The sequence below is a fragment of the Oncorhynchus clarkii genome, chromosome 2 (assembly GCF_045791955.1).
Source record: "Oncorhynchus clarkii lewisi isolate Uvic-CL-2024 chromosome 2, UVic_Ocla_1.0, whole genome shotgun sequence".
Taxonomy (NCBI): Eukaryota; Metazoa; Chordata; class Actinopteri; order Salmoniformes; family Salmonidae; genus Oncorhynchus; species Oncorhynchus clarkii.
In genome coordinates this window covers 75,949,500-76,008,591 of record NC_092148.1, presented here as the reverse complement: position 1 = coordinate 76,008,591, position 59,092 = coordinate 75,949,500, and the positions used below count along the sequence as shown (strand labels likewise).

Sequence of the window (59,092 nt, the reverse complement as noted above, 5' to 3'; positions counted from 1 at the left end):
ACGGGGACGGGGGGGGGGGTATAAAAACGTATTAAATGCTATAATGGAAGACGGGGAGGCCACAGTGCTAGGATTGCGTAGATCTAAGCCTCTTTTTTTCTTGGGGAGGGAGCCTTTCTTATTCAAAACAGCCCCACAAAAGGCTTCCAGTGAGCCTTGCCACATCCCCATCTGACTCGAGGCCATTCATCAGCCTTCCGAGCCTATCAATGACATGTCCCCATCAGGGCTGCTATAAAATCAGACCCTTTCCCATGAAACATCAGCAAACATTTTGACGGGTCTGGCTTTCCCCCCCGCTGGATTTCTGGAGTCTCTACCCTCCTCTCCCCTCACCACCTCCCCTCACCATCACCACCGACACCCACCCCTCTTTTGGCGGAGCCCAGAGCCTCACCATCTCCTGCCACGGATAGGCAGTGGTCACGGGGAAGCGAAGCCAGACAAGGGAAGACCTACTGAGGAGGGGGAGCCGTACACAGAGCCAGTTTCTTGGAGGAGCCAGTTTGCCATTGATGGGAAGAGGATGCATTGTGGGCTGCTGGAGGAGCCTGATATGGATTCCACAGGTTGGTCCTGCTGTCCTGCAACCCTGCAGCTTTGCCTTGACTTATCGGGATGCATGGGGAACCACTCTATGTTGTGGATCACTATAACTGGGCCCCTGGGAATTTGTGACATTCTCTACGACCATTTTAGAGAATTTTTTTGAGTGAATTGTTGATGAATGCATTTGTTGTTAATGTGAGGGATTACTCACCATGGCATTGCATTTGTTTGATTTTGGTTTCTTCAGATGTCAACAAAAGTGGCCTTGTGGATTTGTGCCATTAATTCATGATACATCTATACCAACAATAATACGGTTTTGAGGGATGGTTTGATTATGGAAGGACGTTAGGGCCTTTCATTTGTGCCACAACCTTGATTAAGGAGCAGTAATTTCAACTCTTAGACAGCCCTACATTCAGCAATGTAATGCAGTCTCTTTGGGGGGGAAAAAATCTTCCAAGCCTTCGAGGCACATGTAGCCTGTGATGCACCTGCTTCTTGTAAACATCTTCTTGGGGGAAATAAGCTGCCAGTCCACTGAGGTATGGTGCCCGGAGCAGGATAATGTCGCATGGCATGACGCAAGAATTAGCCTAAAGTCAATTTAATGTAATATTAAAAACAAACAAACAAACATGTTTACGGTAAATGTTTACGGTAAATGTTGCTGCTTTAGCTAAGAGTTTTTCTACTTGGGCTCTCAATCTAATTTCCTACCCGAATAACTTTATTATAGGCTCATTTATTTTACTTTATTGAATATTCATCAATGGAGTGTTTTCCCCTGATGTTTATATGAATTCACTGTCTGGTGTTGAGTTGGCTAACATGAAAGAGTGTATTCCTTAAATACATTATCAGAGATCCGTTTCGTCCATTGATTGAATTTAATCCAGTTATTTAGAGCTCTATTTTATCTGTGCTCATGGAAAATGATTCAATTACAGCCTAAGGATAAGTGCTACAATAGAGAATTATTGTCATCTCAGTGGACTAACTTCATCAATTACTGGGGAAACCTATTTGAAGTATCAGCTAGGCTAATGCACAAGACATTGAAATAAGTTAAGTCTTCCTAATAATGTATTTCAATTACTTGTAATAATTGGTCTAATAATAATAATTAGTTAGGTTGATTACAAATAGCCCAATGATGATGATGATGATAATAATTATAATTTTAGTTTGTTAATTTGATAATACTGTTAAACTTATGCCTATATGGAACTGATGACAGCGTGTTCTTTGGTCAACGATGTTAGGAAGCCTTACCATCTTTTTCTGTTCTTACAATTAAAACCTAATGCCTGGCCTTAGGCTATTGAATATAAGAGCATTGCAAAGATCAAAGCTGATAAATTAGGCATAGGCTACACGTTTTATTTTATTCATGAGATAAAGCATTCTAGCCTACGTTTAGGCAATTTATTCTAACTGAAAGGTGTCTGATATTAATTTATCCTAAAAGTTCGCAGTCTCTAAACTTTTCTATTTCCATGACCTATTCTCTATCCCCTTCTGATGGGATGGAACCTGTTTATCTTTAGATGGAACAGGTTGCCTTGCCAACAGTCCATCCTGGCAACTGCTACTATGGTGATTGTAGTCATGGCGGGAAACAGGATCTACAGGACTACGATAAATATAAGTTTTTCTGTCCCAAGAAAGGACACCAGTTGAGCTATTTCTAAGTAGAAATTAGAATGGGACAAAGGCTTCTGTGTCGCTCGCGAGGCTGCTCTAGCAATGAGCGCGGGCTCAATTGGGGCAAGTGTGCGTGCTTGAAGTCTCCCCAAGAACAATGAAGGATTCCTGCCGTTTTGGTGAAAACATTTCAAATAGAAACACAGCTGCGCTAACACCCCCAAAATCGATTATAGTCGAATTGCCCTGTCATATTTTTTTTTGCATTTGGCAACATTTGTCTCAAAATGTATTTATAAAAAAGCCACCTGTTGCAGATGCAGCTTGAGTAAAGTACACTTTTGATAAACCTATCCGAATATGATTGTTAGATATTGATTTATTTAGTCAACTTTTGTATAATATAGGGCCCTATATTGTTTAGGGCCAATAGAGTAACCAATATTGGACAAATCATACCACCACCCAATAGTCGCCATATAGACCTTTAGCCAAATGAAAAAATAGGCTATGCGAATTAACCTTTATGTGGGCCATAGAAATGAAACCTACAATTGTAAATTCCTGTAGGCTTTTCTCTGACGTGTGGGCCATCTTGCCTTTTTCTAGAGAGCTGGATTGAAAGATGCCTCAACGAGAGCGAGAGCAAGCGGTATTCCAGCCACACATCCCTGGGGAATACGTCCAATGACGAAAGTAAGCAGTGACGGTGTAACGCTTTAATGTTGTATTACTGCAAGTCATAAAGTAATGGATAAATATATGTTGAAATAATCTATTGTCTATTGTCATGGGTCTAAAATAAATTGATATTTGCTATAATAAGGTGCGCTATAATAGGCTTGGTGCGCAAATTATAGCAAAGGTTAGTGTTTTTCTCTTGTAGACTATGTTTGGAATTTGATCAAATAGAGCACACCTTTATTTACAAAACATTACAAAACATGTGTCAATAAGATGTCCCTGATAATCCACTGATTTATATTAATCATAATATTGTGGCAATAGAATTGCTGGATAAAGAGAGAAATTATAATTGTTTTTGTGTGCTGCATGAAACTTCAACCTTTTCGAACCCTACTCAGTTTTGATCAAAGATATCTGTTTTTTGATATTCACAGCAATTTTTTTTTTTTTTTTACATTTTATTGCCCATTACTTAATTGAAAATATTCATTTGAAATACATTGACACGTTTCTTTTTTTGTCTATAAAAGATGAGGAGAAAGAAAACAACAGGGCTTCTAAACCCCATTCAACACCAGCTACCCTACAATGGTAAGTGCTGGAGTTAATTCACCTCTTTCCTAACCTGTTTATATAATGTTGCATAATCCTAAAGCTCTTATTCTAGAGCTGTAATGCTGTAATTTAATGTTCTCAATGCATAAACTATACAACACATTTATTTTCTATTATTTGGGGCATTTACAATTTAGCTTTTTGTTTGTTGATAAAGTTTACAAGTGCATTTCCCTATTTTGGTCTTATATTGTTTGCTGCTTAAGGATTGTATGCAGTCTTCTCATGTAGTGTCACATAATTTGATCATGTAAAGATGAAGGACAGAATTGTACCTTTGAGCAGCACCTTTTGAGAAGAGAACTGTCAACTTTAGCGAGCATCGTGAGGGTGCTTACAGTTTACATTTACAATATGACATGGCAGGCCGCTGTTGGGCTGGAAGGATGGTTTAGTGTAAAGGCTTTTTCACCAAAATAGCAGTATCTGTTTACCTTCATAGAACCAGAGACCTGTGCATTTGCACCTGTTATGTTCAGAAGATAATATGTATGAGACTCAGTTTAAACAGGAAGCTGGCTATATCAATACAGTTTTCTTCTTTTAATCATTTGTTGTCTATATTTGATATTGCATTCCCTCTGGTGGAAATTCCACACTGGTGAAATACTTGATCAGTCTCTTCCTTGGAGACTTCATTTTTTGAAGGGTGAGGATTGAATTAGTGTTCATGTGACTTTCGTGGAGGCACGTTGTTTTGTGTAATGTTGTTGTCAGACACATATATTTCTATTTAAATACACATACCTGGTCTACATAGACAGTCTGAGTCCATGGGAATATTATGTAGAGGAGCGTTGTAGGTCTCCAGGGATTACAGTCCTTCACACTTCAACAGCAGTAATGGAACTTCCCATTTTCAACTCACTTCTGAAATGGCCTGCTTTATTTTGGTGTATTGCTTGAGACAGGTGTTCATGAGAAATAATGTTGAGGATCCTTGTAACATATTCATATTTTACGTTGCTCTGAAATTTGACAGATGAACAAACAGTCTTTGCTTTATTTTGCAGTAATACAGACATCACGTTTCTTTTTATGTTCACGAGATGTTAGAAATAGCTTTTCTTATCATACTACATCTGATAACATACTGTATGTATACTATTAAGGGTGCTTGATCACAGCTTTATATTCCCAAATGAGACATATTCACTGAATTGATGGTTGTAGTTCCACCTTTCCCAGATGGTTTAAAATAAATCCACATATGTACTTCCACATAGTAGCTCCTAATTCAGGTTAGATTATTTCTCTAATCTCGTCCACTAGTAAATAACCTGCCTTTGACTGAATAAGAACACGAGTAGGCTGGGTAATAGTTTATTTTGTTACCGGTAGATACTGTAGATGCCAGTCTAGAGATGTCTTTGTGGTCTGTAAAGAGTCCATGTTATTCTATGGGTATTCATTGACAGGTCTGCTTTTCACCTACAGGCTGGAGGAGAACTATGAGATTGCAGAAGGGGTTTGTATCCCCCGCAGTGCTCTCTATATGCACTACCTGGACTTTTGTGAGAAGCACGACACACAGCCTGTCAACGCCGCCAGCTTTGGGAAGGTAGGACACAGTTACTGACCACTTTAACAGGAAATTTAGGAGGGACTGTTTGATTGAGCCCAAACTAATTTTGTGAACATAATACTTCACAGAAAGAGTACATGAAATGGTCCCTTTGGTGAAGTAGGTTATACCTGCGTAGGAAGGTTACCATCTATCAGTATAGTAAAACATGAAAGGGAGAAATAAGTATACCATTGAAAAGGTATGCCTACTGATGCATGTAGATCAGTCTCGTGGCTTGTTACGGTGTGTTTGAAAAGTAAAATCCACATGTAGTTGTTGGGAAGCAATGGAACGGCCCACTGATGGTTCCCCTGAAAACCGCTAGACGGGTTACGCAGCTAAAAGAAACATGCTTGTCTCTGTTCCCACAACCCAGAAAAGCCCCTACCCACATACTCCCAGCCACCCCCCAACACCCGGACCTAGCCCCCCCCCCCCCCCCCCCCCCCCCCCCCCCATCCGTCCTCCACACCACCCCTCCCAAGCTCCTGTCGGAGGATATTGAAAAAGAGAAGGGGCCTGGATTAATGTGTAATTAAAGAAAATTTGGAAGGGTGAGATGTTGCGGAATGTTAGATCAGTGGCTAGAGCAGTGTGGGGTGTCCTTTAGGAAGGCTTCATTGATTCGGGACAAAAAAACGAGTGAGGGCCCCGCCTGCCTCCCTGTCTGCTCATTTATCAAGCGGGGCCTGACAGAAACTTCACAGCTTGGCCTCTTTTTTCATCCCGCACAATGGAAAGCTCCACTGTTTGCTAAAGTTTCTGCACCAGGAGCTGAACCAAGGAGCCAATCTCATGGACAAAAAGAAAGAGAGAGAGAGACAGAGGGGAGGAAGGGGGAGAGGGAAGAAGGGGGAGAGGGAGAGATTTTGGAGAGGTTTTTAATGTAAAAAAATTATATCCCTGAGCATGTCAAAAATGGATGGCTCCCAAAGCCTTTTTCTCCCACAGCCAGTGGAGACCTCCCTGTGGTTAAGGCTCTGGGAACATCACATCTCTTCACATCTAGAATAGACCATACTTTCACTTGATTCATTGATATGTTCAATGTGGACTTTCATGTCATTCTGTATGAGCTGTACATGGTTAGAAATCATTCTGGATAGGGCAGTTACTTCAGCCGCTAGCTGAGATAATTGTGGACTTTTAAGTGTAGAGTATCTCTTCCCTTATACAGTGCATTGCGAAAGTATTCGGCCCCTTTGAACTTTGCGACCTTTTGCCACATTTCAGGCTTCAATCATAAAGATATAAAACTGTATTTTTTGTGAAGAATCAACAACAAGTGGGACACAATCATGAAGTGGAACGACATTTATTGGATATTTCAAACTTTTTTAACAAATCAAAAACTGAAAAATTGGGCGTGCAAAATTATTCAGCCCCCTTAAGTTAATACTTTGTTGCGCCACCTTTTGCTGCGATTACAGCTGTAAGTCACTTGGGGTATGTCTCTATCAGTTTTGCACATCGAGAGACTGACATTTTTTCCCATTCCTCCTTGCAAAACAGCTCGAGCTCAGTGAGGTTGGATGGAGAGCATTTGTGAACAGCAGTTTTCAGTTCTTTCCACAGATTCTCGATTGGATTCAGGTCTGGACTTTGACTTGGCCATTCTAACACCTGGATATGTTTATTTTTGAACCATTCCATTGTAGATTTTACTTTATGTTTTGGATCATTGTCTTGTTGGAAGACAAATCTCCGTCCCAGTCTCAGGTCTTTTGCAGACTCCATCAGGTTTTCTTCCAGAATGGTCCTGTATTTGGCTCCATCCATCTTCCCATCAATTTTAACCATCTTCCCTGTCCCTGCTGAAGAAAAGCAGGCCCAAACCATGATGCTGCCACCACCATGTTTGACAGTGGGGATGGTGTGTTCAGGGTGATGAGCTGTGTTGCTTTTACACCAAACATAAGGTCTTGCATTGTTGCCAAAAAGTTCAATTTTGGTTTCATCTGACCAAAGCACCTTCTTCCACATGTTTGGTGTGTCTCCTAGGTGGCTTGTGGCAAACTTTAAACAACACTTTTTATGGATATCTTTAAGAAATGGCTTTCTTCTTGCCACTCTTCCATAAAGGCCAGATTTGTGCAATATACGACTGATTGTTGTCCTATGGACAGAGTCTCCCACCTCAGCTGTAGATCTCTGCAGTTCATCCAGAGTGATCATGGGCCTCTTGGCTGCATCTCGGATCAGTCTTCTCCTTGTATGAGCTGAAAGTTTAGAGGGACGGCCAGGTCTTGGTAGATTTGCAGTGGTCTGATACTCCTTCCATTTCAATATTATCGCTTGCACAGTGCTCCTTGGGGTGTTTAAAGCTTGGAAATCTTTTGTATCCAAATCCGGCTTTAAACTTCTTCACAACAGTATCTCGGACCTGCCTGGTGTGTTCCTTGTTCTTCATGATGCTCTCTGCGCTTTTAACGGACCTCTGAGACTATCACAGTGCAGGTGCATTTATACGGAGACTTGATTACACACAGGTGGATTGTATTTATCATCATTAGTCATTTAGGTCAACATTGGATCATTCAGAGATCCTCACTGAACTTCTGGAGAGAGTTTGCTGCACTGAAAGTAAAGGGGCTGAATAATTTTGCACGCCCAATTTTTCAGTTTCTGATTTGTTAAAAAAGTTTGAAATATCCAATAAATGTCGTTCCACTTCATGATTGTGTCCCACTTGTTGTTGATTCTTCACAAAAAAATACAGTTTTATATCTTTATGTTTGAAGCCTGAAATGTGGCAAAAGGTCGCAAAGTTCAAGGGGGCCGAATACTTTCGCAATGCACTGTATCTACAGTATGATAGCACTGTCAAGAGTGAAAACACATTTTCATCCGGTGCTTTACATAGGGGATATACACATACAAATGCATGAAGAATCTCACAGAGAAAAAAATCACTGATAGACTTATTCTAATTCTCTGATTCTAACAGATTATTAGACAACAGTTTCCACAACTGACCACAAGAAGACTGGGCACCAGGGGCCAGTCAAAGTAAGTCAATGTTGTCTCCTACTTTTCTTTCTTTCTACACACTGGTTTTGATTTTTGTGTTTTGCTATTGAAAGAGGAGTATCATTGTGTTAGTGGAGGGCCTGTTTTGAATGATTCTTCAAGCCGGTAATCTTCACCATGTCTATGATTTGAGGATGTTACATCTCAAAATCACATGATGACAAGCCACTGTCTCACACCCTGATGAAGAGTCCTTAGCTGAAATGTTGGTTATGTAAATCCACAGCAAGGAGAGATGAGTGTGCAACCTTCTTTTCCATTTCTACACCTCTCTAACTGTCAACTATCCCCTATAGGTACCACTACTATGGCATCGCTGTGAAGGAGAGCTCCCAGTACTACGATGTGATGTACTCCAAGAAGGGTGCGGCTTGGGTGAACGAGACAGGCAAGAAGGAGGTCATCAAGCAGACAGTGGCGTATTCACCACGCTCCAAACTGGGGACGCTCCTGCCAGAGTTTCCAAATGTCAAAGACTTAAATCTGCCCGCCAGTCTGCCAGAGGAGAAGGTAAACAGGACTCTAAAACATCCCAGACCCACAACCCCCTCCTCCCTTATCCATCCAACCCCTCGCCTCTCTCGCCCCCTCTGACTATCCCCTTTTATCTGCCCCGGACCTCTCGCTCCCTCTGGCTATCCTCTTTTATCTGCCCTGGACCTCTCACCCCCTCTGGCTATCTCCTTTTATCTGCCCTGGACCTCTCACCCCCTCTGGCTATCCTCTTTTATCTGCCCTGGACCTCTCACCCCCTCTGGCTATCCCCTTTTATCTGCCCTGGACCTCTCACCCCCTCTGGCTATCCCCTTTTATCTGCCCTGGACCTCTCACCCCCTCTGGCTATCCCCTTTTATCTGCCCTGGACCTCTCACCCCCTCTGGCTATCCTCTTTTATCTGCCCTGGACCTCTCACCCCCTCTGGCTATCCCCTTTTATCTGCCCTGGACCTCTCACCCCCTCTGGCTATCCTCTTTTATCTGCCCTGGACCTCTCACCCCCTCTGGCTATCCCCTTTTATCTGCCCTGGACCTCTTGCCCCCTCTGGCTATCCTCTTTTATCTGCCCTGGACCTCTCACCCCCTCTGGCTATCCTATTTTATTTGCCCTGGACCTCTCACCCCCTCTGGCTATCCCCTTTTATCTGCCCTGGACCTCTCACCCCCTCTGGCTATCCCCTTTTATCTGCCCTGGACCTCTCACCCCCTCTGGCTATCCCCTTTTATCTGCCCTGGACCTCTCGCCCCCTCTGGCTATCCCCTTTTATCTGCCCTGGACCTCTCGCCCCCTCTGGCTATCCCCTTTTATCTGCCCTGGACCTCTCACCCCCTCTGGTTATCCTCTTTTATCTGCCCCGGACCTTCACTGACTCTGAGTTTAGAGAAGAAGGACCTTGAGGATTTATATGCTGCTGGCTCCTCACTAACTCTTAATCTTGTGGGGAGATAATAAGATCCAGCGCCAGACAAAAGACAGCCACTAACTGTCTAGCTTTGAATGAGGGGGCCATGATTTTCAATGGTTTGTCAGTTGCTGAACTCTAAAGACGGTTTTATGTAGTTTTGGTGTGTGACCTGTTGCAGGTATTTATTGGTGCTGATGTTTTTGGATAGGATTTATTGTCTTGTTTTTCATATCAATCCATAGATGTATGATATCACTTGAAAACACTAGCTATACTGTGCGGTAGATAGTAGAACCCCGTTCTCAGATTAGAATGTATCCTAACTGAGGTAGCATCCTGGTCATTCACTAAGAATATCACTAGGAAACAGTATGTGCCTTTGATCGAGAGCTTGGTACTATGGGTTCTATCTGCAGGAATATGATTCTGAGATAATTGGCTTTAACATTCGGAACACTCCTTGGTTTGAATGGTGGCAGTGATTTTTTAATCTTGTATTCTTTTGAACTTCACAACATGAATTGGGATATTTAGAGTACTATATAGGTAGAGAACATTGAACAGAACAAGGCTATGTCAATAGCTCAATTTGGACTAAAATGCAGATAGAACCTTCTAGTCCCAAGCTCTCGAAGTAGCAGTGTGATACAGACTTGGACTACGTTACTGCCATTCATTTATACTCAGTCTTCTTTATGTTTTCCCACAGGTGTCAACGTTCATCATGATGTACAGAACTCACTGCCAGAGGATACTGGACACAGTAATACGCGCCAACTTTGACGAGGCAAGACACTTTTCATATATGTCCATCTTTTGCACCCTTATTTACCAGTCCCATTAAATGTGACAGGACTTTGTTTTATTATTTTTTTTAGACTGTAAAACTTAACTCTCTTGTTGAATGTGGTCACAAAAATGAGTACGAGCTAAATGTTCTTGGACTTCTAAATGAAGATACAGTGTATCCCATTTTCATGAGAATCGGTTTAGTTCTTACCTAATCTCGGAACACTGAACCAAGTGTGTTGTGCTACCAGTCTGTCACAATAAACTACTTCTAACCTAAATGTATCTCATTAGAAAAGTTGGGTTAGTGTCTTTAGTCTCTTAAGTTGTATTGTACGTGACGTTGAGAGAATGACCCTCCTCTCTTGGGTGTCTCCAGGTCCAGAGCTTCCTGCTGCACTTTTGGCAGGGCATGCCCCCCCACATGCTCCCTGTCCTGGGCTCCTCCACTGTGGTCAACATCGTGGGCGTCTGTGACTCCATTCTTTACAAGGCAATCTCTGGGGTTCTTATGCCCACCGTCCTGCAAGCACTGCCTGATAGGTGAGTGTTTGTTTAGTGTAGTGTAGCTCTTCTCCCTTCCCCAGCAATCACTGAAGCCACAATCCTGAGTTTTTGTTTCATTCCATTTCAAATTCATAGACATAGATATAAATGCAAAGACTGACAGTCCATGAGATCCACATAATTGTTCTAAACATATTTGACATGCATATTGTTTGTTTAAAAAGACTGAAACGACATGCACTGAGTTACAGCCGCTATAGAGAAAAAGAGCTATGAGGAAAACTTGACATTTACCTTTGTGTTATACAACCTTGGTTATTTGTAATGTAGATTTGTTCCAGTTTGACCCAGGTGATCCGGAAGTTTGCCAAACAGCTGGATGAGTGGCTTAAAGTAGCACTTCACGACCTGCCTGAAAACCTGAGGAATATCAAATTTGAATGTAGGAGTCTGCATTGAAAAATACAGTCGTTACTCTCCTGGTTTTATGACAACGATGATATACTGAGTCTTGGAAAAAGGAGAATGCACAAATTTTAGAATCAGCTTTTAATCAGAAAATGTTATACTGTAGAAAACATAACAGTTAATATTTCCTCTCCCTTTTATCCACAGTGTCTAGAAGATTTTCTCAAGTTCTCAAGAGGCAGACATCTTTGAACCATCTATGTCAGGTAGCTATTTCACTGTATAAATGTAATGAAATCCATGTGAAAATAAGACTGATAAAGGTATATGCAGTGTGTATCACTATCTAATAATGTGTGTGTTTGTTGATCTGTCTCTGGGCAGGCATCACGGACGGTGATCCACAGTGCAGACATCACCTTTCAGATGATGGAGGACTGGCGGAACGTGGACCTGAACAGCATCACCAAGCAGACACTTTACACCATGGAGGACACATGGGAGGAGCACCGGCGGCTCATCATCGACTGTAAGGCCACAGACACGCACACACGTACAGATGCAGACACACAAATGTACACACACAAACACACACACAATCCCTGTAGTAGCATTCACAATAAGTTACGTTTAGTCCAAAAGCCTAGAATCCACATTCCAAAAACCCCTATTGTGCTTTTAACTTAAATTGCTTGCTCTCCCTCATAGCATTGTAGGAGAGAAATGCACTTCACTCCCACACACCCACACACACAGCTGTCAATAACACACAGTAGATGTCAGCCATTGGACAATCATTCCCACGGCCAGGAAAGTCAAGCCTTAATGATGAAGGCTAAAAGGTTAAACAAGTTGACTCTACTCTGAAACACCCCGTGGACCATTTCAAATTCGTTTCACCGTTAGCCCCCTCAAATGGCCATGCTAGGGTCACAGTTCACAGATTGGCATAAAGAGGCCATTTCCCCGTCACACTCTCATTCTGTTCTATTAGACAGAGAGAAATTATGCACAATTTTTTCCCAATTTTATTTCTCCTTTATTTAACCAGGTAGACCAGTTGAGAACAAGTTCTCATTTACAACTGCGCCCTGGCCAAGATAAAGCAAAGCAGTGCGACAAAAACAGCAACATAGAGTTACACATGGGATAAACAAACGTACAGTCAATAACACAATAGAAAAATCTGTATACAATGTGTGCAAATGAAGTAAGGAGGTAAGGCAATAAATAGGCCATAGTGGGGAAGTAATTACAATTTAGCAATTAACACGGGAGTGATAGATGTAGAGATGAGGATGTGAAAGTAGAAATACTGGTGTGCAAAATAGCAGAAAAACAAAAAACAAATATGGGGATGAGGTAGTTAGATGGGCTATTTACAGAGGGGCTATGTACAGCTGCTGCGATCGGTGACTATAACAACAAATAAGACACAGCCTCATATACAAGACATACTGTATATGCTGCTGGTTTTGGTAGTTTGATGGATTTAAGTAAGGGTAGTTTAGGTCCATAGTCACACACGGCAATTATTCAAACTCTTTATTTGATCCAAATTGTTATCTGCCAAGACTCCGATCTGTGTAGACAAGTATGGAGCTTTCTCCACCAGTTACAAATATATGTCCCCTGAAGGATGACATAGGCTATGTGTTGACAAACTGTGGCTAGATGCAGTTCTCGTCTCCTTCCTCTCTCAGTGTACCAGGAGTTTGACCGTCTGCTGGAGGAGCAGTCTTCTATAGAGGCCTACATCGAGTGGCTGGACTCCATGGTGGACCGCTGTGTTGTCAAGGTCAGTTGAGGATGTAAATACTTCATAGAACTCAGCAAAAAAAGAAAAGTCCCTTTTTCAGGACCCTGTCTTTCAAAGATAATTCGTAAAAATCCAAATAACTTCACAGATCTTCATTGTAAAGTGTTTAAACACTATTTCCCATGCTTGTTCAATGAACCATAAACAATTAATGAACATGCACCTGTGGAACAGTCGTTAAGACACTAACAGCTTACAGATGGTAGGCAATTAAGGTCACAGTTATGAAAACTTGGGACACTAAAGAGGCTTTTCTACTGACTCTGAAAAACACCAAAGGAAAGATGCCCAGGGTCCCTGCTCATCTGCGAGAACATGCCTTAGACATGCTGCAAGGAGGCATGAGGACTGCAGATGTGGCCAGGGCAATAAATTGCAATGTCCGTACTGTGAGACGCCTAAGACAGCGCTGCAGGAAGACAGGACGGACAGCTGATCATCCTCGCAGTGGCAGACCACGTGTAACAACACCTGCACAGGATCGGTACATCCGAACATCTCACCAGCGGGACAGGTACAGGATGGCAACAACAACTGCCCGAGTTACACCAAGAATGCACAATCCCTCCATCAGTGCTCAGACTGTCCACAATAGGTTGAGAGAGCCTGGACTGAGGGCCTGTAGGTCTGTTGTAAGGCAGGTCCTCACCAGACATCATCGGCAACAATGTCACCTATGGGCACAAACCCACCATCACTGGACCAGACAGGACTGGCAAAAAGTGCTCTTCACTGACGATTCATGGTTTTGTCTCACCAGGGGTGATGGTCGGATTCGCATTTATCGTCGAAAGAGTAAGCGTTACTCTCTTTCCGCTCTGGAGCGGGATCGATTTGGAAGTGGAGGGTCCGTCATGGGGCGTTGTGTCACAGCATCATCGGACTGAGCTTGTTGCCATTGCAGGCAATCTCAATGCTGTGCGTTACAGGGAAGACATCCTCCTCCCTTATGTGGTACCCTTCCTGCAGGCTCATTCTGACATGACCCTCCAGCATGACAATGCCACCAGCCATACTGCTCATTCTATGTGTGATTTCCTGCAAGACAGGAATGTCAGTGTTCTGCAATGGCCAGCGACGAGCCCGGATCTCAATCCCATTGAGCACGTCTGGGACCTATTGGATCAGAGGGTGAGGGCTAGGGCCATTCCCCCCAGAAATGTCCGGGAACTTGAAGGTGCCTTGGTGGAAGAGTGGGGTAACATCTCACAGCAAGAACTGGCAAATCTGGTGCAGTCCATGGGAGGAGATGCACTGCAGTACTTAATGCAGCTGGTGGCCACACCATATACTGACTGTTACTTTTAGTTTTGATCTCACCCCTTAGTTCAGGTATACACTATTCCATTTCTGTTAGTCACATACAGTATCTGTGGAACTTGTTCAGTTTATGTCTCAGTTGTTGACTCTTGTAATGTTCATACAAATATTTACACATGTTTAGTTTGCTGAACATAAATGCATTTTACAGTGAGAGGACATTTATTTTTTTGCTGAGTTTATATAAAAATCAAATAAAAATCAAGTCAAATTGTATTAATCACATGCGCCGAATACAACAGGTGTAGACCTTACAGTGAAATGCTTACTTACGAGCCCCTAACCAACAGTGCAAACCCCTTTTAACATCTAGGATGTATCATTAGAAAACTTCCAGCCATCATCTTTAGGCTTGTGCTTTCTACTATGGCTACAGTGTGCTGTAGGCCATAATCCTTACTGATTTGCTGTACAAATATACTTCAACAATAAATAACATATGAACTGTCCAGAATGGCCTTGGTAAAAGCAACACAAACATCACTGTGGAACATTTTAGGGGGCAATTGAAGAAGTGATTTTCTATAGTTTCCACTTATGTTTCTATAGTTTCCACTTAGTTTCCACTTAAACTATAGAAAATAATTTATTCAATTGCCCCCTAAAATGTTCCACAGTGATGTTTGTGTTGCTTTTACCAAGGCCATTCTGGACAGTTCATATGTTATTTATTGTTGAAGTATATTTGTACAGCAAATCAGTAAGGATTATGGCCCTTCAGAAAAATAACCATGCATTTTAATGGCATCCGTCTCTCCATGACTTGCTGACGCAGAGCCACTCGAGCTGCCATCCTAGTTAATGCTGTCTTCATGGCTCCCATTTGCGGCCATTATGCTCCAGATATGGGCTTGTAAAATGTGGTTGCCCTGGCAACATCACAGACTCCCCAGACAATGGTTCAATGAGAAGGTGTGTCCCCCGGGGCAAATTAAATAGTTGACTTGTTGACATGTTTTTTGTTCCTGAGGGTTAAGCCCCAATATGGACCCAGTGGTTAATTCTCCCCCCCCCCCCCCCCCCCTCTCCAACTCTTCCCTTCACTTCCCCCTGTTTTCTGATGAAAATATCTCCTTAAGGTGGCAGGAAAGAGGCCCGGGTGCCTGAAGAAGGTGGCCCAACAGTTCCTGCTCATGTGGTCGTGCTTCGGGACCAGAGTCATCCGGGATATGACCCTCCACAGTGCGCCTAGCTTCGGTGAGTGTTGAATCTAGCATTGGGCTGGGGCATGTATCAGCCATCGCCAGGAAAATTGTTTTTAGGGGGTTATGTAATGTTATTGAACCATATTTCTGGTGTCACGAGTGTCAGACAGAAGTTGCCTAGTTCTAGTTTTGGTCCAAGTAACTAAAATAGTTTGTGAAGAACATTGCCCCCAAACTGCACCAAAACGTACTGAACTGAGTTATTTGAATATACTACTATGCATGTAGGTCCAAAATTAGTTTAAGCCCCTCCCCCCATTTTGGGGAAATAGGAATGTTTTGCGCAGATTCAGCCTTCCGATGTTCTCCCAATCCAAAACGGGGAAAGCGTGGTGGTAAGATGGCTGCCTTGCTGGTATGGCCCCCCTAGCCTTTACTTTACTAGCTAGCGGTGCATGACGAAGGCACTGAAAGAGATAGGGGCTGTAAAAAAGAAAGAAAATGGCTTCCCTTCCCCCTCTTCTCCTCTCCCCTTCAGGCTTGTCTGTGAATATCAAAGCCACAGCTGGTTGCAATGTTTTGATAAAGCAGCTCTCTGTGCGAAAACAGCTAATTAACAATGGCTACCCCCCAGCCCTCTCTTCCCCAATGTTTTTTTGTTGTTGTCTTTTGCAATTTATGACCAGGCAGTATTGCACTCCTCTGTTCCCTGAAAAGCCGCTGGTGTTTATTATGCACACGGTGGCTGGAGTGACCAGCACAATGTCATGATTGTGTCACGCTCCTTTCCTTCTCCAGCCGCAATCTTAGTCATCTCCCATACCCGACCCAGGGGTCGGCCGTCATATTTGGGGCAAGGACTTTGTACCAGGAAACAAGAAACAGCCCCCCTGTCTCTTTTAATGACAATGACTGCCCAGTTGTTCTGCTCCCTCACACTTCCTGTTGAGTTGAGTGTGCTGCTATGAGGCAGTCTGTCAGATGTTTGGAAGGACTAGTAACCCTCTACAACCAGTGTGATTATTATTATTTGACTCTGCTGGTCATATATGAACGTTTGAACATCTTGGCCATGTACTGTTATAATCTCCACCCGGCATAGCCAGAAGAGGACTGGCCACCCCTCAGAGCCTGGTTCCCCTCTAGGTTTCTTCTTAGGTTCCTGCCTTTCTAGTGAGTTTTTCCTAGCCACCCTGCTTCAACATCTGCATTGCTTGCTGTTTGGGGTTTTAGGCTGGGTTTCTGTACAGCACTTTGTGACATCAGCTGATGTAACAAGGGCTTTATAAATACATTTGATTGATTGATCAATGAAACACACAGTCTGATCTTTCAGGTTGTTTTGTAAACTGTGTTTTCAAATGTATAAGTGTATGTTCGTAGCTTTGAATGGATGATTTCTAGGTGCACAACCACAGAAAACACTCAAATACACTTGCACATCTTAGAATCTTCATTTGAACTTTATATAGCTCATTACTTCCCTTTCAAATTATTAGACTTGTTGGTTGGATGATAGGGACACTGATCCATCCTGGTAAGGACTGTTTCCTTAGTTTCTCTCTTTCTCTCTCTCTCTCTCTCTCTCTCTCTCTCTCTCTCTCTCTCTCTCTCTCTCAATTCAATTTAAATTCAATTTAAGGGGCTTTACTGGCATGGGAAACATGTTTACATTGCCAAATCAAGTGAAATGGATAAACAAAAGTGAAATAAACAATAAAATACATTTTAAACTCACACAAGTTCCAAAAGAATAAAGACATTTCAAAAGACATTATGTCTACATACAGTCTTGTAACGATGCGCAAATAGTTAAAGTAAAAAAGGGAAATTAAATAAACATCAATATGGTTTGTTTTTACAATGGTGTTTGTTCTTCACTGTTTGCCCTTGTGGCAACAGGTCACAAATCTTGCTGTTGTGATTGCACACGGGTATTTCACCCAATAGATATGGGAGTTTATCAAAATTGGATTTGTTTTCAAATTATTTGTGGGTCTGTGTAATCTGAGAGAAAAATGTTTTTCTAATATGGTCGTACATTTGACAGGAGGTTAGGAAGTGCAGCTCAGTTTCCACCTCATTTTGTGGGCAGTGTGCAGATAGCCTGTCTTCTCTTGAGTGCCAGGTCTGCCTACGGCAACCTTTCTCAATAGCAAGGCTATGGTCACTGAGTCTGTACATACTCAAAGTTTTCCTTAATTTTGGGTCAGTCACAGTGGCACTATGTACTTTCTGTTTGGGGACAAATAGGATTCTGGTTTGCTCTGTTAAAAAAATATACATATTTCCAATATGTCAAGTAATTCTCTTTTTGTTTTCTCATGATTTAGTTGGGTCTAATTGTGTTGCTGTCTTAGGGCTCTGTGGGGTCTGTTTGTGTTTGTGAACAGAGCCCCATGACCAGCTTGCTTAGGGGACTCTTCTCCAGGTTCATCTCTCTGTAGGGGATTGCTTTGTTATGGAAAGTTTGGGAATCGCTTCCTTTTAGGTGGTTGTAGAATTTAACGTCTCTTTTCTGGATTTTGATAATTAGTCTCTCAGCTCGTTCACATCTTTGTGGAAGTTACCTGTGGCGCTGATGTTTAGCCTGAGGTATGTACATTTCTTTGTGTGCTCTAGGGCAACGGTGTCTAGATGTAATTTGTATTTGTTGTCCTGGCAACTGTACCTTTTTTGGAACACCTTTATTTTTGTCTTACTGAGATTTACTGTCAGGCCCAGGTCTGACAGAATCTGTGCAGAAAATCTAGGTGCTGCTGTAGGCCCTCCTTGGTTGGGGACAAAAGCACCAGATAATCAGCAAACATTAGACATTTGACTTCAGGTTCTAGTAAGGTGAGGCCGGGTGCTATAGACTATTCTGGTGCCTTCGCCAATTAGTTGATATATGTGTTGAAGAGGGTGGGGCTTAAACTGCATCCCTGTCTCACCCCAAGGCCCTGTGGAAAGAAATGTGTGAAACTTGTTGTTTGTGTACATGGATTTTATCATGTTTTCACCTCAACACCAGTTCAAATTTGTATAGCAGACCCTCATGCCAATTTGAGTCAAAAGCTTTTTTGAAGTCAACAAAGCATGAGAAGACTACGCTTTGTTTTGTTTTGTTTGTTTGACAATTAGGGTGTGCAGGGTGAATACGTGGTCTGTCGTACAGTAATTTGGTAAAAAGCCCATTTGACATTTGCTCCCTACATTGTTTTCACTGAGGAAATGTACGAGTCTGCTGCACATACCACAGTAGTTATTGGGGTCAAATTAGTTATTGGGGTCACTTTTGTGTATTGGGGTTATCAGTCCTTGGTATATATTATATATTATAAAATGCCAGAGCTGAGGATGATGTTAAAGAGTTTAAGTATAGCCAATTGGAATTTGTGGTCTGTATATTTTATAATGTGATGTAGGATATCAACACCGCAGGACATTTTGGGTTGGAGGGTTTGTATTTTGTACTGTAGTCATACAATGGAATTGGAGAATCCAGCGCATTCTGGTAGTCTTTAATAGCTGATTCTAAGATTTGTAATTTATCATGCATATGTTTTTGCTGTTCATTCTTTGTATAGAGCCAAAAAGATTGGCGAAGTGGTTTATCCACACATCTCTGTTTTGGATAGAAAACTCTTCGTGTTGTTGTTTGTTTAGTGTGTTCCAATTTTCCCAGAAGTGATTTGATTCTATGGATTCTTCAATTACATTGAAATTATTTCTGACGTGCCGTTCCTTATTCTTCCGTGATGTATTTCTACATTGTTTTAGTGATTCACCATAATGAAGGTGTAGACTCAGGTTTTCTGGGTGTCTATGTTTTTGGTTGGATAGGTATCTACATTTCTATCTTAGGTTTTTGCATTCTTCATCAAACCTTTTGTCATTGTTGCTAATTTTCTTTTGTTGTCTGCTTGAATTTTTTGATTTGATAGGGAAGCTCAAAGGTCAAATATACTGTTTAGGCTTTCTACTGCCACGTTTACACCTTCACTATTACGGTGAAATGTTTTGTCCAGGAAGTTGTCCAAATTGGATTGAATTTGTTGTTTCCTGATTATTTTTTGGCAGGTTTCTACACTACTTTCCTTCCATCTATAGCACTTCTTAATATTGTGCAGTTCCTTTGGCTTTGATGCCTCATGATTGAGTATTGCTCTGTTCAGGTAGACTTTGCTGGGCTGACTGTGAATGCTCTGAGAGACTCTCTCTCGCTCACTCTCTCTTTATCTCTCTCTCTCTCTCTTTCTTCCTGTTTCTTGTTTGTAGGCTCGTTCCACCTGATCCACCTGATGTTTGACGACTATGTGCTGTACCTGCTGGAGTCCCTGCACTGCCAGGAGAGGGCAAACGAGCTCATGAGGGCCATGAAGGCAGAGGGTAGCACAGGTTAGTCCTCCACCCGGTCAATAACTACTACTGGAGCTGCTTTCAACACTGCTGCTACAGCACTGCATTACTTCTGCAACTATTAGTATTACTACAATCACAACAACAACAATTCCTACTACTACGACTACTGCTACAACTACTAGGGTTGCAAAGGGTCGGAAAATGTCTGGTAAATTTCCGGAATTTTTCCATGGGAAGTTAAGCCCCGGAATTTGGGGAATTTTTCTTAAATTCTTCAAAAAAAGTTAGCTTATAACAGTGAACCTTTTTTTTGTGGGGGTACACAAGGCAATTCTAGGTCTTGTGGCATATTTTGGTTAAACTATCCCCAAGTCAATGAAATTGCAAACCTCTGCATGCACAGTGCATTCTTCCATCACATGTACAGTGCACTCTTCCATCACATGTACAGCTGATTCTCAATATCTTGCACACTAATGAGCTGCTATTGAGCTCACACTACTACACAGTCTGAGCCAAAGACTACATGCGTTCTGGTAAGTTTTGATTACAATACTGGGTGGGGTGAATATACAGTGCCTTGCGAAAGTATTCGGCCCCCTTGAACTTTGCGACCTTTTGCCACATTTCAGGCTTCAAACATAAAGATATAAAACTGTATTTTTTTGTGAAGAATCAACAACAAGTGGGACACAATCATGAAGTGGAACGACATTTATTGGATATTTCAAACTTTTTTAACAAATCAAAAACTGAAAAATTGGGCGTGCAAAATTATTCAGCCCCCTTAAGTTAATACTTTGTAGCGCCACCTTTTGCTGCGATTACAGCTGTAAGTCGCTTGGGGTATGTCTCTATCAGTTTTGCACATCGAGAGACTGACATTTTTTCCCATTCCTCCTTGCAAAACAGCTCGAGCTCAGTGAGGTTGGATGGAGAGCATTTGTGAACAGCAGTTTTCAGTTCTTTCCACAGATTCTCAATTGGATTCAGGTCTGGACTTGGCCATTCTAACACCTGGATATGTTTATTTTTGAACCATTCCATTGTAGATTTTGCTTTATGTTTTGGATCATTGTCTTGTTGGAAGACAAATCTCTGTCCCAGTCTCAGGTCTTTTGCAGACTCCATCAGGTTTTCTTCCAGAATGGTCCTGTATTTGGCTCCATCCATCTTCCCATCAATTTTAACCATCTTCCCTGTCCCTGCTGAAGAAAAGCAGGCCCAAACCATGATGCTGCCACCACCATGTTTGACAGTGTGGATGGTGTGTTCAGGGTGATGAGCTGTGTTGCTTTTACGCCAAACATAACGTTTTGCATTGTTGCCAAAAAGTTCAATTTTGGTTTCATCTGACCAGAGCACCTTCTTCCACATGTTTGGTGTGTCTCCCAGGTGGCTTGTGGCAAACTTTAAACAACACTTTTTATGGATATCTTTAAGAAATGGCTTTCTTCTTGCCACTCTTCCATAAAGGCCAGATTTGTGCAATATACGACTGATTGTTGTCCTATGGACAGAGTCTCCCACCTCAGCTGTAGATCTCTGCAGTTCATCCAGAGTGATCATGGGCCTCTTGGCTGCATCTCTGATCAGTCTTCTCCTTGTATGATCTGAAAGTTTAGAGGGACGGCCAGGTCTTGGTAGATTTGCAGTGGTCTGATACTCCTTCCATTTCAATATTATCGCTTGCACCGTGCTCCTTGGGATGTTTAAAGCTTGGGAAATCTTTTTGTATCCAAATCCGGCTTTAAACTTCTTCACAACAGTATCTCGGACCTGCCTGGTGTGTTCCTTGTTCTTCATGATGCTCTCTGCGCTTTTGACGGACCTCTGAGTCTATCACAGTGCAGGTGCATTTATACGGAGACTTGATTACACACAGGTGGATTGTATTTATCATCATTAGTCATTTAGGTCAACATTGGATCATTCAGAGATCCTCACTGAACTTCTGGAGAGAATTTGCTGCACTGAAAGTAAAGGGGCTGAATAATTTTGCACGCCCAATTTTTCAGTTGTTGATTTGTTAAAAAAGTTTGAAATATCCAATAAATGTCGTTCCACTTCATGATTGTGTCCCACTTGTTGTTGATTCTTCACAAAAAAAATACAGTTTTATATCTTTATGTTTGAAGCCTGAAATGTGGCAAAAGGTCGCAAAGTTCAAGGGGGCCGAATACTTTCGCAAGGCACTGTATTTTATAGGACATACATGATTTTTTGTTAACTAGTCAATAGTAGCCTACAGCAAAGTGTGTTTAAATAATTTCTAACTTGTTAACAATTTCTGCTAGTCAGTTTTTGCTACCATGTGGGTTTTAGCTTGCTTGAGCCTGCTAACTGAGGAGTGTTAATTCACCTGTTTCCATACATGTTTCATTTTAAAACATTTATCTTACAAATTCGTTGTTTAATCTAATTGCTTAGCTATTTATCTGTACATGGAATTGTATTTGGTTATCTTTTACTCATTTTTGTCTAATCTTTACAGGAAAATGCCACGGATACTATTTGATGTGTGGAGACATTTCACTGCAGCTAATGTAGAAGGAAAAGCTGTGTACATTTGCAAATACTGTGCCAAATCATATGTGAAGAATGCAACAAAGATGCAGAATCATCTGGCCAAGTGCATAAAGTACTCTCAGCACGCACAACAAGCAACCTCTGCAAAGTCCATCTACTTCTATTCGAGGTGAAAATGATGAGTCATTTATATCGATAGCAACAGCTCATGATCCTCCTGGAGTCAGATTTTTTTGACTCAATGGAGGAACCTAGTCAGAGAAATACTGATGAATGTCTTGCTCGAGCTGGTTCACCTCTGATGCTCACACCTCTGATGCTTCTTCGCCCAGCATTCACCCCTCAAACCAGACATGCGTTATCTACTCATTTGCTGGATGCCGAGTTCAACAGAGTTCAAGTGAAGGTCAAGCAAATCATAGAGAAAGCAGACTGTATTGCAATCATCTCTTATGGGTGGTTGAATGTTCGTGGGCAAGGAATAATTAACTACATCATCTCCAACCCTCAACCAGTATTCCACAAGAGCACAGACACAAGGGACAACAGACACATCGGTCTCTACATTGCAGATGAGCTGAAGGCAGTCATCAATGACCTTGGACCACAGAATATATTTGCACTGGTGACAGACAATGCTACAAACATGAAGGCTGCTTGGTCTAAAGTGGAGGAGTCCTACCCTCACATCACACCCATTGGCTGTGCTGCTAATACATTGAATCTCCTCCTCAAGGACATCATGGCACTGAAAACAATGGATACACTCCACAAGAGAGCCAAGGAAATGGTTAGGTATGTGAAGGGTCATCAAGTTATAGCAGCAATCTACCTCACCAAGCAAATTGAGAAGAATAAGAGCACCACATTGAAGCTGCCCAGCAACACCCGTTGGGGTGGTGTTGTCATCATGTTTGACAGTCTCCTGGAGGGGAAGGAGTCTCTCTGCCGATATGGACAGCCCCATCAAGAGGATCCTCCTGGATGATGTATTTTGGGAGAGAGTGGTAAGCAGCCTGAAACTCCTGAAACCTATACCAGTAGCGATTGCACGGATTGAGGTAGACAATGTCATCCTGTCTGATGTTCAGACTTGCTTGCAGATGTAAGAGAATAAATCCGTACTGCTCTGCCCACTTCACTTCTGCTCCAAGCAGAGGAAACTGCAGTTCTGAAATGCATCAAAAAGCTTGAATACTTCTGCCTGAAGCCCATATGTTGGACCCCAAGTATGCTGGCAAGAGCATCCTGTCTGGTGCAGAGATCAACAAGGCCTATGGTGTTATGGCCTGGATGAGGGCAAGGTTCTTGGCAGTCTGGCAAAGTACACTTCCAAGCAAGGGCTTTGGGATGGAGATGCAATATGGCAGTCGTGCCAACATACTGTATCTCATCAGCCACCTGGTGGAAGGGACTTAGTGGATCTGAGACGCTTTCCCCTGTTGCCTCCATCATCATCCAAATCCCACCAACATCAGCCGCATCAGCGCACAACTGGTCCTTGTTTGGGAACACACACACCAAAGCACGCAACAGGCTGACCAAAACAACAGTTGAAAAATTGGTGGCCATCCGGGCAAATTTTAGGCTTTTTGAGCCGGACAATGAGCCATCCTCAACAAGGTTGGAAAGTGACAGTGAAGATGAGACCTCAGAGTCTGATGTTCAAGAGGTGGACATTGAGGAGGTCCAGGGAGAAGACAACGAAGCCTGAGAGGAAGACAACCAAAGCTTTAGTTTCTAGACTATAATTTTACAGATGTATGTTGAAAATGTTTTTGGGAGATGCGATGGATCAATGGAGATCATTCAATATTCCCTTTCTTTTGCTGTGCAGTGAAATCATCCTACGTGAAGAGTCAACTCATTTAATTAAAGTTCAATTTGTAACTACATTTTTTTTCTATTGGAAGGATTTAATCATTTGCAATTATGTCTACTTATGATAAGGTAAAAGGTTTGTGTTCCTGTCTCCATATGGTATGGTAAATATATCCAATGCCAAAAACATTTACATTTAAATGGTATTAATATTAATTTGCATATATTCCCGTTAATTCCCATATATTAATAATTCCCACGGAAGTTTTCCACCTCTGAATATTCCCCAAAATGTGCAACCCTAACTACTGCTACTACTTCTATTACTACTACTTTATAGGACTTTGGAATAACCTTTTCTTGCTACCATCAGTATTGTTGCTGCAGCAACCGCAAATGCATTTTATCAACAAGAAAATGTACAGTACCAGTGAAAGAGTTTTTCTTTATTTTTATATTTTCTACATTGTAGAATAATAGCGAAGACATCAAAACTATGAAATAACACATATGGAATCATGTAGTAACCAAAAAAGTGTTAAACAAATCAAAATATATTTTCTATTTGAGATTCTTCAAAGTAGCCATCCTTTGCCTTGATGACAGTGTTGCACCCTCTCTATTGACAATACTAATATTGAATGCTGTGTAGTACACTGACTCTTGAGAACATAAGAACCTGCTGTCTCTTTAATAGCTTATTGACCTCTGACTCCTTTAATAGCTGAACAAGAGGAAGAGATGATGCTGACGGAGACCACGCCCACGTCCACGTCCCCAGGGCCATTTTCCCCACCGAAGTCTGTCACCTCAGTTGGGGTCCCAGCCGCCAGCTCCCCCACCGCTGCCCAGTCCCCAGAGTACACAGGTGCCACAGCCACCACAGGTGAGAGAGACAGACAGCAACACTGGGGGACTGGGGAGGGTTGCTTGGATATAGAGCTATTACTATACTGAAGCTACAATAGAAGCAATGTCACTCGTCAGTCATGTTCTGTAGGTAATGTTATGATCATGTCCAACATAATATACATGAATTAATACATGACAGTTGAATTAAATGGTTAATTAGAATGGGCCTATCCTGCCTGTGCTCATGCATTGGGTTGGTTTCTAAGGGTCACGGCATGGTAAATTCCTCTGTGCCAATCCATTTGTCTCTGTCTGTGTATGTGTTACGTGTGTGTGCCAGGCGCTGTTCAGTCATATACCTGGTCCCTTACGTACACAGTGACAACGTCAGGCGGCACTCCTCCCGAGGGCGGACAGCAGCAGCCCTGCATGCGCAGCGGTGCACCCGTGCCCCCTCCCTCCTCCACCCATCGACTACCAGTCTACGCCCACAGGGACGAGCACGGGTGAGCTCTCATAGGGACGTTATGAGCTTACATAGAGGGGTTATGAGCTGTCATGGGGCTATGAGCTCTCATAGAGGACTTATGAGCTCTCATAGATGACTTATGAGCTGTCATAGGGTGGTTATGAGCTCTCATAGTGGGATTATGAGCTTTCACAGGGGAATTATGAGCTCTCACAGGGGAATGCTGAGCTCTCATAGAGGGGTTATAAACTCTCATTGAGATTTTCCGATCCTTCAGAAAGTATTCAAACCCCTTGACTTTTTCCAAATTTTGTTGTGTTACAACCTGAATTTAAAATGGATTAAAGTGAGATGTTGTTTCACTGGCCTACACACAATACCCTATAATGTCAAAGTAGAATTATGTTTGTAGAAATGTTTGCAAATTAATAAAAAATTAAAAGCTGAAATGTCTTGAGGCAATAAGTATTCAATCCCTTTTTTATAGCAAGCCTAAAGTTCAGGATTCACTCAGTGAGTTTAACATGATTTTTGAATGACTCAGTCGAGCAGTGAATTTCAAACACAGATCCAACCACAAAGACCACGGATGTTTTCCAATGCCTCGCAAAGGAGGACACCTATAGGTATATGGGAAAATATTTTTGAAAAAGCAGACACTGAATATCCCTTTGAGCATGGTGAAGTTATTAATTCCAAATCAAATCAAACTTTATTTGTCACATGTGACGAATACAACAGGTGTAGTAGACCTTACTGTGAAATGCTTACTTACAAGCCCTTAAACAACAATGCAGTTCAATAATTAGATTTAACAAATAAACTAAAGTAAAACATAATAAAAAGTAACACAATAAAATAACAATAATGAGGTTATATACAGGGGTTACCGGTACCGAGTCAATGTGCGAGGGTACAGATTAGTTGAGGTAATTTGTACAGTACTTGTAGGTAGGGGTAAAGTGACTATGCATAGATAATAAACAGCTAGTAGCAGCAGTGTAAAAACAAATTGGGGAGAGGTGTCAATGTAAATAGTCTGGGTGGACATTTAATTAATTGTTCAGCAGTCCTATGGCTTGGGGATAGAAGCTGTTAAGGAGCCTTTTGGTCTTAGACTTGGTGCTCTGGTACCGCTTGCCATGCGGTAGCAGAGAGAACAGTCTATGACTCAAGACTGGAGTCTTTGACCATTTTTTGGACTTTCCTCTGACACTAGTATATACAGTTGAAGTTGGAAGTTTACATACACCTTAGCCAAATACATTTAAACTCAGTTTTTCACCATTCCTGACATTTAATCCTAGTAAAAATGCCCATGTCTTAGGTAAGTTAGGATCACCACTTTATTTTAAGAATGTGAAATGTCAGAATAATAGTAGAGAACAATATATTTCAGCTTTTATTTATTTCACCACATTCCCAGTGGGTCAAAAGTTTACACACTCAATTAGTATTTGGTAGCATTGCCTTTAAATTGTTTAACTTGTGTCAAATGTTTTGGGTAGCCTTCCACAAGCTTCCCATAATAAGTTGGGTGAATTTTGTCCTATTCCTCCTGACAGAGCTGGTGTAACTGAATCAGGTTTGTAGGCCTCCTTGCTCACGCTTTTTCAGTTCTGCCCACAAATGTTCTCTAGGATTGAGGTCAGGGCTTTGTGATGGCCACTCCAATACCTTGACTTTGTTGTCCTTAAGCCATTTTGCCACAACTTTGGAAGTGTGCTTGGGGTCATTGTCCATTTGGAAGACCCATTTGCCACCAAGCTTTAACTTCCTGACTGATGTCTTGAGATGTTGCTTCAATATATCCACATCATTTTCTTTCCTCATGAAGCCATCTATTTTGTGAAGTGCACCAGTCCCTCCTCTGCAGCAAAGCACCCCAACAACATGATGCTGCCACCCCCGTGCTTCACAGTTGGGATGGTGTTCTTCAGATTCCAAGCCTCCCCCTTTTTCCTCCAAACATAACGATGGTCATTATGGCCAAACAGTTCTATTTTTGTTTCATCAGACCAGAGGACATTTCTCAAAAAACTACAATCTTTGTCCCCATGTGCAGTTGCAAACCGTAGTCTGGCTTTTTAATGGCGGTTTTGGAGCAGTGTCTTCTTGCTTGCTGAGCGGCCTTTCAGGTTATGTCGATATAGGACTTGTTTTACTGTGGATATAGATACGTTTGTACCTGTTTCCTCCAGGTCCTTTGCTGTTGTTCTGGGATTGATTTGCACTTTTCGCACCAAAGTACGTTCATCTCTAGGAGACAGAATGTGTCTCCTTCCTGAGCGGTATGACGGCTGCGTGGTCCCATGGTGTTTATACTTGCGTACTTATCTCGACCGTCGAATGAAGTAGGCCAAAGCGCAGCGTCGTGAGCGTACATTTTCCTTTTTATTAGGATGACGCCGACAAAAACAATAAACAATACAAAAACAACCGTGTAGCTTAAGGGCTATGTGCCACAAACAAAGTTAACTTCCCACACTGAAAGGAGGGACAAGGGCTACCTAAGTATGGTTCCCAATCAGAGACAACGATAGACAGCTGTCCTTGATTGAAAACCATACCCGGCCAAAACATAGAAATACAAAAACATAGAATGCCCACCCCAAATCACACCCTGACCAAACCAAATCGAGACATAAAAAGGCTCCAGTCCGTCGCTGGAGGCTCCGGACTGGAGACCGTCGCTGGAGGCTCCGGACTGGGGACCGTCGCTAGAGGCTCCGGACTGGAGGCCATCGCTGGAGACTCCGGACTGGTGACCGTCGCTGGATACTCCGGACTGGAGGCCGTCACTGGAGGGCTCTGGACTGGAGGCCGTCGTGGGAGGCTTCGCGCCATGACTCCTCACTGGATGCTTCATGCCATGGATCATCACCGGAGGCTTCGTGCCATGGATCATCACCGGAGGCTTCGTGCCATGGACCATCACTGGAGACTTCGTGCCATGGATTATCACTGGAGTGGAAAGACACACAGGAGGCCTGGCTCTGGGAGCAGGCACAAGACTCTACAGGCTGGAGAGACATACAGGAGGCACCAGATACACTGGGCTGTGGAGGCTCACTGGAGGTCTCGAGCTTAGAGATTGCACAATCCGTCCTTGCTGGGCGGTTATCTCTGCCCTGCAAATGCGGGGCGCTGGCACAGGACGCACTGGGCTGTGCAGACGGACCGGAGACACAGTGCACAGAGCCGGCGCAGGATATCCTGGGCCGAAGAGACGCACTGGAGACCAGGCGCGCTGAGCCGGCACCATCTGTCCTGGCTGGATGCTCACCCTAGCCCGGCAGATGCGGGGAGCTGGGATGTAGCGCACCGGGCTGTGAATGCGCTCCACCGCATAACACGGTAACTGACCAGTATGACGTTCGCCACAGTAAGCACGGGGAGTTGGCTCAGGTCTGAATCCTGACTCTGCCACATTCCCAGTGTGCCACCCCCACAATTTTTTGGAGTGGCCTCCCGGTCTTTAGTGCCAGCCATGACCCTGTGTAATCCTGGGCCCTCTTTCTTGCTGCCTCCGCCTTCCTCGCTGCTTCTACCTACTCCCATGGCAGGCATTTGGAAAGTGCTCCCAAAGATGAACCAGACTTGTGGAGGTTTACAATTTGTTTTCTGAGGTCTTGGCTGATTTCTTTTGATTTTCCCATGATGTCAAGCAAAGAGGCACTGAGTTTGAAGGTAGGCTTTGAAATACATCCACAGGTACATCTCCAATTGACTCAAATGATGTCAATTAGCCTATCAGAAGCTTCTCAAGCCATGACATCATTTTCTGGAATTTTCGAAGCTATTTAAAGGCACAGACAACCTAGTGTATGTAAACTTCTGACCTACAGGAATTATGATACAGTGAATTATAAGTGAAATAATCTGTCTGTAAACAATTGTTGGAAAAATTACTTATGACATGCACAAGGTAGATGTCCTAACCGACTTGCCAAAACTATAGTTTGTTAACAAGAAATTTGTGAAGTGGTTAAAAAACTAGTTTTAAGGACTCCAACCTAAGTGTATGTAATCTTCCAACTTCAACTGTAGGTCCTGGATGGCAGGAAGCTTGGCCCCAGTGATGTACTTTGCCGTACGCACCACACTGCAGGTCTCTGACCTCCTCCCTATAGGCTATCTCATCGTTGTCGGTAATCAGGCCTACCGCTGTTGTGTCGTCAGCAAACCTAATGATGGTGCTGGAGTCGTGGGTGAACAGGGAGAATAGGAGGGGACTAAGCACGCACCCCTGTGGGGCCCCAGTGTTGAGTAATAGCGTGGCAGACGTTTTGTTGCCTACTCTTACCACCTGGGGGCTGCCCGCCAGGATCCAGTTGCAGAGGGAGGTGTTTAATCCCAGGGTCCTTAGTTTAGTGATGCGCTTTGTTGGATCTATGGTGTTGAGCGCTGAGCTGTAGTCAATGAACAGCATTATCACATAGGTGTTCCTTTTGTCCAGGTGGGAAACGGCAGTGTGGAGTGCGATTGAGATTGCGTCATTTGTGGATCTGTTGGGGCGGATTACTTATTGGAGTGGGTCTAGTGTATCCGGGATGATGCTGTTGATGTGAGCCATGACCAGCCTTTCAAAGCACTTCATGGCTACTGACGTGAGTTCTATGAGGCAGTAATCATTTAGGCAGGTTACCTTCCTTGGTCATAGGGACTATGGTGGTCTGCTTGAAACATGTAGGAATTACAGACTCGGTCAGGGAGAGGTTGAAAATGTCTGTGAAGACACTTGCCAGTTGGTCCACGAATGCTTTGAGTACACGTCTTGGTAATCCTTCTGGCCCCGTGGCTTTGTGAATGTTGACCTGTGTAAAGGTTTTGCACACATCTACTACTGAGAGCGTTATCACACAGTCGTCTGGATCAGCTGGTGCTCTCCTGCATGCTCCAGTGTTACTTGCCTCTGAGCGAGCATAGAAAGTGTTTAGCTCGTCAGGTAGGCTCGCGTCACTTGGCAGCTCGCGGCTGGATTTCCCTTTGTAGTCCGTAATCGTTTCCAAGCCCTGCCACATCCGACGAGTGTCATTGCTGGTGTAGTAGGATTCAAGTTAATCCTGTATTGACACTTTGCCTGTTTTATGGTTGTTTGAGGGCGTAGCGGGATTTCTTATAAACGTCCCGATTAGTGTCCCGCTCCTTGAAAGTGGTAGCTCTAGCCTTTAGCTCGACGCTGAATTTTCCTGTAATCCATTGCTTCTGGTTGGTTACGTACGGTCACTGTGGGGACGACGTCGTCGATGCACTTATTGATGAAGCCGATGACTGATGTGGTATATTCCTCAATGCCATTGGATGAATCCCGGAACATATTCCAGTCTGTGCTAGCAAAGCAGTCCTGTAGCGTAGCATCCACGTCATCTGACCACTTCCGTATTGAGCAAGTCACTAGTACTTACTGCTTTAGTTTTTGCTTGTAAACAGGAATCAGTAGGATGGAATAATGGTCAGATTTGCCAAATGGAGGGCGAGGGGGAGCTTTGTATGCGTCTCTGTGTGTGTAGTAGAGCTTTTTTCCCTCTGGTTGCACATGTGACATGCTGGTAGAAATTAGGTAAAACAGATTTAAGTTTGCCTGCATCAAAGTCCCCGTCCACTAGGAGCGCCGCTTTTGGATTAGCATTTTCTTGTTTGCTGAACTGACAAGGTAGAAATCTGTCGTTCTGCCCCTGAACAAGGCAATTAACCCACTGTTCCTAGGCTGTCATTATAAATAAGAATTTGTTCTTAACTGACTTGCCTCATTAAATAAAGGTTAAATAAAAAAATAAAATAAAAATAATGGCCTTATACAGCTCGTTGAGTACGGTCTTAGTGCCAGCATCGGTTTGTGGTGGTAAATAGATGGCTATGAATAATATACGTACACTGAAGTTGCTTACCAAGACGACATTGAATGTTCCTGAGTGGTCTAGATACAGTTTTGACTTAAATTGGTTTGAAAATCTATGGCAACAACCATATTGACAGAGTCTGAAGATTAAAACAATTATAATAATATGTTAATATGTTACAATCTAGGTGTGTAAAGCTCTTAGAGATTTACCCAGAAAGGCTCACAGCTGTATTTGCTGCCAAAGGTGATTCTAACATATATTGACTCAGGGGTGTGAATATTTATGTAAATTAATTTTTTTTGTATTTTTTTGTGACATTTCTACAAACATGTTTTTTAAAATACTTTGTCATTATGGGGTATTTTGTGTAGATTGTAGAGAAAATAATATGTTTAATCAATTTTGAATTCAGGCTGTAACACTGTGGAATAAGTCAAGGGGTATGAATACTTTCTGAAGGCACTATATCTGATTTCTTACTCAAAAATAGACAGAAGACATTTAAAGTACTACATTAAAATTGTTGTCATTTAGTTGACGCTCTTATCCAGATGCATGCATTTTTATACTGGTCCCCCGTGGGATTTAAACTCACAACTCTGGCATTGCAAGCATCATGCTCTACCAACTGAGCCACACTGAACACATGATGTTGACCTGTTTTTGTGTACTCTCTCCAGGTTTACTGGGAGCTATAACTACGGGAGCTACTCTAACCAGCACCCCCACTCCATCCAGAGCCAGTACCCCAGTCTGGCCCACGAACCAGGCATCCCTGCCCCCCTCCACTATCCCGCCTACCACCGCACCTCTGCACAGGTCAGTCCCAACTTGGACTCAAAATCACAAATCAGACCATAGCACCTACTGTACATTCACCTGAGGATTTACTAACGGTGTACTGGATGGAATTACAGTGGAGATAATTCAGTGACATTTACTAAGCACATCCATTATACTACACACGTCCATTATACTACACACGTCCATTATACTACACACGTCCATTATACTACGCACGTCCATTATACTACGCACGTCCATTATACTACGCACGTCCATTATACTACGCACGTCCATTATACTACACACGTCCATTATACTACACACGTCCATTATACTACACACGTCCATTATACTACGCACGTCCATTATACTACGCACGTCCATTATACTACACACGTCCATTATACTACACACGTCCATTATACTACACACGTCCATTATACTACACACGTCCATGATACTACACATGTCCATTATACTACACACGTCCATGATACTACTCATGTCCATTATACTACACACGTCCATTATACTACACACGTCCATGATACTACTCATGTCCATTATACTACACACGTCCATTATACTACACATGTCCATTATACTACACACGTCCATGATACTACTCACACCCATTATACTACACACGTCCATTATACTACACACGTCCATTATACTACACACGTCCATGATACTACTCACACCCATTATACTACACACGTCCATTATACTTTGCATGTCCATTATACTACGCATGTCCATTATACTACACACGTCCATTATACTACGCACGTCCATTATACTACACATGTCCATTATATTACACACGTCCATTATACTACACACGTCCATGATACTACACATGTCCATTATACTACACACGTCCATGATACTACTCATGTCCATTATACTACACACGTCCATTATACTACACACGTCCATGATACTACTCACACCCATTATACTACACACGTCCATTATACTACACACGTCCATTATACTACACACGTCCATTATACTACGCATGTCCATTATACTACGCATGTCCATTATACATTACACTACGCACGTCCATTATACTACGCACATAGCCTTATATAAGTCTCTCAGAGCACACACGAGATTTGGTTTTGGGTGCCGAGATTGGCTTTATATTTACTCAACACATTAAGACCCTTTGTCAAACTTCCAACATACTGTATATCTTTATGGCCTGTTTGATGATGGTGACATTTAGCCAGAGTCTACAATTCCCGCTTTTTTACACTGTTCACCACACCTGCTAGACTTTGTTGGTGGCAATAGTTGTTCTTGGCTTGGGTCCTGGAGTGGACTACATGGTATTTAATTGACGTCAGAGCAGAGTAGGAAGAAAGGCAGTGCAACACTGTATCAAATCCATTACAAAGAGACTGTTCAAAATGAGGCTGTCTGCTGGGTTATTTGTATTTTAGAAAATCCTGGAAATCACCTAATCACCGTAGTACATCATTACAGAGGCGCAATAACCACTGAAATACTAGGCATTGAATTAAGCAGAATGAATCAGAAGTCATGCTAAGCTATGAACATTTTTAACGTTGATTCTTGTTTCTTTTTCTTCAACATGCCATTATAATGACTTCCCTCTCATATCTATCCACTTATATCTATCCACCTCCCTATATAATCCCGAAGAGTGATAGTTTATTCCCGGTTGGGCTGTAGGCGGGACATAAATTCCATCCTAGCTTTTGTAAGGTTGAATTTTTCACAGGCAGTAAATCAGAGAGGAATGTTAATATGAACAGGAAGTGAAAAGGAGAACGGGGCTTGTTAGTATGCAAAACGCATTTTATAGCGTTGGTGCCAACAGTGTGGCATGCTCTGGGGATAGACAGAGGGAGAGAGGGAAAGAGAGAGTTAGAACTGGTGTGGCACCAAGAGTGGTTAGTTAGAGCCAGGAGAACATTTACCCTGGTGCGGGTGAGAGAAAGAGAATGAGAGAGAGAGAGAGAGAGAGACTGAGCAAGAAGGTCAACAGAAGAAAAAAGAAGAGTAAGAGCAGGCTAGAGGTTGGGAGGTGCAGCAGCAGGGTGGTGGTGGTGATGGTGGTGGAGCTCATACACTGTTAGCCACAGCAGTGAATGGTGTGAGTTGACCCTTCTGATGGTAATTTCCTTTAAAGGGCCCTCCAGCCTCCCTGTCTTTGTAGTGGGAGGAGATTCGCTGGGCCTCAGCAGTCGGAATCCTCCTCTCCTCTCCACACCAGCGGAAGCAGCAGACAGTGGGAGGTGATCTGGCCGGGGGCCCAGGACCCAGCCCAGAGGGGCCCAGCTCTGTGCTCCACTGTGCATCCCCTTCCCACCACTCAATAGTCTCTTCATCTCTCTGAGCCAGTGGCCATAGAACTCATAGACCAGGGCAGGGGGGGGCGTTTATTAAAATATTGTTTTTCAATGGTCTCTTTTCTGCGCGTGAACAAGAGGTCGCTGAACCACCCATCCTTCTCCCTGACCTGTGATGACGGCCTCTTTCCATGCCACCATCCTTCATAATAGAACTGACTGTTGCCTGTGTGTTTATATTTAGTGGAATAAAGAGGAAATACTTTTACTTCCACTTTTTTCCACCCTGCTCTGAACTTAAATCGGGCACAATGTGTGTGCTTTGTGTAAGAGGGTCTAAGAGGGTCTCTCAAGAGGAAGGAAAGGAGATGACACTTTGCTGGATTTCCCGACCAGTACCAAATATTTTGTAAGAGGAGCTGATTCTGTCCTCGCTGTTAGTCGTTGGTCACCCTGGGCAATTAAAATACTACCGGCTGACCGCTTATCCTAGTCCAACAGTTCCAGGAAGTGTCTATGTCTACCATTTACAACAGACATTGTGGACTACAGGAAAAGGAGGACCAAGCATGGCCCCATTCTCATCGACGGGGCTGCAGTGGAGCAGGTTGAGAGCTTCAAGTTCCTTGGTGTCCACATCACCAACAAACTAACATGGTCCAAGCACACCAAGGCAGTCGTGAAGAGGGCACAATAAAAACCTATTCCCCTTCAGGAGACTGAAAAGATTTGCATGGGTCCTCAGATCCTCAAAAGTTTTTACAGCTGCACCATCGAGAGCATCCTGACAGGTTGCATCACTGCCTGATATGGCAACTGCTCGGCAAGGCACTACAGAGGGTAGTGTGTACGGCCCAGCACATCACCGGGGCCAAGCTTCCTGCCATCCAGGAACTTTATACCAGCCAGTGTCAGAGGAAGGCCCTAAAAATTGTCAAAGACTCCAGCCACCCTAGTCATAGACTGTTCTCTCTGCTACCGCACGGCAAGCGGTACCGGAGCACCAAGTCTAGGTCCAAGAGGCTTCTAAACAGCTTCTACCCCCAAGCCATAAGACTCCTGGACTTCTAATCAAATGGCTACCCAGACTATTTGCATTGCACCCCCCCTTCTACCCTGCTGCTACTCTCTGTTATTTTCTATGCATAATCACTTTAATAACTCTACCTTCATGTACATATTACCTCAATTACACTGGTGCCCCCGCACATTGACTCTGGTACCCCCTGTATATAGCCCCGCTATTGTTATTTTACTGCTGCTCTTTAATGATTTGTTCTTTTTATCTCTTACTTTTTTAGGTATTTTCTTAAAACTGTATTGTTGGCTAAGGGCTTGTAAGCAAGCCTGTTGTATTCGGCGCATGTGACAAATAAATGTGTATTTTATTTGATTCATTGTGAATTATAAACATCATTATGTTACAGAGAAAGTAAGGATGTGTTATTATGTTTCACATTAATTATTACATCAGGGCCAGGAGTTTTGCCTGGTAATTTTACGTAACCAGGGAAATCTCTGGAGTTCAGCTATAGCCTAACTAGGGGCTGGGGTTTCTCCTGTCAGGTCATGCATTCAGGGAAAAGCCCAGCCCTAGATATGATACATACATGTTACATATAATACCATCACCCTAAAACCCCATATTCTCTTCTGTTCGGCAGTACCCGCTCAATAGCCAGATGTCTCGGATGGAGCCATGCTTGATGGGAGGTGCTCCTCGGCTGCACCCTACACCCGTGGCCCCACGGTGGGCGGATGTCTCCCCAGCCAACAGCTGTTACACCAGTCCCCCTATGCACTCCTCCCGCTACGCCGCCTCTGGAGACATGTACTCCCCCCTGGCCCCTCGCAGGAACTCTGAATACGAACACTCACAACACTTTCCCGGCTTCGCTTACATAAATGGAGAGGCCACCACAGGCTGGGCCAAGTAGGCTTCCTACTCATCCCTCAGAGAGCGGAGCTGTGCTGGGCACAGTCATGCCCAAGCAGCCTGCCAAGCCTATGGATGCAAACGTCCCACTGCCTTTCCCCAACACGACCCAGAGGCACCTAATCAGGAGTATCAGTGTAATGGTAGGGGAGAGAGGCTGGATAGTATCAAAACTGGGTAACCTTGTTAACTTGACCCGCAGGCCACAGCACAGACAAACAAGATTCAGGACTTCTTCTCACATTACACAATCAGAATATTGTAGCTTAGGCCTAGTCTGTTGAGGGCAATAATCGCCTCAATGGTGGTGGTTTGTTGTTTGCAGAAAATGGCTGTGCAAACCCTTTGGGATTATAGAAACAGAGGCAGTCGGAAGAATCTCACATGTGGAAGTGTGCAGTGTGAGACTGCCCAGCTGTGCCTTTTCAGTTAATGAACACCCATCCCTGCCCGGCAACCTGCCAAGTCAACAAACACTGATCACCACCCCTCCCTCACTGTACTGGGACACTAATGTACGGAACTCTGTTTACGTTGTATACTGTGGCTGACGTCAGTACAGTATTTTAACGATGCACACCATTTTCTCTTGGTCAACACTTACTCAGAGTAGGCCTCTGCGACATTGTCCAGAAGACATGCTAGCCTGCTGCAAAACCAGGGTCATATTCATTAGGGCACACCGTAGCAATACATTTTGGAACGGAAAATGAACATGAATGTTTCTTATGTGATAAATTAAGGTTGTCGCTCCCTGTTTGTCTGTTTTCTTCCGTTTGGTGCCTAATGAATACAACCCAGGATGGATTGCCTTAATGTTTCACCACTGGAGCCCTGTCATGTCAATTGGCATAAAGCCAGAAAACTATGAGAGAAGTTTATGGCTGAGACAAAGCTAAACATGTGGAGAGCCTTTATTAGCTTGTCAGTTTCACATGAATAGTTTTTTTTAATGATCGAGTGCTGTGCCTCAGCCAGATTATTTGTGTGTTGTGTCACAACCTCTGTTGCTGTATTTGTGGGATGAGGAAGACACTATAGATATATTCTCTGTAACTTCGTAACATTGTGTTCTTTTTTGTTTTCTGTGTTACAGTTGCTATTTTGTTTTCGTTTTTTTATGGATATAGTTAAGGAAACATTAACCTAGTTGTGTGTTTTATAATGCACGCAAAGCTACTGTGGACCTATTACCCTATGGGTAGGAATAAAAAGGAACAAATATCAAAGTGTAACACACATGAACTATAGTCACTTTTTTCTGTAAATACAAGCACTCGACAACTTCAGTGGTGGCAACTGTTACAGTTTAAACTGATATGTATGTGGAATTATTTGTTGCCACATAAATAATTTCTAAAACCCCAATGCAAATGTTCTCATTTCTTTCTTCTCTTCTCTCAAACACATACCATTGGTAATGAACATTTCACTGTTCTGCAGTCTGTTTGTGTATAGCCTACAAACCTTGTTCAACCTCATAGTTTTGGCCAGGCTAGTTTCTTTCCACTGAAATTCTCCAATGTAACTTGTCTGACTGATAAACTGTCACTATTATTTATTGATATTGATGATACGCTAATCATTCTTTGGAAATATTGATCAATACATTTTCAGGGGAGTGTTCAGTATTAAAATGCAATGACACACCACACACCTTAACTGACTTGCAGTTTGGCTTGCATGAAAGATCACCACATCGTAGCTCTTGGTTGAATATTTGGTGTTGTATATCTGGCGTTGTATATCATTGCACAACAACCCCTGCCTTAAAACCCAATTTGAGTTTGATGTTGACAAAGGGGACCAAATCTTTTCAAATCCTCTGAGCTGATTTTTTACTCCAATCACTTGCCAGCATTGGGAAGACTGGGAACCCAGTGGGGGCTGGGCAAGAAACGAGAGCCACACTGCGGAAAGAATTACATTTCTATAAAGAGCAGCTTCTGCTGGGGTGTGGTCATCACACGTTGGTCCCGTAACCTTTGACCTTCAAATTTTCTTACATTTTTTTGAATGCAGATCCCCTATGCTGTGAGCCCATTTTCCTGGACACCATAAAAGTTCACAACCAAGGTTCTGCATGCTGGAGGCCCATTCGGTAAAAAGGTTACAAATGAAATGAACATGGGAAAAGCATACAGTCCTGAAAGACTATAGGCCTTATCACAAACACTTGACACCAGCTTAGAGCAGTCTGGGCCATTGGGGAGGTATCAGAATGCAGATGAGAACCAGAACTATAATATCATACCCCCTTGGCACTTGCTTACCACATCTAAAATCCTTTTCCCCTTGTAGGGGGATGAGTTAATTTAGAAAATTGTAGTTTCAAATTCAAGAGCTATGACAATTTCTATTTCCAGTTCCAGAATGAGGATAAATGACTGACTAGCTTGCCGGTAGGGCGTAAGGGAAGGATAAAGACACCCTCCATCCAGTAGCGGTGCGTGGGTAAAATCACTGGGGAAGCCAAGCCCCCTCCCAAAAAAACATTACAACCTATATGTTGTGATAATTGTGCTGTTTGCTCTATAACCGGTTAGTTCATATGCCTCGACACCGTGATATATAGGCCCAAGGCCGAGACAATAAGAAAACAGAATAAATTCAACCACAAATTTGTTTCATTACAAAACCAGAAATCAATATCTGTCCGTTTAAGTTCACAAAACATATTGCATGGTCAAGCAAGGCAATATCTCCAACATTTTCAGACTACTAAAAAACGATTGATTTAGAACCACGGAGAGTTACAGCAAGTTGAAAGAAAACAGGAGCTGCCTCCAGTATTCCAGCACCATTTCAACTTCAACATAATCTAATCAGCTATAGTTTAATACAATGACAACTAAAAGATACCAAAAATGATTTAGTCCAATCAACATAAGCTAAATATAATGTGGCTGTCCATGGTACTGATTTCTGTGTGTGTGTGTGTGATGTGCGTGCGTGCAAGTAGAAAAAAACATGTTGACTTACCCTACTCGTAGAGAAATGCGAATGCCATCCTCCTCTTTCATGTTGCCTAAATGGTCTATGACTGTCATACAGTACACATTTTTAGTTGTTGTTGTCCTAGGCTACCTGGCTAAAATGCTTGCTAGCTAGCCTAACTTTCTTTCATGGGAAACATTACGCCAGGGGCTATTTCATTCGCTCGGATGCTTTTTCCGGTAAGATACATTTGTCCTCTTGCAAATCGAAGGAAATGTATGAAACACAGAGAGACGAAAGATACATTATTTTGTATGTTTTTTTCTTTTTTCTTGGTCAATTTTTTGGGGAAGCCTGGCTTCCTTTGGCATCCATGAATACACACCACTGCCTCCATCATAAAAACGAATATGAAGCTGTAATTAATGACAGATGATGTACTGGCTTTACATAGTCCTGGCACAAACAGTTATCAATCAAATTTATTTTATAAAGCCCTTTTTACATCAGCAGATGTTACAAAGTGCTATACAGAAACCCAGCTTAAAACCCAAAACAGCAAGCAATACAGGTGTAGAAGAACGGTGGCTAGGAAAAATTCAGGAACTTCTGGCGGTGCCAGGTGGAGATTATAAGAGTACATGGCCATTTAGAGCTAGAATGACCAGCATGGTTGTAGAAGGTGCAGCAGGTAAGTACCTCAGTAGTAAATGTCAGTTGGCTTTTCATAGCCAAGCATTCAGAGGTCGAGACACAGGTGCGGTAGAGAGAGAGAGAGTCGAAAATAGCAGGCCCAGGAAAAGGTAGCACATCCAGTGAACAGGTCAGGCAGGGTTCCTTAGCCACAGGCAGAACAATTGAAATTGGAGCAGCAGCACGAATAAGTGGACTGGGGACAGCCAGGAGTCATCAGGCCAGGTAGTCCTAAGGCATGATCCTAGGGCTCAGGTTCTCCGGGAGAGAGAGAATTAGAGGGAGCATACTTAAATTCACACAGGACAATAGATAAGACAGGAGAATTACACCAGATGTAACAGACTGGCTCTAGCCCCCCAGCACATAGACTCTTGCAGCATAGATAGTGGAGACTGAGACAGAGGTGGGTCGGGGGACACTGTATCCCCGTCCGACGATCCCCCCGGACAGGACCAACCAGGCAGGATATAACTCCACCCACTTTGCCAAAGCACAGCCCCAACACCACTAGAGGGATATCAACAGACCACCAACTTACTACCCTGAGACAAGGTTGAGTATAGCCCACAAAGATCTCCTCCACCGCACAAGCTTGAAGGGGCGCAAAACTGGACAGGAAGATCATGTCTGTGACTCAACCCACTCAAGTGATGCACCCCTCCTAGGGACAGCATGGAAGAGCACTAATAAACCAATGACTCAACCCCTGTAATAAGGTCAAAGGGAGAGAATCACAGTAGAAAGATAGGAGGCAGCCAGGCAGAAAAAGCAAGAGCAGTTTGTCGCTACAGTTCCTTGCCGTTCACCTTCACGCCTGGGCCAGACTACACTCAATCATAGGACCTACTGAAGAGATGAGTCTTCATTAAAGACCTAAAGGTTGAGACCGAGTCTGCGTCTCTCACATGGGTAGGAAGATCATTCCATAAAAACGGAGCTCTATAGGAGAAAGCCCTGCCTCCAGCTGTTTGCTTAGAAAATCTAGTGACAATAAGGAGGCCTGCGTTTTGTGACTGTAGTGTATGTATAGGTATTTACGGCAGGACCAAATCGGAGAGATAGGTAGGAGCAAACCCATGTAATGCTTTGTAGGTTAGCAGTAAAACCTTAATATCAGCCCTAGCCTTAAGAGGAAGCCAATGTAGAGAGGCTAGCACTGGAGTAATATGATCCATTTTTGGGGGGTTCTAGTCAGGATTCTATCAGCCATGTTTAGAACTAATAGAAGTTTATTTAGTGCTTTATCAGGGTAGCCGAAGAGTAGAGTATTGCAGTAATCTAATCTAGAAGTGACAAAAGCATCATTATGCATTTCTGCATCATTTTAGGACAAAAATATTCAGATTTTTTGCAATGTTACGAAGATGGAAAAAAGCTGTCCTTGAAATATTCTTGATATGTTTGTCAAAAGAAAGATCATGCTTGCCTGCCTACCCTGAACAACGCAACAATTTATTTGTTATTTTTATATTTTGGCAACTCCATTGCAATTCCCCGGGTCTCGACCCCGACTTTGAATACCACTGCATTACGGTATGAATGACGTGTGATGCCATTTTTCTGACCATGTTATGCCCTTGATTCTGTGATCTACTGACCAGCATTGAAAATGCCTCGAGTGTAGATAGACAAAGACAATTGAACATGCGCTGATCTGATTAGGCCTACAGTGAACATAGATACAGATAACAGGAGACAGGAAATGCATAAATAATTCATAGATACATGAGAGACAAGCGCTGCCTATTTTACATAATGATGACAAGCGCGTGCATAGACCTTTTCATATCAAAGTCTGTCGGCAGTATGGTTAGAAGGGCAAAGAAGACAAGACAAAACCCCATAAAAATATAGTAATATTGACGCACTTTTAATGTACATCATTGCACGTCTTGAACACCGCATGCACTCGTTCGATGAGAATATGACGTTTACAGGTGAAATTTGAAACACGAAAGAGGGGTGTAGCTAGCCCATAGAGAATGATAGAGGCCTCTAGTGGCCAAACATTGTGGGCGTCCACCATGCTTCCGCTATTTTAAAGTAGTCAACAGTGTGAGGATTCCTATGGGTTGTAGACTCAATGGTGAGTCATGGGTAATTGCATACATGGAGTGTGTCTGAAAGTGGGAGTGGCAAAAGAAGAGGGTGGATCTACCAAATCCGCTAATTGGGCAGATTTGTTTCCGCTCAGGAATGTTTTACCTGGCTGATTGGGCTGCAAGGATGAGTTGATTGTTGACAATTGTAGAATGTTAGCAAAGTCTAACCCTTTTGTTATTAGTAAGCATTTTACGGTAAGGTTGTATTTCTTTATTTCTTTATTTATATTTAACCTTTATTTAATATAACTAGGCTTGTCAGTTAAAAACACATTTTTATTTACAATGACAGCCTACCCCTACCCCAAATAAAATTTGATTTGATTTCCTAAACGTATCCTCATTCTCCTAACCTGCCACTTTAATTTAGCTAACCTGCTGCATTAGTTCTCCTAACCTGCCACGTTAAGTATCCTAACCTGCTACATTAGCTCTCTTAACCTGTTATGTAAACATTCAGCTGACCGGCAGTGCCCTTGGCTATGGCTGGTCTAACCAATAACAGAGGGCTGATGTTACATTACACCCACCCTTGTTGATCCACCCACTTATTTTGTAACGCCCACTTTCAGACACAGTCCAAGTATGCATTTAACCATACTTGTCAATGACCTACCCATGCTGTCACATACGCTATTGTGGCACAGATATAAACATGAGTCCTCTATATATCTCTATGAGCTAGCCTAACCGGAGCCAGCTGTGTCAGATGAATAGAGAGAAATAGGGTGTCATTTGTTCAGAGACTTACACTAACATTACAATTATTGAATTGTCAGCGAAATATTTGAATAATGGATTTAAACATTATCCTGTTGCAGCTTCAAACTGACAATGAAGGGGACATTGAAATGCTTTTGCACCAGTACAACGGAGAGGTGGGTGGGATTCTCCTTGCTTTGACGTCTACCCAAACAAAGTCATTAGCTAGCTAATTTAGCTTGCTAGCTAGCCATCTAAAAACATTTACATAATCATAGCTGCGAAAATGAGTACTAAAACGACATGTCTAGCTAGAACTCCCCTCTGCATGGAATCAACGAGTTTAATGCCCATTGTTGTGTTGCAGGAAGTGATTAGCATATTTTCATCATGGCTTGGTTGCTGCTAGTTGGTTGGGTAATGTTGTCCAAAAATTGCAGGGTATCTCTTTCTAACCATGTGTGCATGCAATGACAGCATGCTTAACGTTATTTGGTAGCTAGTTAACTTTACAGTTTAATTATATTTTGTGTATCTAGCTCCCATTTAGTAACAGCTATTGCAGCTCTTCCTGCGGTGACTTGAGCTTGGTAGCCAACGCGGTTGGTGGCTGTCACTTATACCCAGAACAGAGGTTGCTGATGGAAGGAGCTATAGGAGGATGGGCTCATTGTAATGGCTGGAATGGAATAAATGGACCAGTATCAAACAAATGGAAACTACTTTAGACTCTGTTCCAATTTATTATATTCCAGCCATTACAAACAGCCCATCCTCCTATAGCTCTTCCCACCATCCTCTGACCGAGAGTGTCTGATAGGATATAATTTGCATTACGATCTTATACGTAATGCACTCGTAGTTCTGATCAGTTTGCACATCTCTAGTTATCAACGACCAGCAGCCTCTTCTGCTTATCTGTTACTGTATTTTAGAAGCAAATTTATTCCAGATGACATTACTGAGAAATGATCCTTTCTTCATGCACTGTTGCATAGATGAAGGTGATAAAACACATTTAGCAAAGGAATATGCATTTGACTTTTGTCTCATTGGGCATTGTTTTGTATTTTCAGAATAATCTCACATTCACCTTTGACCCAAAAGGGGAGGATCTACGAAGTGTAAGTAAACGCTCTTTGCGTTGTCTGATGCTTTACTTTCACTTATAGCCTGATGCTTCTGCTCCCTTGTGTGTTTGATGGTGAACCAACAGTCTCTCTCTCTCCCTGTGCAGAGGCTGTGTCAGGGCCTACTGACTGTGCTGGGGAGGCAGGTTGGGCCCCGCTGTCAGAGTACCTGCCTGGAGACCCTCCGCATTCTGTCCCGAGACAAGCGGGTCCTGGGCCCTGTGGGAACCCGGGAGGGCATGTTGGTCCTGGCCGGGCTGGCCCGGTTGCGGGGGGGAGTGGAAGGGAGTGACAGCCTGCAGAGGGAGGTCCAGATAGAGGAGAAAGAGAGGGTAGTGGTGGAGGCCCTCAAGTGCCTGTGTAACGTGGTGTTCAACAGCACAGCAGCGCAGCAGGTGGGTGCCGACGTGCAGCTTGCACGGGGTCTGTGTGCCCGCCTGCACGCCGCCCGCACTGGGCGCCACGAGGTGGGCCTGTTCTCTCTGCGCCTGCTCTTCCTGCTCTCGGCGCTGCGACCAGACGTCCGGGGGGCACTCCGGAGGGAGCTGTGTGCCGTGGGGCTCCTCAAAGAGGTGCTGGAGTGTACCCTGGATGTACGCTGGGTGGGCCCCTACGAGGTGGCCCCTCTAGACCCCCAGGCCCTGCCCATCCCTGCTGAAGACAATGAGAGGGCCATGGAGGCCCTGAAATCCCTGTTCAACCTCACACTGTCTGACACTAGCGACGAGGTGAGTTTACACGGTTACACTCAGTCTGTTAAACATTGTTTTTAAAGAGGATATGTACTCAGTGTTTGTAATGTACACTCACCGGACAGTTTATTAGGTTCACGAAAATGGATCACATGGCTTGCTATGTAAAGCAGGCAGACATCGAGGCATTCAGTTACTGTTCGATTAAACATTAGAATGGGCCAAACAAGTGACGTAAGTGACTTTGAGTGTGGTCTGATCGTCGGTCCAGGTGCGGTGGATCCAGTGTCTCAGAAACGGACGCCCTCTGGGATTTTCACGCATGACAGTGTCTAGGGTTTACAGAGAATCCTGCAACAAACAAAAAACATCCAGTCAGCAGCAGTCCTGTGGGTGAAAACAGCTCGTTGATGAGAGGTCGAAGGACAATGGGAAGAATCGTGCAAGCTAACAAACCACAAACAGACAAATAACGGTGCACTACAGTGGTGTGCAGAACGGCACAACTTGTCGATTCTTGTCACAGATGGGCTATTGCAGCAGATGACCAAACCGGGTTCTACTCCCAATTAGCTAAAAACAAGAAGAAGTGGCTCCAGTGGGCACACGATCACCAACACTGGACAATTAAGTGGAAAAACATTGTATGGTCTGTCGAATACCGGTTCCTGTTGCGTCATGCTGATGGCAGAGTCAGGATTTGTTACAGGCTGTGGAGGTGGCGGTGGGGTTCTGGTGTTGGAATGTTTTCCACGCACACTTTAGGTCCCTTGATACCAATTGAGCAACAAATGTTTCTGACACCTTGTACAATCCATGCCCAAAGAATTCAGGCTGGACTGTAGGCAAAGGGGGGTCCGAGCCGGTACTAGATGGGTGTACCTAATAAACTGTGTGTGTGTGTGTTTTCAGAGCTCACAGAAGGCTAGACACTGCAGCCATGAGCACAGTGCATGTGTTTAGAGATACTGCATGAACATAAATGCATTGCATCGCCCTGGCTGTGGATGGACACATCTCCTTTACATCTCCCCTGTGAATATTTAGAATTCAGCATTGAAGCCACCAAACTTTGCATGCTTTGGTTGAAGGTATCAACCAAAGCATGCAAGGTATCAATAGTGTATCAACAAGACTTGGCTTTGTTGAGTGACTGTTGATGCTAGCTCATGGAAACGGACAGCTTCTCTATCCCTTAATGGAAAGCCCTAACAAAACATATGCGGCAATATGAGGTTTATCAGCTATCTGACCTCTCTTAAGCCACTTTGGCACCTTCACAACTTTCTCGATTAGCCATGGGGGGGCTAGTGAAATTCTTATGTCACTCAGCCCCTTCAGCATTCGCTCAACCTATAGCATCACAGAATGAAGCAGAGGGACACGTCCCCCTGCTAAATCAAGATATGAATCTGTTGGATCTGGTAATGAATGTCTCTGATATGACATGCCAATCGTGTCTTTGATAGTTATTTATATGAGAATAGTTTTCTAATTCAGGCTGGTTAGGAGAGCTGTCTGCTTTAACTGCTAGCTCATATTGTGCTTCAATTTGTCCAAATACATTTTCTCCATGCTTGCCTCTCACCATTGTAGCTGACATCTTGTTGAGTCCCTCCCACTTCAGCGTTAATCAGAATAGCCCTGTGTTCACCTCTAAAGTCAATCCCACATGCTCATTTGTGATGCTCATCTGTGAGTCAGGTTTTAGGTGTGACCTCAATCTCCATAGTAAGTCTCTCTTTTGCTCTTTTTTTCTTTTTGAGATGACCCCTTCCCACTTCTCCCACAGCAAATTTGATCCTGCTTACCCCTACTTGCTTAGACCCTCCCCTCCTTTTGTTTTAACCAGTGAAATGCTTCTGAGAATCATGCTGTTGTACATCCTTCATTTGATAGGATGGTGACCACCAGCTCCGCCTCATCACTGCCATCATGCGCCATCTATTGATGCTAAAGACTCAGGCAGAGGACAAAACAGAGGAAGTTCACAGGTTGGAAACCCTTCTGCTCATTGCTCTCCACACAACAGAGCTAAACTGCATCCTTAAAGTATCAAAATATATTAAAGTTAGGGGAGTTAGTATCCTTGCCTGTTTTTAAGACTCTGATTGACGACACTGTTTTGTGATAGCTGCAGTTGTTTCTAATCTTCAAATGTATCTAACTTGTCTCTAACTTGTCTTGTGTATTTTGTATTTTTTTTTCTTGTAATATTTTATGTATACACTGCTATTTCCCTGTTTTGCCTTGCCAGGTCGCCCTCACAAAATAGGATTTTAACCTCCAATGGGTCTTACCTGGTTCACTTCTTATGGGCAGGTGGGACGGTAGCGTCCCACCTGGCCAACATTCGGTGAAATTGCAGAGCACGAAATTCAAACTACATTTCATAATATCACAAGTGTAATACATCAAAATAAAGCTTAACTTCTTGTTAACCCAGCAGCTGTGTCAAATTTCAAAAAGGCTTTACCTCGAAAGCAAACCATGCGATTATCTAAGGACAGATACAAAACGCATACAAAACCATGAAAAACATATTTCAACTTGGCAGGTGCGACACAAAAGTCAGAAATAACGATATAAAAAATGCCTTACCTTTTGATCTTCTGTTGGCACTCCAAAAGGTCCCAGTTACAACTCAAATGGTCCTTTTGTTCGATAATGTCCTTTTTATCCAGTTAATAATCCACCCAGTTTCCCTCCATCAAAATGCATACAAAATGAATCCCAAACGTTACTAATAAACTTTTCGAAACAACATTTATAATCAAACCTTAGGTACCCATTTTGGCTGTAGTGTTTCCTAGTGCGTGAATGAGAGCGCGTTCTTTGGTATTTTTATCCGGTAAAGACAACGATTCTTCGTCTTAAATTTGTATAGTTTATTTAACTACAATTTATGGCTAATTTTTCCAAAAACCAGCCTGAAACTGGTGAAGTTCCTAGGGCTTCCAATCTGAGAGGACTTCGCCTTATATTATAAGTGACAGCCATTGAAAATAGTGGTAGGCTGAAATGTTCTTTTTTTTGGGATGGTTTGTCCTCGGTTTCGCCTGCCATATCAGTTCTGTTATACCCACAGACATTATTTTAACAGTTTTAGAAACTTTAGTGTTTTCTATCCAAATCTACCAATTATATGCATATCCTAGCTTCTGGGCCTGAGTAACAGGCAGTTTACTTTGGGCACCCTTTTCATCTGGACATGAAAATACTGCCCCCTACCCAAGAGGTTTTATTTTATTTTTATTTTATTTCACCTTTATTTAACCAGGTAGGCTAGTTGAGAACAAGTTCTCATTTGCAACTGCAACCTGGCCAAGATAAAGCATAGCAGTGTGAACAGACAACAACACATAGTTACACATGGAGTAAACAATAAACAAGTCAATAACATACATTGTGTGCAAAAGGCATGAGGAGGTAGGCAATAAATAGGTAATAGGAGTGAATAATTTAAAATTTAGCAGATTAACACAGGAGTGATAAATGATCAGATGAACATGTGCAGGTAGAGATTCTGATGTGCAAAAGAGCAGAAAAGTAAATAAAATAAAAACAGTATGGGGATGAGGTAGGTAAATTGGGTGGGCTATATACCGATGGACTATGTACAGCTGCAGCGATCGGTTAGCTGCTCAGATAGCAGATGTTTAAAGTTGGTGAGGGAGAGAAGTCTCCAACTAAAGGGATTTTTTCAATTCGTTCCAGTCACAGGCAGCAGAGAACTGGAAGGAAAGGCGGCTAAATGAGGTTTTGGCTTTAGGGATGATCAGTGAGATACACCTGCTGGAGCGCGTGCTACGGGTGGGTGTTGCCATCGTGACCAGTGAACTGAGATAAGGCAGAGCTTTACCTAGCATAGACGTGTAGATGACCTGGAGCCAGTGGGTCTGGCGACGAACATGTAGTGAGGGCCAGCCGACTAGAGCATACAGGTCGCAGTGGTGGGTGGTATAAGGTGCTTTAGTAAACGGATGGCACTGTGATCAACTGCATCCAGTTTGCTGAGTAGAGTATTGGAAGCTATTTTGTAGATGACATCGTCGAGGATCGGTAGGATAGTCAGTTTTACCAGGCTAAGTTTTGCGGTGTGAGTGAAGGAGGCTTTGTTGCGAAATAGAAAGCTGACTCTAGATTTGATTTGATTACATTAAATACACATTCATCAGATGGTTCGTGCGAATTAGGCTAATTAATTACCATCCAATGATTACTCTCTGTCGTCAACAGTGACAGAATCCAGTTCATGAGAAAGTATAAACTTTAAACCAAGACTGTTTTTAGAGGAAATGTACGCTGAGTGTACAAAACATTAAGAACACCTGCCTAATGTTGGGTTGCAACCCACCCACCCCCCTTTTGCCCTCAGAACAGCCTCAATTCGTCGGGGCTAGGACTCTGCAAGGTGTCGAAAGCGTTCCACATGGATGCTGGCCCATGTTGACTCCAATTCTTCCCACAGTTTTGTCAAGTTGGCTGGCAGTCCTTTGGGTGGTGGACAATTATTGATACACACAGGAAACTGTTGTGTGTGAACCCAGCAGCGTTGCAGTTCTTGACACAAACCGGTGCACCTGGCACATACTACCATACCCCGTTCGGCACTTAAATATTTTGTCTTGCCACTTCTCCCTCTGAATGGCACACATACACAATCCATGTCTCAATCGTTTTAAGGCTTAAAAATCTTTCTTTAACCTGTCTCCTGTTCTTAATCTACACTGATTGATGTGGATTTATCAAGTAACATCAGTAAGAGCTCATAAACTGACCAGGTGAAAGCTATGTCATGGAAAGAGCAGGTGTTTTTAATGTTTTGTAGACTCAGTGTATATGGCATTGTCTTATCTGTACATCTCGTTGATGGGAATTAATGACAAAGCTTTCTTTAGAAGGATATACGAGAATGTTTGGCTAGATAGTGGCACTGCAGGAGTGTCATGTAGAAGTGATTGATGATACACCCCGTGGCCCTATGGATTCTGTTGTTGTGTCCCTCTGGTCACGGGGGTTTAGCCCATTGTCCAGACTCCAGAGTAGACCTTTAGTACTAGTCTGTTTATACTGAGGAATTAGGTAACCATTTCTTAATGTCCATTCATAATAACCAGTACATTAACCACTTTCCTTCCTTCCTTCTCCTCCAGCCACGCAATCAATTTGCTTAGTAACCTGCCTGTGTCTTGTCTGGATGTGCTGATTGATGTGCCCGTCCAGGGGGGCCAGGAGGAGTACAGCGGGAAGAACATGGACGTTGTGCAGGTGCTACTGGACTTCATGGAGAAGAGGATAGACAAGGTAAGAACAGGTGGACCAGAGACATTGTTGCCTATTTGAGATCGACTACATTGCGGTCAGCAAATTAAAAGATGTGGACATTTTGGCCATCCTATTAGTAGCTGGCCACACACCATAGAAATATAATTGCTTTAATTCCTGAATAATTAGTATTTCTATGAACCACACCACTGCTACAGTGCCTCTGTGGGAATGCTTGTTGTCACACGCCTCATGTGTGCCCCATTCCAAGCAGGGCGCCAACTACAAAGAGGGGCTGACCCCAGTTCTCAGCCTGCTGACCGAGGGCTCCAGGTACCACAGGGAGATCCGCAGATACATCAAGACACAGGTACTGGAGCTGGAGTGGGAGTGGCCTCGGACAAACACACTTTCTGTGTATTTTGTAATCTGTCCTGATCCGGACACACAAAGTGATGCCAAATTAAGATCTTTAAAACCTCTTGAGTGGGATATGAAATGCATATTGATGACAGATCTTGGTGACATCTCATATTAATATTGTTAAAACATGTCTTCTAACTAAATCCAGCTGTGACGCATCATGCGCTGGCCTGATCACTCCGTTCAGAAGTCTAGTGTACTACCGTGTCAGTTTTCATTGTGGCTCAGCCGCCATTGGCTGTGTGTGTTTCCAGGTGCTGCCCCCTCTGAAGGATGTCAAGGTCCGGCCGGAGATCGGGTCCACCATCAGGAACAAACTGGTGCGTCTCATGACCCACGTGGACATGGGTGTGAAGCAGAGCGCAGCAGAGTTCCTATTTGTCCTCTGCAAAGAGAACGGTGAGAGAGGGAGATGGAGCACCCTGTATGAGTTGGCGAAGTTGAGTTTCACACTGAAATGTGTTAATGTCAATGCAACCCTGATGTATAAATCCTACATACAGTAGTGTTGTACTGATCCCCTGCCCCCCTCTATTCTTCCAGTGGACAACCTGTTGAAGTACACAGGATATGGTAATGCAGCAGGACTCCTGGTGGCTCGAGGCCTGCTGGCAGGGGGGCGAGGAGAGACAAAGTATTCAGATGACGAAGACTCTGACACTGAAGAGTACAAATCGGCTAAACCTTTGTGAGTAGGCAGGAGCTTTAAATATAGGACCATAGACACGCATGAATTGATTTGAATTGCTAAATGTAGGAATGAATTGTTGGGTTGGCTTTAGGGTGTGTCGTTAAAGTGACCAGTATATTGATTTACTTTTAACTACAGCATAATCCATAGTGCCAAGGGGTGTATCATCAATCACTTTTACATGACACCCCTTCTGTGATGCACTCAATCTAAAACATTCAGGACAGACTAGCATTGGGTCATAATCACCGAAGTCTTCCCTCTGTCTTATCTGTTCTGTTGTCTCTCTGTCTCAGCATCAACCCCATCACGGGCCACGTGGAGGAACCCATGCCTAACCCCATAGAAGAGATGACTGAGGAGCAGAAAGAGTACGAGGCCCAGGAACTAGTCAACATGTTCGACAAGTTGTCAAGGTAAGCCAACCACCATACAACCTCATCATGTATGAATGCAACAACAACCGTTATGTTTGCCATAGTAACTCATTGTAACACTCTATGCCAGATGATTAACCTCTCTGGACTATACAGCTGTGTATCCTGTTTGAATGATCCCCTATGGCTTATTATTTATCCCCCTTAACCTGAAAGTCTGCGGTCTTCATTCACACTGACCTTTCCTTAGCGAACAGAACCTAGCGCTAGTCAAAGAATGATGCGGATGAGAGGTTGAGCGACACTGAGTGCGCTCCCTGCCAACCAGTTCATTAGAGAAAGAATCTCCTGCCGTTAGCCCTGGTGCGCAATTAGACCCCGGCCTTAACGCCGCCTCCGTCCCTGCATTCAGCTGGAGTCGATGGAAGCCGTCGGCATGTCGCTACAGCATCATTACCAGCACGCCATTAATTAGCGTCCTAATTAGACCACACAGTGGGGTCGGCAGCCATCGGCTCCTTTCTACTCCTTTATGTGGCGCTTTGTCAGGGTTTATAATAACATATACGTGTCTACCTCCCTTTATTCAGCTTTCTCATTCAGCCCTGGAGCCAAACATTGTCTGCTAACTGACAGGGGAGTGGGACTGCGACATAGGTACAATTATAGAGGGAGTCATGGGGGTGGAGGGCTGAATACATTTACAGGCACAAGAAAAGCTGACATTGTCATTGTTCAGCCACAGACTGGGGGTTGAGTCGTAATGAGACGCGTGTGCCTGTCTACAAGAGGCAGATTCCTTTCCTCTAAAGCCAGATCCAACCTCCTCTTGTATCTCTCTTCTGCTGTGTTTCGGTCGGTGTCAAGGAGACATCGCAAAGAGGGAGAGGTTCATGACAGGGTTTCATCCCAAATGGCACCCTATTCCCTATATAGTGCACTACTTTTGACCAGGGCTAAGACTATATAGGGATTAGGGTGCCATTTGGGATGCACCCATAGTCGCCAGCCACTGCCCTACCTACCCAACATCCCACGATGGGCTCTCAGGAGATGGCTCAGGGCCCCGTAAGAATGTGCTTTCTGTCGCTGCTTAACCGCTCCTACAATTAACACATGCTCGGAGTCTGACCCCCTACACACGCACCCTCCCTCATAGTTACATCTGCTGGTCTGTGTCCTCAGTGCAGAGTGGGGAACAGGACAGGATGCACCATGGGTCCTGGATGGCAGGGAGCTTGGCCCCAGTGATTTACTGGACTGTACACACTACCCTCTATAGCGCCTTGCGGTCGGATGCCAAGAAGTTGCAATACCAAGGGGTGATGCAGCCAGTCAAGATGCTCGCAATAGTGCAGCTGTAGAACTTTGAGGCGTTGTCGTGCCTTCTTCGCGACTGTTAGTTTATATGGACCATGATAATTCCTTAGTGATGTGGACACAGAGGAACTTGATGCTCTCGACCCACACCACTAAAGCCATGTCGTTGTGGATTGGGGCGTGCTCGTTCATCTGTTTCTTGTAGTCCACAATCAGCTCCTTTTGTCTTGATGACGTTGAGGGAGAGATTGTTGTCCTGGCACCACCCTGCCAGGTCACTGACCTCCCTATAGGCTGTCTCATCACTGTCGGTGATCATCAGCTAGCTGTTGAACTTTTTGAGGATCTGGGTACCCAACTTTCTTGGTGTGTTTGGATAGTTTGTTGGTGAGGTGGACACCAAGGAACTTGAAACTCTCGACCCGCTCCACTACAGTGTTTTCGGCCCTCCTTTTCCTGTAGTACATGATCATCTCCTTTGCCTTGCTCATCTTGAGGGAGAGGTTGTTGTCCAGGCACCACACTGCCAGGTCTCTGACCTCCTCCCTATAGTCTGTCTCATCACTGTCGGTGATAATCAGCTAACTTAATTATGGTGTTGGAGTCGTGCGAGGCCACATTCGTGGGTGAACTGGGAGTACATGGGGGGGGGGGACTAAGTTTTACCCCTGAGGGGCCCCCGTGTTGACGGTCAGCGTGGCGGATGTGTTGTTGCCTACCCTCACCACCTGGAGCCGGCCAGTCAAAGTCCAGCATCCAGTTGCAGAGGGAGGTGTTCTGTCCCAGGGTCCTGAGCTTACTAATGAGCATGGAGGGCACTATGGTGTTGAATGCTGATCTATAGTCAATGATTAGCATTCTCATGTAGGTGTTCCTCTTAACCAGTTGGGAGTGGATCTGTCGGGGTGGTATGTGAATAGGAGTGGGTCTTGGATGATGGTGTTGTGAGCCATGACCAGCCTTTCAAAGCATTTCATTGCTACAGGGACTATGGTGGTCTGCTTGAAACATGCAGGTATTACAGACGGGTCAGGGAGAGATTTGAATAAATGTCCTGGTAATCTGTCTGTAAACCCGGTGGCCTCGACTACGGTGCCAGATCAGTCGCCAGGAACAGCTGGTGATCTCAGGCATGGTTCTCTGTTGCTTGCCTCGAAGCGAGCATAGAAGGAATGTATCTTGTCTGGTAGGCTTCCATTTGTAATCCATGATAGTTTGCAACCCCTGTCACATCCGACGAACGTCTGAGCCGGTGTAGAAGTATTCGATCTTAGTCCTATATTGATGTTTTGACTGTTTGGTGGCTCGTCTGAGGTCGTAGCGGGATTTATTATAAGCATCTGGATTAGTGTCCCAATCCTTGAAAGCGGCAGCTCTACCCTTTAGCGCATGTAATCCATGGCTTCTGGTGGGGAAATGTACATACGTACGCTCACTGTGGGGAGGACATTGTCGATGCACTTATTAATGAAGCCGGTGACTGTGGTAAACTCCTCAATGTTATTGGATGAATCCTGGAACATATTCTAGTCTGTGCTAGTGAAACAGTCCTGTAGCTTAGCATCCCTTTCATCGGACCACTTCCGTATTGAGCGTGTCACTGGTACTTCCTGTTTGAGTTTTAGCTTGAAGCAGGAATCTGGAGGATAGAGTTATGGACAGATTTGCCAAATGGAGGGCGAGGAAGTGCTTTGTATGCATTTATGTGTGTAAAGTAAAGGTGATCTAGTTTGTTTTTTTTTGCCATTAGTTGCACAGGTGACATGCTATTAAAACTTAGGTAAGACAGATATCAGTTTCCCTGCGTTAAAATCACTGCTGCCCCTGGATGTGCATTTTCTTCTTTCCATATGGCCCGATACAGCTCGTTGAGTGCGATCTTAGTGTCAACATCGGTTTGTGGTGGTAACTAGACAGCTACAAAAAATCTTGGTAAATAGTATGGTCTGCAGTTTATCTTGAGGTATTCTAACTCAGGCAAGCAAAACCTTGAGACGTCATTAAGATTAGAGATTGCACACCAGCTGTTAACAAAGAGACCCACACACCTCCACCCTTAACCTTACCCGAAGCTGCCGTTTATTCTGAATGATGCATATAAAAACATAGGATATTACAGTTATTCAAGTTCTGTTGATAGGATAGTCTCGAACGGAGCTTGTCCAGTTTGTTCTCTATTGATTGTACATTTGCCAATAGAATTCTGTCTGAAACCGTCTGAGATGCTGAAGTGTTCTTGGGAACTGTTTGGTTGTGTTACTGTTTTCAGTGCGTCTGTTTTTCTGAAGTAGGCTAAACCTCAAAGACAAAGACATTAGATAACATTTCCTTTGTTCCGTATTCATATCACACAAACAAAATATTACTTGTCTCACCTCCTTGTTTTACCAAGACTTCTTTATCATAGTCTTCCTGAGCTTTACTCAGGGGGAGGAACCAGGAATGATATGTTCATTTGTGTTTGAATAGTGCAAATGGGGCCTTGGTTTTAAGGCTTTGATTGGCTAATTCTGTGACTGATATCACATCTGAGAGGGAGCTGGTGGCACACAGTGCAGATATAATTGGATTAGGATAGAGGGCCTGGTGTGGCTTTGAGGAGATCAGACTGAGCACTGATCCTGTAATTAAACTGATCCGCTGAAGAGGGGGGAAGGGGAGATGACCAACAAGTGTGAGAGAGTGTGTGTTTGAGTGAATTAAGGAGGGAAGGGTCATCATCCAGGGTCCTTGAGTGTCCGATGTAAGAGAAAAGAAAGATGTACCACCACCACTCAACAATGGGCCTGTTTAGAAAGTGCAGAATACTTAACACAAAGGGTGTTGAGGTTCAAAGCAGCACAGGTGGATTTTGGCAACAGATTGGTCCACCAAATTAAACAAGTGGGCGTTGGACACTCCATTGTGTCATGTGGAAGAGGATGATTCCTGAATCCACACCTGGGACTAAGCATCTGCTGAATGACTAAACATGTATATATTTGTGGAATGTCCCAATGTCCTGTAAGTGTCTTTGTATGGTTCCATAACTTTTGTTTCCGCCATCATTTTAAGAAGACTGGCCTTTACATACAGCAGCAGATTTTTGCTGTATTTGTTATGCAGTAGCTAAGCTGCAGAAACGGCATCCTCTTCTCAGCCATGAGTGACTAGTCTGTGAGACTGTTTTCTCTGCACTCCCCTGTTGGTTAGAAGTGTAACTATCAGCTCCATGGTGACTATTTGTTTTCTCCTGCAGTGGTTTCCAAACTGTGTTGTGAATATCATATTCTTATGACCCTGCAAATGGACCCTAACATGTTTCTAATCACCATCAAAACACTGTCATGTTCATTTTGAAACCTCAACTTCAGGTAGTCCCGGCCTGCTACTGTTTTCTTCCGTTTGGTGCCTAGAGAATAGTGTTTGTAATGTTTGTTTCTGTGCTCCACAGGCAGCAGCTGATTAGGCCCATGGGGGTGAGGTGGGATGGCTCACTGGCGCCCCTAGAGGAGGCTCTGAGACAGCCCACAACTGACAGCTGCAGCTCAGACTCAGACTAGAGCCACTACCACCCCAGACCCCATATACCTATAATAGGCTGTGTCTAACACAGTTCCCATTTCCTCACACCCCTGTATGTCTGTCAGACTGAAGGGGCCTTTCCCCATAGGCTGTTCTGTTCTCTAAAGCTGACTTATGCCTGACTTGATACGACACAGGAAAGGACAGGATTAAGGTCGAGCACATGTTCCGACCACACCATTGTTACTACTTAAATGTATTTTTATTTGATGTACCATTTCTCTGCTCAGTGTTCTCAAATTTGATAGAATGGAAGATTAGCTCTTAATCAAATTGTACTGTAATCTGTATAGATGTGAATCACTGAAAGCATGGTAGCCGGGGTGGGGTTTGACCAAATTTGACTTGGATAAGAAATCATTCCTTAGATATAATTATGTCGATTTTGTTCTTTATATGTTTAGTGTCAATATTTATAAGGATGAGAAGTCTTTTTGTTGTTGTTGTTGTAACATCTAGTGCTACGATGATCAGAGCAGTAGCCACTGGTTTTACAGTACCAGTCAAAGGTTTTCATTATTTTTACTATTTTCTACATTGTAGAATAATAGAAGACATCAAAACTATGAAATAACACATGGAATCAGGTAGTAACCAAAATTGTTAACCAAATCAAAATGTATTTGAGATTCTTCAAAGTAGCCACCCTTTGCCTTGATGACAGCTTTGCACACTCTTGGCATTCTCTCAACCAGCTTCACCTGGAATGCTTTTCCAACAGTCTTGAAGGAGTTCCCACATATGCTGAGCACTTGTTGGCTACTTTTCCTTCACTCTGCGGTCCAACTTATCCCAAACCATCTCAATTGGGTTGAGGTCGGGTGATTGTGGAGGCCAGGTCATCAGATGCTGCACTCCATCACTTTCCTTCTGGGTCAAATAGCCCTTACACTTCCAGGCTGTGTGTCAATGGGTCATTGTCCTATTGAAAAACAAATGATAGTCCCACTAAGCGCAAACCAGGTGGGATGGCAAATTGCTGCAGAATGTTGTGGTAGCCATGCTGGTTAACTGTGCCTTGAATTCTAAATAAATCACAACGGTGTCACCAGCAAAGCCCCACCCCCCCACACTATCGCACCCTCTCATCCATGCTTCACGGTGGGAACCACATGCAGTGATAATCCATTCACCTTCTCTGCATCGCATAAAGACATGGTGGTAGGAACCAAAAATATCACATTTGTACTCAAAAGACCGATTTCCACCGGTCTAATCTCCGTTGCTCATGTTTCTTGGCCCATGCAAGTCACTTCTTCTTATTGGTGTCCTTTAGTAGTGGTTTCTTTGCAGCAATTTGACCATGAAGGCCTGATTCACACAGTCTCCTCTGAACAGTTGATGTTGAGACGTGTCTGTTACTTGAACTCCTGTGAAGCATTTATTTGGGCTGCAATTTCTGAGGCTAATGAACTTATCCTCTGCAGCAGAGGTAACTCTGGGTCTTCCTTTCCTGTGGTGCCTCATGAGAGCCAGTTTCATCATAGTGCTTGATGTTTTTTGCGACTGCACTTGAAGTAATTTCAAAGTTCTTGAAATGTTCTGCATTGACTGACATTGATGTGGTAAAGTAACGATGGACTGTCATTTTCTCTTTCCTTATGAGTTTTTCTTGCCATAATATGGACTTGGTCTTTTACCAAATAGGGCTATTTTCTGTACCCTGTCACGACAATTGATTGGCTCAAACACATTAAGGAAAGAAATTCCACAAATTAACTTTCTAACAAGGCACACCTGTTAATTGAAATGTATTCTTGGTGACTACCTCACAAAGCTGGTTTAGAGAATGCCAAGATTGTGCAAAGCTGTCAAGGCAAATGGTGGCTACATTTTGAAGAATCTAAAATATATTTAGATTTGTACAACACTTTTTTTGGTTACTACATGATTCCACATGTGTTATTTCATAGTTCTGATTTCTTCACTATTATTCTACAATGTAGAAAATAATAAAAATGAAGAAAAAGCCTTGAATGAGTAGGTGTGTCCAAATTTTTAACTGGTACTGTTCATCGGAGTGTCTGAAGTCAATGGAGAGAAATAATGAGATGCATGAAGTCGGGCAGTAATTTTGCCACCAGTCTGATTTGTATGCTTCTGAAACAGTCCAGGCAAATGAATGATTTATTATTATTTTATATCAGTGGACATATATCACAGCTGTATAGTTTATTTTAAACCTGAACTTTGTTGCAATTTCTTCAAGTGTGTAATTGACTTTATAAGCTCAAGACCCAAGGAATAGTCAAAGCTAAAGGGAAAAACTGCAACATATTCCACTTTCCTATGGTGGCCGATTGGTATTTGGATGGTTTCTACCTTACCCATTGGACTCTTGACATTCAGAAATGTGTGTTAAAATGACTGTTTTCTAAATATTACTTTTCATTTGACAAATTCTGCATGGTGTTATAATGTTAGAAAAATCATACAGATTTTTAACTATTTTGAAGATGCCATTGATTTTATATATGTATAATCTACTGGTGTATATAGATACTGAGTTACATTTCCTTGAATATTATATATTGCTGCATATCGAATAGATGCATAGGCCTGCTGTACAGGTTGAGTTTATAACATTGACCATCTCTCCATTTGAAGAAAATGGGATGGTTGAGGGTATGGTTCTTTGGTTAGTGCACAGTACCGCTGTCTCTGTCCCTTATATTTTATCCTGCAGTCATGGCATGTGTGGAGAGTATTCCCTTAGCTTCCTTTATACCTGGTGCTAACATGTTCTGATTTCATCCACATTTTGATTTGAACTGGATTTGATCTTTTTCAGTTCA

General features: G+C 43.3%; 2 protein-coding genes across 3 annotated transcripts; both read left to right on the top strand.

Moving 5' to 3' along the window:
- Positions 1 to 359: 359 nt before the first annotated feature.
- On the top strand, positions 360 to 37,756 carry LOC139373807 (transcription factor RFX4-like). Its single transcript, XM_071114825.1, has 18 exons — positions 360 to 569; positions 2,806 to 2,892; positions 3,414 to 3,474; positions 4,936 to 5,059; positions 8,013 to 8,074; positions 8,392 to 8,605; positions 10,207 to 10,284; positions 10,666 to 10,829; positions 11,135 to 11,235; positions 11,409 to 11,467; positions 11,586 to 11,730; positions 12,905 to 12,999; positions 15,420 to 15,537; positions 19,746 to 19,865; positions 24,904 to 25,065; positions 25,372 to 25,537; positions 32,027 to 32,165; positions 36,124 to 37,756. The coding sequence occupies exons 1-18, from the start codon at positions 527 to 529 to the stop codon at positions 36,394 to 36,396; spliced, it is 2,211 nt and encodes a 736-aa protein (XP_070970926.1). The 5' UTR covers positions 360 to 526; the 3' UTR covers positions 36,397 to 37,756.
- Positions 37,757 to 42,809: 5,053 nt separating this feature from the next.
- On the top strand, positions 42,810 to 58,875 carry LOC139382502 (chaperone Ric-8B-like). Of its 2 annotated transcripts, none has more exons than XM_071126602.1 (10): positions 42,810 to 43,008; positions 43,909 to 43,956; positions 44,070 to 44,690; positions 46,554 to 46,648; positions 49,811 to 49,961; positions 50,197 to 50,292; positions 50,600 to 50,744; positions 50,889 to 51,033; positions 51,333 to 51,452; positions 56,167 to 58,875. In XM_071126602.1, the coding sequence occupies exons 1-10, from the start codon at positions 42,925 to 42,927 to the stop codon at positions 56,273 to 56,275; spliced, it is 1,614 nt and encodes a 537-aa protein (XP_070982703.1). In that variant the 5' UTR covers positions 42,810 to 42,924; the 3' UTR covers positions 56,276 to 58,875. The 2 variants fall into 2 exon arrangements, with proteins under 2 accessions (XP_070982703.1, XP_070982694.1); XM_071126593.1 differs by having other exon boundaries at positions 42,840 to 43,008; positions 50,194 to 50,292; positions 56,167 to 58,843.
- The last annotated feature ends 217 nt before the right edge of the window (positions 58,876 to 59,092 follow it).

Coding starts and splice junctions, on each gene's coding strand:
- LOC139373807 (XM_071114825.1), top strand. CDS start 527: ATGCATTGTGGGCTGCTGGAGGAGCCTGATATGGATTCCACAG. Junction 10,285..10,665: donor TACGCGCCAACTTTGACGAG/GCAAGACACTTT, acceptor GGGTGTCTCCAG/GTCCAGAGCTTCCTGCTGCA. Junction 10,830..11,134: donor CTGCAAGCACTGCCTGATAG/GTGAGTGTTTGT, acceptor GATTTGTTCCAG/TTTGACCCAGGTGATCCGGA.
- LOC139382502 (XM_071126593.1), top strand. CDS start 42,925: ATGGATTTAAACATTATCCTGTTGCAGCTTCAAACTGACAATGAAGGG. Junction 43,957..44,069: donor AAGGGGAGGATCTACGAAGT/GTAAGTAAACGC, acceptor CTCCCTGTGCAG/AGGCTGTGTCAGGGCCTACT. Junction 46,649..49,810: donor AAAACAGAGGAAGTTCACAG/GTTGGAAACCCT, acceptor CTTCTCCTCCAG/CCACGCAATCAATTTGCTTA.